We start from the raw sequence: 72089 nt of genomic DNA on the forward strand, positions 1-72089 counted from the left end.
GTAACAAGGAAAACTGTAACTATAAAGTCTTCCATTCTGTGAGAGACCTGAGAGGGAAACAATATTACCCAAGTAAGCAGGAAGTGCAAGTAAGCAACATCCAAAAATTGTGAGAAATGACAGAAACCTATGGCTGCCTGGATAGGCATCTCTCCCCCCAATAAAATCAATGTTCCTCTGCAACATTGGGCATCCATCTTCTGCCCACATGACCAGAATATGTGACAGACTTTTCTGTGAGGTAGGATATTCTGAAGGGCTGTCCTACCTCGTCTTGGAAAGGTTCAGCAGTCCTTTCTTTGTGTGTCTTGCTTTTCCAATTTGGACAGCATATTGCCAGCAGTTGAGGCAAGAGCACTTTCTTACCCAGTGGTTAACTTTTGTCAAAAAAAAAGTAAACTCCTTGTGGGGCTTCTTCAGTGTCCATTATCTTCTTTAAAGTAGACTGGTGTGGCTAGGAGCAGATATATCTTACTGTTATAAAAAAGAACAAAGCTTATGTTATTAAAACAACTTAAATGCCATATTCTGTAGATTTATGAAGTTTTTGAAGATAACCTGACCATCTAAAACGTATCTCTGTCTGATCTTGAAACCACATCTGATGACTACACATTTGATAGTAATGAATAACTACTAACTTGCATTCCTTTGTATTCTAATTAGTTGGTAATAATAGGACTAGAAATTTGCATTAATTGAGCTGTATATGTACAATATCTTGAACAAGATTAAAAATGTATATACAGTGTGTTCTAACAAAAATTAATCTCAAATTTGTATCAATATACAAAGATCCATATCTATGTAAAATATTTAAAACTAGTAGTTGCTTCCTTGATTTAAAAGGGGAGTCAATAATCTACCCTTTTTATCCTATTATATCTATACCCCCCTTTTCCTTTCCAGAGAAGATTTAATCTATCCCTTTAGCCTATCATATTTATATCTCCCATTTCTCTTTTCAAACAAGAACCCAGAATCTAAATTTCTTTGTTCAGCTTTTTCTCCTGACCATTACCAATAACAACTTGTAACCCTCCCAAACAATGGCAAGTATCCATAACCCAATTAAAACCAAACCAAAAACCAACCACCCCACATCTTGAGAATATGGGCATCATGTTCTTAAAGTTACTTCTTGCTGTCTGGAGGCAAGAGAGTAATTAGAGGATCCTGAAAAGAAAAATTTGGGTTAATTGTCAAGTCCTGGGAGAGGTGAAGGCCCTGCTTGCTGCTGAGCCCAAGTGAATGATAGCAGCTGGACAAGGAGGCAGGAGGCGCCATGGAGGATCTGCTGTTCCATTTGCTCCTGGCCAAGGAGCAGGACAATCTCCAGGACCAGCACTCTCAGTGGTGGAGGAGCAGCCTCCCTGCCTGCCAATCGTCTATCTGAATGGCCTCATTAGGCTGCTACAGTGAGGAAAGTAGTGAGGATCAGTCCTGCACAGCTCCACCCATCTACTGGCCATCTCATCTGTTGCAGCTTACCGAGTGGGTCCAGGATCTGGTAGTGGCTACTGCTTTTCTGGAAAATGTGACAGCTTTTCTCTTAGCCCACCATAAAAGGTACCAATGCCTGAATACCAATTCAAACTCTCAGCATCTCTCCTGCTTGTCTCTGTGAATAATAACATAACCATAACAGAAGCATTGTGTTAGGGTCCTCAGAAAGACATCATATCCTGTGTCAAGGTGGAGGTGGGAGAACACCTGAGAAGTATGTGGCTCATCCCCCTTTCTTTTTTTTAACTAAATATTTTTTTATTTAATTTTTTTTCTTTTTACGTACCAACCACAGTTCCCCCTCCCTCCTCATCTCCCATTCCCATCCCACCTCTCCCCAACCTAATCCCCATCCACTTCTCAGAGAGGATAGAGCCTCCCATGGGGAGTCAACAAAGTCTGGCAAACCAAGTTGAGGCAGGACCAAGCCCCCTTTTCCGGCATCAAGGCTAAGCAAAGTATCCCATTAAATGGAAATGGGCTCCAAAAAGCCAGTTCATGCACCTGGGTTAAATTCTGGTCTGACTGCTAGGAGCCCCATCAAGAGACAATCAATACCCCACAACTGTCACCTACACTCAGAGCACCTAGTTCAGTTCCATGCAGGTTCCCCAGCTGTCAGCCAGGAGTCCATGAGCTGGGGTCAGGTGTCTCTGTTGGTTTTCCCATCATGATCTTGACACCCCCCTTCCCATCCATATAATCTCTCCTCACTCTCTTCAACTGAACTCCAGTTCAGCCCAGTGCTTAGCTGTTGGTCACTGCATCTGCTTCCATCAGTTAGTGTAACATGAGGGTCGGCTTTTTGGGGTATCTGTCCCTCCCGGTACCCCACAACCGGCAACTCCCAAGGAAAATCAATCACACACAGGACTCCATAAGATTATAAACTGATTGGCCCATTAGGTCAGGCTACTTATTAGTTCTTATAACTTATGTTACCCCATTATCCTTATCTACGATAGCCACATGGCTCAGTACCTTTTCCAGCGGGGCAGCTTACATCTTTCCTCTCCGATGGTCTGAGCAGAACAGGCGAGGGAACTTCCTGCTTTCCAGAATACTCCCAGTCTCTATGCTCCACCTCTACTTTCTGTCTGGCTTTCCTGCCTATACTGCCTTACTGACCAATCTGCGTTTTATTAAAATATGCTTGACAGAATACAGACGATTCTCCCACACCATGTTACTAGATGAAGGTTCTATGAGATCATCCCTTTTCTTAGCTTCTCACCATTTGTTAGCCCTTTGGAAGCCAGAGAGTGAAATTAGCAAGAAGGGAAGAAAGGCAGGGTTGGGGGGGCTGGAGAAAAGGCTCAGCAGTTAAGAGCACTGACTGTTCTTCCAGAGGACCTGGTTTCAATTCCAGCACCCACATGGCAGCTCACAACTGTCTGAAAATCCAGTTCCAGGGGATTTGACACCTTCACACTAACACACACAAAATAAAGATAAATAAATCGTAGAAAATTTTTTAAAAAAGAAAGGGAGGGCAGAAAGCCTAAGTTTGAACACTACCACCCTGTTTTAGGACAACTAGTGCCTTCTCACTTTGTGGCTATTTCCTTCTTGCTTCCTGGAGCTCAGTCTCTAGCTGGCCCAGATTAGCTATGAGTTATGCACAGTACCTTCCCCATTCTCCTTTAGAAACTAATGGCCCAGACAAGTTAAGGAAGTTACACTGAACCAGTGAAAATCCTAGCTGTGGTTGGTGAGGCTCAGCTGAGAGCTGATGTCCTTCCCAAGGAGAGCTGGTGATCAATTCCTGTGAGTGGTGCCCTTTGGAACTCTGTGTATTTGAGCTGGAAGTGACTGATCTATTAGTGTGTTTACGGGGAGGAGTACTGCTGGGAGTTTGTTCCTGGTGGTAGGCTTGTCCTGACTGAGCTGTGGAGAGAGAAGGCAGCCTCCTAGACAAAGAAGGAGGCATTAGGCAGAGGAAGGAGGAGGGCAAATGCAGGGTGTCTGTTTTAGTGAGAACACTAAATTATAACAGTTAACTGCAGTTAAAAGTATGTGAGCTATCTGTTACTCCTGCTTTTCCAGAGAGAATACTGCGGCTTGCAGTGTTTAAAATGTTCAGGAAGGATTGAATGCCGAGAGTTGTGAATTAGTGTGTATTGATATATTTAACATACTCAGAGTCTTTAAACAGCATGTTTGTCTTGTGTAAACAGAGACTGTTCTTTTGTTCCCAGCTGCCAAGACCTGAATTAATCACACAAAAGATATACTAATTAAAATACTCTTTAGTCAATGGCTCAGGCATATTCCTAGCTAGCTCTTATATCTTAAATTAACCCATTTCTATTAATCTGTGTATCACCATGAGGCTGTGGCTTAGCAATAGGTTCTGGTGTCTTTCTTTGGCAGCTACATGCCATCTCCCTGCCTCTGCCTTCTTTCTTCCTGCAGTTCAGTTTAGTTTTCCTGCCTAGCTCTGTTCTGCCCCACCATAGGTCAAAGTACCTTCTTTATTAACTAATGGTAATGAAATATATTCACAGCCTGCAGAGAGGAATCCCACATCAGTCTTGTGTGGGCCCTGCCTTTTTTTTATAGTGGATTAATACACATAATGCAATCAATAAACACAAGCATGTAAAGGAAAGAGAATGAGGAAGATGTAAAAACAGAAAACAAGATAGCAAAAAATAATTCCTTTAGCAAGGTGAGGGCCACGGGTTGAGAATTCCCATTTCTGTTGCTGAATTTTCCCTCTTATGAAGGAAGTGGTTCTGTAAGGTATTTCCGGTGGCAGTGCTCATCTCCATGGTCCATCCAACCTTCTGGAGGAAACTGACACACAGAGAGGCTAAACTGCCAATCACATAACAGAGCATTTCGTGGGTGTCCCTGCTATCTCCCCTTTGGACTTCTGCCTTTTGCACTCCCTTCCTTAGAAGTCCATGCTAACATGCTATCCTTGCTGATGTGATACTGGAGTCCCTGGGCACAGCCTGAGGTCCTTCTTGCATAGCCCTTTGAAGTTGCTCAGAGGGGGCTGTTACATGTCCTACCTAGGTGGAGAAAAACGTCATCAGAGTACCTTTTTCCTTCTAACTACTTTTATTGATTTTTGAAGTGGGAAGTTTGTTAAAGCTCTGTTCCCAGAAGTCTTTCTGAGGAAGCTCAAAAGTTAGAGGGCAGCCAAGAAGTCCTTACAGGGATGTGTGTACCTCAGCCTTAGGATTATTATCTGGACTAGAGAAAGAAACGGACAGAATGTCAATTCATATGTCCGCCCACTACACCTGCCAGGTAAAGTGCTTTTCTAGTTTCACCTTTCAGGTGCTTCTCCTTACCTCTAAGGAAATGTGTATCATAAGGTTGAGAATCATCTTCACGGCTGTGATTTGAGATCCCTCTCCCCATATTTCAAGATTCTAATGGTCAGGAAAGCCATAGAAAAATACCTTCCAATGAAGTCAAACTTTCATTTAGTATCTAGAAAAGAATTAGGATAGTACTTGTTATGGGAAGACAGTATCTGGAGCCATTTCTGGACAGGGTGACATAGTGTGTGTCAATGGGTGTCAATTTGTCTTGTAATATGGAGAAACACGGTGTGGGGTCAGGGCAAGCAACAGCACTTGGAGTACTGATATGCTGTGGTTAACATGCTATTTACTTTCACACTTCCCTGAATTGTGGCAACACCAGAGTCTCAAAGTGATGTCTTAGGATCTTCATTACATTGAGTTCACATGCTCTACAATTTAGGGAAGAATTTATTTTAGCCCAGAGTCCCAGGTTATAGTCAATCTTGGGGAAGTGAAGGCAGAAACGTCACCAGCAAGTCACATCGCATCCACAGTCAGGAGCAGAGACTGAATGACCCAGGCTGCCTGCCTGCTCTGCTCATTCTCCAGGTTCCTTCACTATTACACAGCTCAGTCCCAGTCAATGAAATGATTCTGCCCATCTCAATGAACAATCTGTAAGACCTACAGACATGGCCAGAGTAAACCTGATCAAAATAACTCCTCATTGTGAGGCCTTCTTCCCAGGTGGTTCTAGCTTTTCTCAGTCTGATAACAAAGCCTAACATGCACACTGCCCCAGCATAATTTCCAGGCTTAGAATAGCTTTGTGCTTGGACTCTATAGTCTCCAATGGGACTGTAGGCTGGATGCTCTTATACATGGAAGGTCTTGCAATGAAATCTCCTGAATGTCTTCTTCCCATAAGGAAACTCATGTTATGAATGTCAGGGTCCAGTACACAGTAACAGTAGGCCACTTTAAACTACTTCATACAGTGGACATCACCCCAGGACACATGCACTGACCTCAGAGAATTTAGTCATGCTTTGAGACCCTCTAACCATCTCACTCTCCTTTTCTTACTTATTCTAAGCTGTGTTGGCCTTTCCCTGGGATACAACCAAGGCCTGGCTGTTTCCATCCTAAACCCAGCAGAATTCATATATTTCATTTTAATTGGCAATAAACAGAAGTCTGTCCCCAACATTTTTGAGGGACTTTTTATTTGGTGCATTATATCCTGTTCTGTGCCCCTTCCTCTAGGACACAGTTGGACCCAGGACCTGCGGTGGATAGAGCATTGGGGAGCTAGGCACTGAACTGGACCCGATGATGTTCCACTTTCCAGGAATGGCATACATATCACCATGGTGTGTCTCTCATAAAAGACTTCACATACACTTCCAAGGCCATCACGCAGCTGATCTCTGGCTTGTGTCTAAAGGACCAGTGGTTCTTGTGCTCATGAATGCCTATGATTGGTAAACTCAGCAATGTGTGGTGTTCAGAGGGTAGGTTTGCTGTGTTAATCAGTGTTTGGATTTTTAGAAAGTTGCTAAAGTCAAAACTTGATATAGTAAAAATGAAATATGTAGTCCTTTTATGGTCACCAATAACATGAAAGAGAAAATATTAAAGGAGCTAGCAATATTGAGCAGTAACTCCTCAGTAGACAGTTTATCCCTTTGGTGTCATTATCCCTTGTCCAAAATGCCCTGACTCATATTTCTCCTATTAAGTGTATAGCCATTCTCTGCAATTCTGTAGTGATTCATTTAGATTTTCAAGAGATCTGAGATTAGGAGAACTAGAGAACATCATATTGTTTTGGGGGTCAAAATCAGTTTGCCTTTCTCTAAGTCTTGTGAAAGAAAGAACATTAAAGGAAAAATAGCTGCTCCTGGCTGAAGACCAGCAACTGTGAACATGTAGAGTGCTTAGAAGCCTACTTGCTTCCTCCAGGTTGGTCAGATTAGCCCAAAAGACCTGGGTGAAGAGGTCATTGTTACTGTGAAGATGGAACATGATAGAGGTCATGAGAGGGCAGGGGAAGTCAAGTGCACAAGGAGAGGGTTCCTTTGGGAACAGAACATCAATGAATGCTTTTTACATCCAGAGATGAGGAAGGATGCTCTCTGTCAGGAAATTTTTTGTAAAGTTTTCTCACGGACGGAATGGACGTCTGGGGTCTCCCGAAACTACCTAGCCTCAGTGAGAGCTTTGAAAGACCTGTTACAGGCTTCACTGAGTGTGTTCTGGTAAAGTACTCATGACTGCTAGTTGACCTAACAATGCAGTGTACTGTATTTCGTCCTGGTCCTTTCCTTGTGTGCTCCCTGTTTCTCCTTGCATCAATCCTGTTATCTGAGTATATCTCGAGAGGGATGGCAATGCTGAACGTGTCCACCTGGGGAATGGCAAAATGAGAAAACTCTCCTAGGGGATGTAAAGAGACTCTTTTGATACTAAGAACTGAGTTTCCTTTCAAGAGCGTTGAGAAAGTGGCAGGGCACTGGCTGTGGATCAAGTTGCAGCCAAGGTCACATGACTTATGGAGAGTGCTTATGCTGGCCTTGGATGGCAGGGGGACAAGAGTAGAAGTTAGTGCTTTGTTCTTTTGATCTTAAGACTATCTATCAAAATTATAGGCCTACCCAGGAGACCAAAATTCTGCTCTGGTACCCAGGTACGATACCTTACAACTCCAATTCCAGGGTATCCAACATCCTCTTTGGTTTTCACGTGTATCCCATACAGGTGACATACACTCATGTAGGCAAACACACATACACAGGAACAGGAATAAAATCTATATTTTGGTTTAGAGAACTTGGCATATACATAACCAGAATGAATTCTTTAAGTCATCAGGAAGCAAAGGAAGAAAGCCATTGTCACCGAAGTCTGCAGATAGCCACAGGTAACTGCTCCGGGAGCCTTGCAGGTGAAGGCCGAGACAGTGAGGTTCTCCAGCTGTACATCCATGCTGCCCAGACGACCACCATCAGTGAGATCCAGGACACCATGCTCAGTTACAGCGTGAACATTGACAGGAGGCACGTGATTCTGCTCCCCGACCCAATGACATATGAGATGCGATGGAGGGGAAGCTCCAGGTTGGCAAACAGAGATGGGAGCTTCTATCCACGTAAAGTGCACTGCTGTGAAGACTGATCTGGAAGGAACATAAGGTGTGGCCAATAAGAGACCTGGGTGTTGTAATGTGGCCAGGTGTTCTAGTAAATTCCCAGTGTGAGAATTGAAAATCAAGCAGTTGTTAGAGGACAAAAACTAGAAAACAGCTTTTGTCCACATCCTGAATCTTATCCTAAGGGAAACCTGGGCTTTGGCAAAACCAAGATGCCATGGTGACCCAGGGTCTAGCTTTCCTAACCCATTCCCTAAGCTACTTTCACAGTAATAGTTTCCAGATAGTAGGGCTGGGGATGTAGCTCAGTGGTAGAGTGCTTGCCTAATGTGCTTGGGGCCTGCGTTTGATATCCATCAACACACACACACACACACACACACACACACACACACACACGCTGTTGTGGGGATTTGATTCCCCACTGTACAACATTGCACTGGATTTTTTTTTACCCTTTCCTTGTAGTAAGAAGTTGCTTGCTTGCTCCCGGCTGCCCGGCAGCTCAGACCCAAAATAGCCACATAAGAAACTGTACTATTTAAAACACTGTTAGGCCTATTAGCTCTAGTTTCTCATTGGCTAGCTCTTACATAGTAATTTAACCCATCTCCATTAATTGGTGTATCACCACGAGGCTGTGGCTTATCAGGTAAAAGTCTAGCATCTTTCTCTGGCAGGGCTACATGGCTTCTCTCTGCCTCTACCTTCTTTCTCCTATATTCTGTCCTATGCAGGCTGAAGATAGTTTCTTTATTAACCAATGGTATTCACAGCCATACAGAGGAGAATCCCACATCATTGGCTGATCAACTTATAGTATAGCAAAGGTAGAACAATGTTGTGATAAAGATCCCTGAAGTCTGGACTCACTCCTAGGACCAAAACATACACTAGACCATGTAGGAACCAGGAGGATAGGTTTTGAATATCTTCTTCTGGACTGATTTTTTTATAATGCACATACCATTTCACTGTATCTGAAATACAGGTTTTATTTCTATTTGTTTATGTATACATGTGGGTGCGCCTCTATGTATATTGAGGTCTGAGATCAAGTTCATGAGCCCTGACTGTATTTTAAAAAATGTTTTTTGACATATTAATCATAAAAAACATGGTTTTATTGCGATGCATATTTATACATCATAGTATATATATGTACGCACATACATACATAATGTGTTTTGCTCATACCCACCCCCTATTACCTTCTCTTGTCCACTTTACATCTCCTCATTCCATTCCTCTTCCCAACTAGTCCTTCTCTGTTTCTTTCTGGTTTTTTGGTTTTTTTATAACTCAAAGAATGTTTAACATATCAGGACTGAGGGAGGTTATTCTCAGGCACCTTATCAGCACTTACACCAGTGAAGAAAATGTCTGTTCCTGTCCCCATCAACCACCAACTGGCTATAAATATTTGGGGAGGGTGAGCTTCATCACACTAAGGTGTTGACAGAACTGGTTTGTGCATGATTAGCACAAGGTTTCCTTGGCTAGAAGAACCTAATTGTTTCTAGTTTTAGCTCCTTGGGAATAAAGGAGAAGTTCTCCCAGTTCCTTGTGGCACAGCATCTGGATACAACTGAAAGGCTCCATGCCCTTGATAGGTCCAGCGTGTCATTGGCTATGAGGCTGCACTGATAACCATCCATCTTGCCATCTTGACAGGTTTTACTGATTCTGGTGTTGAAATATCTGCTGCTTTTGTTTGAGACCCTTCTGACCATCTTCTCTGACACAGGGTATAGTCCTGGTTATTACCAAGTTCAGCTGGCCAAGATGGAGGGTATATTGATGAACAGTGTTTCTCCTTTGAAAAGACAGCTGACCATCTCTTTGATGCTGCCTACTTTGGGCAGAAAGACTCCTTTTGTGGTAGTTTTGCAGTGTCAAAGGCTTATTGATTACAGAAGCAATGGACTGTTTGTCCCTAGATCCCAGCTAATGTACCTGCCATCAATATCTACTTACATACTTGTCTGTGTTTGCTGCTGACCCATTATGTACGTCACACTGACTAAAATGTTGTTTCTGAGAGATCTCCATGCTTCACACTGTTTGGGATTAGAACTCCTGAGATGTGGCTGTAACTGTAGATCAACCACATGTGATAAGGCATTCAGTAATTATTCACTCGACAAGAGGGATTTCTTAATAAACACTCATTACAACATTTAAAATTCAAATAAAAATCTAACGAAATTTAAAGCTAAATTTCTTTACATTTTTTGAATGAAATGAAGATGTGACAAGTTAGTTTCCAAATGGCACATTGGTTACCAGAGTCATGATTGCTTTTTACTCAATTAAATCATGTTTGCAGAAATGGAGAAAAAGAGCTTGATCTTTAAAAGCTATCAGCTTTGAGTTAAAACAGTGGTTTTGAACACTGGAAACAGCAGAGTGAACATCTACAGCCACCTGTACCGAATGAGGATTCCACGTGGGTTTCCTTGGCTCCTGAGGGGCTGACAGCTGGTACCAGCACTACTCATTGGAGTCTGTTTGAGAGGTCAGCGCTGCAAGGTTATGACTGAACAATTAGCTTCTGTGAAAAACCTGCAGCCACAAATAATATTTTTAAACAACACGAGACAACACAATTTAGCACAAGAGATGGAATTTGCTAAGACCCTCACGGGAGAACACTTCATGTGGAAGGAAGTCAGAAAAGATTAATTAGGAGGCTCTACCTGTCCCTCTAGAGCTGTGGTTCTCAGCCTTCCTAATGCTGTGATCCTTCAGTACAGTTCTTCAGGCTGTGTTGGCCCCCAACTCTAAAATCATTTTAGTTGCTACTTCATAACTGTATTTTGATAGTTATGAATCATAATGTAAATTTCTGATACACAACTCCTGTGATAGGGTCACGTGACCCCTACAGGGTCAGAAGCCATAGGTTGTGAACTGTTGCCGTCCACACCAAGATCCTTCCCCTCTAGAACAATCTCCTGGACTCAGTTGAACTCAGGCATTCAAAACCTTTATATATGCATTTTTATCTAGGGGTCATAGCCGATATCCTCAACTGATACCCTCTTGGAAGCTTTATAAATCCATTAATTTTTGAATTCAATATTAAACTATCTTGCTTAAAATGTTCCGCTGACCTTCATACCTAACTCTCACTGTTTCTTAGTTGCCTTCAGGTTTTCATTTTCCCACTGAGAGCACTGATGTAGCTAAATAGTACCCAGCCAGTTCAGTCTGCTTGAATGCACTGTCTTGGTTTTAAAAACCTTATTTAAGTGAAAAGTACCGAACTGCCTGTCCTTTGAAAAATTCTTCCAATCAATGAGTTAATGTTTTAAAAATAAATAAATATTTTTTTCTGATACTCTTGGAGCCTGATCTGGTTCTGTACACACACACACACACACACACACACACACACACACTCACTCTCGTCTGTATGTATATACATGACACAGCTTGCTAAGTCAGTTATTGTGTAAATGGCTAAGACTGCCTGGAATTCAATAAAAATGATGCACAGCATTCCAGACTTATGGGACATAATGAGAACTCACTAAGAGGAAAGTTCATAGTGCTAAGTGCCTTCAGGAAAAGTGTGGAGAGATCCCACAGGAATGACTTAGCAGCACACCTGAAAGCTCTAGAACAAAAAGAAGCAGGCATTCCTAAGAGGAGTAGATGGCAGGAAATAACCAAACTGAGGAATGAAATCAACAAAGTAGAAAGAAAGAAAACAATACAAAGAAGTAATAAAACAAAGAATTGGTTCTTTGAGAAAAATCAACAAAATAGATAAACCCTTATCCAAACTAACTAAAAGTCGGAGAGAGAATATACAAATCAACAAAATCAAAAACAAAAAGGGGGACATAAGAACAAACTCTGAGGAAATTCTGAGAATAATAGCAGATTTGTGTCTCAACTCTATAACAATTTCTGCTATAAAAAATTTGGTATTTAATTGTTCTTATCCATATAGCGAGTAAATGGACTTTAGAAAAGCCCTCTGAAGGTGATTGCTTTCACTGGATTCTGTGTTCTTTCTGCCCTTCATTTTCTTTCTTTTTTTTTTTTGAAAGTAAATTTTATTAAATTATAAAAGTTTCCATTTCTGCCCCTCTTCCCAACACCCTCCCACTCCCCCCACTCCCTGTCCTCCTCCCTCTTCCTCCCTTAGGGCAGTCAGGGTTTCCTGCCCTGTGGGAAGTTCAAGTTCCTCCCCCCTCCCTCCAGGTCCCGGAAGGTGAGTATCCAAACAGACTGGATCCCCAAAATCCATTATATGCAGAGGAAACAAGTCCCAGTATCATAGTCAATGGCTTTTCAGAAAGACTTCGGGCCAGCCACATTCAGAGAATCCGGCCAAATTCCGAGAATTTGGTTAGATCACGTCCTCGTTCAGTCCCAGTCCAACTGGCCTTGGTAAACTCTCATTAGATCCGTCCCCTTGTATCAGTGGGTGATAGCATCCCTCGCAGTCCTGATTTCCTTTTTCATGTTCTTCCTCCTTCTGCTCCTCATTTGGACCTTGGGGGGCTCAGTCCGGTGCTCCAATGTGGGTCTCCGTCTGTATCGCCGTCCTTCGCCAGATGAAGGATCTATGGAGATAAGCAAAATATTCATCAGTATGGTTATGGGCCAAGGCCGGTTCAGGCACCCTCTCCTCTGTCCAGAGAACAATCTGGGGGATCTCTCCTTGGACCTGGGATCCCATATATAATCAAGTCTCCTGTAAACCCTAAAATGACTCCCTTAGTTGAAATATATTCTTCCCTGATCCCATATTCATCCTTCCTCCCTCCCCCCGCATCCCAGGTCACCGAGCTTTCCCCATTCCTCCCCTACTCCCTTCTCTCTAACCCTCTCCCCTTCCATCAACCCTTCCACTCCCCCTCCCATGCACCCGAGGTTACCTGGGACTCTTGTCTATTTCCTACCTCCTGGCGGATAGCTAAATAATCTTCATCAGGTTCATCTTCTTATTTAGCTTCTCTAGGATCACGAATAATAGGCTCAAAGACCTTTAATTATGCTTAGAATCCACTTATGAGTGAATACATACCGTGTTCCTCTTTTTCTGCCCTTCATTTTCTATTGCTATCTGTAGTGTAGACAAGAAGCCTGGAGCTCTCGAACCCATCTGACAAATGAGAGATCGGTAAAAATTAAAATCAGAAAAACAAATGGGAGAAAGAAGTGGGTTAACAGAACCTAAAGTGTAAATACATGCTCTTTCAGACCAATACAACACTGACTGGGAGAGTCCTTTATGAGTGTATAATCCTTTAACCACTGATTCCATCCTCATTCATCTAGCACTATATTCTTTTGAGGTTCCAAGCTTGTCCGCAGAAAGAAAAATTTAGATTATTTTCATATTTAGGTCTCCATGATTATAACTCCCATGAATATGATAATAATAATACTTCTTAATACTAATTTTATTTCTACAGAAAATATACTGAGAAAACTCCTGGTATCTATGGCGATTCTATCATTATTTGAGTATCTGTGTATTGTAGACACACATAACACATGAATAGAAAGAGAATGTCTCGAAAACATTGTTTTCTCTTTCTTGCCATAATGGGGTTGTTTGGATGTAGGTAATATGTCCACATGCATCAGACTACATACACTAAATAAGTGTGATTTTATGTCACCTATCATAATTCAACATCTTCAAATGATTTTGGTTGGTATCTGTGGAAAACCCCAACCTACCGCTATCAGAAATTATTTTGCATGCCGCTACACAATCCCACGTCACATCCATATCCACTGTGAACTTCTAGAGCATCTTTTACTTTCACTCTTTTTGCTTTCTCAATTAAATTATACTTAGTAGGATACCTTTTCTGTGAACACAGCAATGTATTCTTTGTCCTCTCCACTACTCCAGTTTGTTGGGACACCCTCCTTGTCCATTCATTTCTGTAACTAGCAACGTCGAGAACCCCAATGCATAGGATGAGCACTGGCCAGCAAAGGCCCTTTTCAATCTATGAAGCCTAGAAAGGGAGCATAAGGGAAAGATTCCATCCATTAAATTTTTCAATTTAACATAGGCATAGGCAACTTGATTCCTAATCCCAAAAGGCAACTTCGTACAGAGCCTGCTGCAACTCTGGTCCAAGCACGGTAGCTTCCATCACTACTTGGAAGCCAAATTTGGGGGCATAACCCATGTTGTCCTAGTTCTCATGGGGGAGTGATATGGGTCTCTACAGCATCAATTCATTCCCTGTCCTTTGTGTCTACTGTGTTGTAGTTGATACTAATCACCCAGCTTCCTTCTTGTGCTGTCATGCCTTCACCACCATTAAAGACTCTTATTTGTACATCGTGTAAGATATAGGAGAAGCAACTGCTATTCAATGCTAAGCAAGTTTGCTACCCTTTCTTTTTTTAATTGTTTGTTTGTTTGTAAAAAATAAGGATTTTTCTGCCAGGCAGTGGTGGCGCACGCCTTTAATCCCAGCACTCAGGAGGCAGAGGCGGGCAGATCTTTGTGAGTTCAAGGCCAGCCTGGTCTACAAGAGCTAGCTCCAGGACAGGCACCAAAGTTACAGAGAAACCCTGTCTCGAAAAAAAAAAAAACCAAAAAAAAAAAAAAATAAGGATTTTCTTTGTAGCCCTAGCTGTCTTGAAAGTAACTCTGTCCACCCAGCTGGCTCTAGAATGACCTCAAACTCACCGATCCCCTTGACTTGGTATCCCAAATACAGGGACTAAAAGTGGAACCAACATTCCTGGCTTTTTGTTCTCATCTTATTGTGTGATGTGCCTGAAATGTAGGTTGTTGACCATGTCAAGCATTTGCTATTAAACTGAGCTTCACTTATACTTTGAATTTTCAAATTTGGCAGTAGTTATCATGTGGTTTCCCAGGATGGCATGTATTCATAACAAAAATACTGCCTGTGCCTTCTGATTCACTGGATTGCACATACATCACCTTCTTCCTGCCTGTTGCTTTTGTTTTTAACTTTTTAATGAAAATTCATATTTCACCTATAAGCATGGACATGCACCACACAGGTGCATTTGATCCTCACAATGATCAAAGATGTTTTCAAAAACCCTGACCTTGAATTATTGATAGTGATGTTCCCTGAAGCAAATACTAGTAATTGAGCCCTCCTATAAGCAAGAGCTCTTGACTGATGAGATATCTCTTTGACTCTGAGTTGATTATTTATTATCCACATTTAATTTGCTAATGTTTCCATATGTTCACTTGTAACTGTTTAAAACACATAGTGCCTTTTAGTAAAATCTTACTGATGTTACAGCTTAAAGTGGAGAAGTTTAGGCTTCTGGAAGATGAATACGGAACTCTTTGTAGCAATGTCAGTAAGATACTACTGAGTTCTGTCTATGTTTTGTTTGCTTGACTGATTTTTGCATGGGAGATGGGGTTGTAATATGTACTTCTGGCTGTCCTGGAACTGACTGAATAGACTAGGCTGGCATTAAACTCCAAGGCAGATTTACCTCCCTCTGACTTCTGATTGCAGTGTTTAAAGTCATGAGCCAATAGACACAGCCTGTCCCTTTTGTTTTCTTTTCTGTATCTACCAATTGTTGATATAATTTCTCTCCTGTATCTGCTATACTGTTGATCTATTTACTGGTCTCTCTCTGTTTTTTTAATAGTCGTTTCTCTTGCAAGATGATATCCTCTTCACAGGGTACAGTAATGAGAGAGGTGAACCTTCCATTCAGTTTCTTTCCAAAGTGACTTGGTGATTACATTATAATGTCTATTTAATGGAATAAGTATAAGGAGTACAAGAATTATATGACTATACTGTCAAAGAAGTGTATATTTTCAATGTTGCCATTAACATACTTTCTCTTGTACACATGTATGTGTCATTTCAGAATGCCGTGACCTATGATGATGTGCATGTTGACTTCACATGGGAAGAGTGGACATTGCTGGATCCTTCACAGAGGAATCTCTACAAAGATGGGATGCTGGACACCTACCATAGCCTTACTATCCTAGGTAAAACTGAATGTTCCATCATGGTTTTAAATAAGGAGACAAGTGTTTCTTGGTTTTTTTCATGTTCTTCTGTAATTTGATTGAGAAAGAAGAATGAGGTGAATAAATCCATCATGGTTCTAAGGTTCACTCATGATAGTAATTTAAAAGTTGCACAATTTTTAATAATATATCATATGTTTTCAACTCTATTGTAGGATACACTTGGGAAGACCGTAATATTAAAGAACATTGTCAAAGTTCTTAAAGACATGGAAGGTAATTATCATTCCCAAACCGATACAAATGTTCCTCTGAAAAAATTGTAATGTATCCTGGATATTTTACACTAAAGAACAGTATAAATAAGATCAGCCTCCTGTGGATGATGATTATTAAATTCTCAGAAAATCATATGCCTCAATTTCAAGTAGATGAATTGCATTTGCAAGGCATTTTTTAAAAAAAAGTAGACCAGAAACAATGCCTTAACGGATATCACCATTTGAATCACAGCTCAATGAGAGCTATTCGGTAGAACTGTTAATCCATTAGCTTCTCACCTCTCATATTACAAAAGGTAAACTTTTTTTTAAACACATTTATTTATTTAGTATGCAGTGTTCTGTCTGTCTGTATGCTTGCTGGCCAGAATAAGGCAGCAGATCTCATTACAGATGTCTGTGAGCCACCATGCGGTTGCTGGGAATTGAACTCTGGAAGAATAGTAGTCAGTACTCTTAACTTCTGAGCCATCTCTCCAGCCCCCCAAAAGGTAAACATTTTGAAAAAGTAATGAGTCCATCCCTCAAACCTCTAGTAAGCAAACAGTCCATAGTAAACTAGTGTTACTTAAGTGTTTCTCTTAATCTTGCTGTGACTGTGCTGAGTTTAGTGAGATGGGCAGTTAGAGTCAAGAGCCAAGGGGCAGTTGTTATGAAGAAATCTCACTTTCTTTTTTTTTTTAACTTTAATTTTATGTGCATTGGTATTTTACCTGGTGTATGTCTGTGTGAGCGTGTTGGATCCTCTAGGCAGGAATTAGAGACAGATGTGAGCTGCCATGTAGGTAATGGGAATCGAACTAGGGTCTTCTGGAAGAGCAGTCAGTGCTCTTAATCCCTGAGTAATCTCTCCAGCTCACAAGAAACCTCACTTTCTATACCGTATGTCTATATATGAATTTTTCCATTTTTCTACAAATATGTAAAAAATCTCCTATTGAAAAGATTCTATAAATGTGAACTCTTTATTGAAGTATCTTTCCATCACAAGCATCTTCAAAGATGCAAAACATCCCAAAATGAAGGGGAACAACATGAGTACAAACCTAGTAATAGAACCCTAAGATCTAAGTTCTCTTTACAATTGGACTAAATTATAAAATGTATTCATAGAGATACAAAGATTCAATGGTGTATTGAACATGGTTAAACTTTTACATGTGTCAATTATCCTTACAGACCTTAAAGAAATCATCCTGGAGAGAAATCTTCTGTTTATAATTGATGTATTAAAGCCTTTGCTTATGACAGACATCTTCAAAGGCATGAAAGCACACTTATTGGAGAGAAACCTTTTGGATGGCAGCAATGTAGTAAAGCCTTTGCTTATCACAGCTATCCCCGAAGGCATGGAAGAACACATACTGGAGAGAAACCCTATGAATGTCATCAGTGTGGTAAAGCCTTTGCTTATCAGATAGGTCTTCAAATGCATAAACGAACACACACTGGAGAGAAACCCTATGAATGTATTCAATGTGGTAAAAGCTTTGCTCATCACAATGCTCTTCAAATGCATAAAATTACACATACTGGGGACAGACACTATCCTTGTAATCAATGTGATAAATCCTTTACTTGTCACAATAATCTTTAAAGATATAAAAGAACACATACCAGAGAGGAACCCTATCAATATAATCATTGTAGTATAGCCTTTACATACCAAAGTAATCTTCAAATATATAAAAGAACACATACCGGAGAACAACCCTATGAATGCAATCAGTGTGGTAAAACCTTTGCACAACAAGGTCATCTTCAAGTGCATAAGAGAACACATACTGGAGAGAAACCCTGAGAATGTAACCAATGTGCTAAAGCATTTGTTACTCTACTGGATTGTTATAACCAATGAATCATTTAGCTATTTATTGAAAAAGAGCAGCAAGTAGGATAAAAAGAAATCCAAACATCCGTGGTTTGTATCAGAAAACAGCACTAGGCATCTTCAGATGTCATTCAAGTTCTGAAATACAGGCAGTGATTTTGAAGATTATCACCATGAAAGAGACAACCATACAGGCACCAATCTATGGACTTAATGAAGAGACAGGTAAGTCATCAGGAGTCAGTTTAATGCTGACCTCTATGGGTATTCCAAATAAAGCATACACATCTACATATTCAAAGCTCATGTCTACAAATGAGAGAAAACTTGCAATATTGTCTTACTATGCCTGGACTACCTCACTGGGAATGACCGTTTCTAGCTTTACCCCTCTATGTGTGATTTCATAGCTTAATTTTTTATTAACTGAATGAAATTCCATTGTGAAAGTACACAGCATGTTGATTTTTGATTCATCAGTTGATGCATATCTGAGTGGTTTCCATTTTCTGCATAATGGGAATAAGGCAGCAATGACCATGGATGAGCGAGTATTTCTGTAGTCAGATATAGTGGAGTCCTTGGGTAGTTGCCCTGCAGTGGTATAGGAGGATGATGTGGTAGATTTATTTCTAGCTTTTTGAGAAAGATCTTCACTGATTTCCATAGCTGGATACACAAGTTTTGCACTCCCACTGACAGCGAAAACCTGTTCCCCTCTCCCCACATCCATGCCTGCATTTGTTGACATTTGACAAACTTAGTCATTCTGACTGGGGTGAGATGGAATCTCAAAGTAGTTTTAATTTCTCTCTCTCTCTCTCTCTCTCTCTCTCTCTATCTCTCTTTCTCTCACTCTGATGGTTATGAATATTGAGCTTTGAAGAACTTTATCGGTCATTTGGTCTTCATCTTTTGGGAACTATTTGTTTAGTTCCATGCCTCATTTTTTTTAATTGGGTTGCTTTTATCCTTGCTTTTTTCTGATGTATTTATGTATTTATTAGTTATTTAGTTCTTTTTATATTCTAAATAGCAGCTTCCTGTCAGACAGGTAGCCGGTAAAGGTTTTTCAAATTCTAAGGCTGTCTCTTTACTTCCATTATTGTGTCCTCTGCTGTACATAAACTACTCAGTTTCATTTGTTCCTGTTTCTGAATTCTTGGTCTTTATGTTTGTACTAGCAGGGCCCTATTCAGAAAATCCTTTCTAGTGCCTCTAAATTCAAGTGCATTCCCTAATACTTTCTCTACCAAATCTAGGAAACCATATCTTATAATAAGGTCCTTGATTTGTATGGGTTTGAGTTTTATTCAAGCTGAAATAATTAGAACCAAGTTTCATTCTTCTACATGTATCTTCCCTGTTTAACCAGAAATATTGGTTGAAGATGCTGCCTTTACAACAAGGTGTGTGGTTGGCCTCTTTATTAAATATCAGGTGGCTGTACACACATAGACTGTAGGCTTTTATTCAAATTCTATTCAACTGATGAATATATTTCATCAGTACCTTGTTTTTATTCCTACAGCTCTATAGTAATATTTAATATATATCCACATATATTAAATATATACATATTTTCATTTATGCTTAGTGTATCTTGCAAATATATGTTATGGAAACCATATGAATTTTGCAATGAAATCTATGTTTTCCTTATTATTATGAGTTTTGCCTTAAAAGTACTCTGGATTGGGACTGGAGAGATGGCTCAGTGGTTGAGAGCATTACCTGCTCTTCCAAAGGTCCCAAGTTCATTTCTCAGCAATCACATTTTGGCTCACAACCATCTATGATGATGTTTGGTTCCCTCTTCTGGCCTGCAGACATACACACAGACAGAATATTGTATAATAAATACGTAAGTAAGTAAATAAATAAATAAATAATGCTCTGGGTGCCTCAGACTTCATAGCACAACCTGAAGACATTGCCCGTCCCTGATCCGTGGTAGTTCTCTGGCTACTAGTCTGCTCTGTTATCATTTTGCTTCATCTCAGTAAATTGTCCTTGGTAAATATCACTCAGACACTGAATGTGGAAGTCATATGTTCATGCCCAATGCAAATCATTTCAGCTCTTAATAATATCATAGTGACTTGTGGGGAGTTAAGCATCGATACGGACAAATGTAACTAACTGTTCACTACAATTACTTTCTGCTTTCTCTGTGTCTTGTCTTGTAAAGTTACAGTCACTTTAAAGCACAAGCTCTCAAATAAAGAACACTGAGGCTGAGACAAATCAAATGAATCTTCCATCTTCTCCTCAGCAGAAAATGTTTCCTAAACAAGAAGTAAGGAATAAATGCGATAAATGCGGCATAGAATACACATCCGCAGAATCGGAACATCTCTACAAAAATAAAAAAAGGAGGAAGAAGGAGGAGTGGTTTCCGCTGAGAGCATTCCAGTGTGCATGTCTTAGCAAACTTCTCAGGCAAGATTTAAAGGAGAAAACATAGAACATGAATGAAAAGGCTCAAAGTAATGTCTGTTCTGACAGCACCAATTCCTGACAAACCTAAAGGGTGAGCACACTGACAGGTAAACCTATTCCCTCTGATCTGAGAAAATGCCCATTTGATTGTGTAGGAAAGATGCATCTGGACTGCTGTCAGGGCCCACTCTGACAGAAATCAGCTGGGGTTCCCTGGGAGGGGGCGCTGAGGCTGAGGAAATGGTTGATGAAGAGAAATGCAGACAGAAACATAGGGTAGGGCAGGAGTACTGAAGGTCAATACCAAACAACCCCAAGTTCATTTCTCAGGCAGCACAGACACTACAGGCCAAAGGCAGAACAAAGAGCAGCACAGTCAGCTGACCACCTCCCTGCACCGTCCTTGGGAGGAAGCTCAAGCAGGTGCATTAGCTCAATACAAGAATTCAGCTAGTAGGAAGCCGCTACTAAATACTATGGAGGTGTGCCTCCAGCTGGTATACACCAGCCAAAATCTTAATAGAGAAATGTGCTTTTTCATCTGGGCAAAAAATGCCTTTTCTATGGGTTAACACAGACATTCCTCACAGCCCTCAATGTTAATAGAAAAAGAAGAGCAGGCAAGCTCCAACTCAAATGATTTCTTTAAGTCAGAAATGACTCCAGATGGAAACTGAGTCACATGTGGGCTCCCACAGACAGGCCATCCCTGTATTAGGAGAGATATTTTCCAACCAATCGCAAAATCCCATTCCTGAAAATAACTTGCATTTCCTCCATGATCCGGATCCCAAGAATACACTCACCAGGCATCATCATTGTTTAAACAAAGTAGACTCTGAAGTTTGCAAACTGCAAAGCAAACATACTTTAACACCATCAGGAAAATTCATTCAACAATGCTGAACATGAGTAATAGTAAAAATAAAGGCCCAGGAGTTTACAGTTGACATGCAAAGAACCTACACTGGGAGCTGGAGAGATGACTCAGTGGTTAAGAGCACTGGCTACTCTTCCAGAGGTCCTGAGTTCAATTCCCAGCAACCACGTCGTGGCTCACAACCATCTGTAATGAGATCTGGCACCCTCTTCTGGTATACATGGAGGCAGAATGTTGTATACATAGTAAATAAATAAATAAGTCTTTAAAAAAAACCTACGCTGCAGCTCTGCCTCTGATATAGAACAAAGCCTCTCACAAGGAAGCAGAGTAGACACTTGGCAAAGTCTAGTAAACCAAAGGCATCCAGGCTTTCAGAGTCCTGTACCTGAAATGAAAACAGCACCATAGTTTTCCCTCTCTAGACCTAGCTACTTGAATAGTTAAATATTCTGGCTTGTTTCTCCCTTGCTTTTACATGAAATATTACATAATTCAAATAAGCTTGCATCTTAAAAATATAAGTTTATTGAATTTTACAGATATTTACCGTCTTCAACCCATACGCCCCTTTGTAAGTACGTCCAAATTTCACTACGTAGACATGGACTCAGTTGTTCCTCTTAAGTTTTCTGGGTACCTTAGGTGTCATTTAACACGCTAAAGATGTTAGCTTTTACCTTTTCCCAGTTCTTGCCTGCCCGTCGCTCTGCTGTTACCTGTTTCCCCGTCCAAGTAAATAGCACCAGGACACTGAAGAGGAACTTCAGTTGGGAAGCATCTCCATCAAATTGCTTGTAGGAGAGTGTTTGGGGGTTTTTGTTGCAGTAATGATTGATGTGTGAGGGCCCAGTTCAGGATGGACCGTGTTTCCCTTGGGCCGACAGCCTGAGATGTATCTGAAAACAGGTTAACAAAGTCATGAGGAACAAACTCCATGCTCCTGCTTGAGTTCCTGTTTGAGTTTCTGTCTTGACTTTCCCAGTGGATTGTGACCCGGGACATAGATGCCAAATAATCCCTTTCCTCTCCATGTTGCTTGTCGTCATGCTTTTTTTTTAATCATAGCAAAAGAAAGAAAACTAACGCATCCATTGGTCCATCACCCCAGCCTCAACTTGCAGTATTTTTGAGGAAACTCAATATTAAAAGATGAAAATATTTCATATGCATATATTTGATTTGTACTCACTATTTAAAAATCAAGTTACCAAAGAAGACATGTGGCCCAGAGAGGATACATGTAATTGCTTACAGAAGCTGAATTAGCAATAAAAATCCCAAAGATGTCTTTAACACTCTGGATTCTCAGTTATGCATAAGGAACTGTGTTCAATGAGTGCTGAGCCATGTCCTTAATCATTATGTATGAAGGAGGTTCCCCCTCCTATATGAGACATACATGCACATTGGATTGATAAAGATCCAATTTGTGCTTGTTTCCTAGTTAATATTTGAAATAAAAATACAATTCCCTCATTTCTTCTGGTCCCTTTCCTCCTCCAATATCCTCCCACATGCCACTTGCTCTCATATCCTCTGTTTTATTAATTGTTGTTTCTTTCACTCCATCTCTCCTGAATATATGAATATATCCTGCCCAGTTAGTATACTTTTGCAGGACAATGTTTGATTGACAGGGGAAAGATGCATTTGTGTTCTTGAGTCTGCAGTGTTTCACATAGTTCCCTATAGGGCACCCAACCTTGATCGTGTCCTGGCCCTCCTCCTCTCAATCCCAAGAATCCAACAACTGTGGGGGTTTAGGATGGAAACAGCAATTAACCAGACACTGCTTGTGCCACAGGATGAGGCTGTTACAGTTTAGAAGAAGTACCAAGAGGAGAGTGCGATGGTAAGAGATGCTCACAGTGTAAGGCTGACAGTTTATCATCTCTGGATGTCAGTTTCCTCCAGCTAGAGAAAGTAGGTTTCACATGATTCATGGTGGAGAGAGTTGACAGAAAAGACACCTTCGAAAATCACTCACTTCATCAAGTGTGGCTGTTAACAGCCACAGTGACAGGTCTCTTTAACTTATGACCCACAATTTGCTGTGGGCATTTTGGCTGTCTCCCCCACCCCTGCCAAGTTCCTGTCAGCTGAAGGCTCCTGGCCCCAAGGCTCCAGTTCCAGACCCCAAAGCTCCTGGGTGAGAAATATACTGCCCTGCTCTGCCCTGCCCCAACCTGATCTGACCAGACCTGACCTGCCCTGGCCTGGCCTGCCCTGCCTTGCCCTGCCTAGCTTTTTTCTCAGTTTGGCCTCAGAAGACAGTATTGTGAACCATCCATAAAGCTGGATCTTCAAGATAGAAGAGTCCCAGAGCATGGTACTGAGAACCTGTGGCTGGATCATTAATGAGGGCTCCTGTGTGCAGAGAAGTTAGGTGATTAGGTGGAAGAGAAGGAGGAGGCTGAGGTAGGGCTGGGAACCTGGTTGTGTCTCAATGCTCTCCCAATGTGCCTCCAACCCATAATTCCCCTTGCCATGGCATGTAGAAGGAAAGTCAATGAGCACCCAATGGATCTGCAAACTTTATCACCTCACCCTGCATAACTGCAGTCTGTGCCTACTGCCTCTCTTCTCCCTGCCCAGCCTTCTGGATAGAGGACGAGCTTAGTGACTGAATGAAGTGAGCACAGTAAAGACACTAAATGGCAGCTCTGCACAGTGGGTAAAATGGGGGAGCCATGGGTAATAAGTACCTGTGAGTAGGCACTGCATGAACCTAGAGACTTGCTCAGCCCTTGGTGTGCTAATCTGCACCCCAGGTCTCTGCACTGAAGAGCCAAAGATCATTTTAATAAGAAACAGAAGAAAAGTCCTTTTTAGGAGGTAAGAAATATTTTCTCAAGTCCCTGAGGAAATGTTGGTTTTTGTCTAAATGTCAGAATACAAAAAGTAACTTCTTTTCCTAAACCTGATGCTGACCTGTCCCTCCTCCCCACCCCCATCCCAGAGCCCACTGTGCTGTCTGGGTAGGGAGTTGGTAAGGGGAGAGAGGTTAATCCAGCCCTCAAACTATTTGAGGAAGCACCCCCTTCGATTGTCCTACTGCCCCTAATCTAATGTCTCTCTCAAGAATTACAAAATAAACCATGGATACAATAAAACCACAAACCCCAAACTTAGACATCTCCAATTTAAAAAATGTCACCAACATCAGTGTGAGTTCCAAGAATTTCTCACAAAGAAAATCTTCCAACAAAATCCCCAAACCTGCTGAGCAGACAATATTAGCATCCTGCTCACCTTATCTGAGCCCCCGAGGCAAAGGAAGTTGGATGTTTGCAGGAGTCGGAATGTGCATAAGGAGCTTGTGCTGTGGCTCTTACAGATTTCTGGCAAGAAAAGTGCTCTCCCCCTGGAAGTCACTGTGAGTTGTCCTAAATTGCAGAGCTACCCTGCTTCCCTTAATGACTTCAGAAGCACTTAATCAGGCTTCAAGACCAAGGACATCTACCTTCACTGGCAGACCTATGCACACACTACTTATCCATGACAGAATTCAAAGCAACTGCTCTCAGCACCCTCCACACTCCTGCTGTGGATCTGCATCCCTGGAAACACTGCAAACATCTGCATTGCAACCATTGGCTCACTGGCTAAGACTGTCAAAGAAATCTTTGTATGGCACTTTCTATGCTTTTGCTGTCACTCAAAGCAAATGCATCTTAAATTTCCCAATTCTTCGAAAAAAAAAATCAATGTTTATGTTTTTGTCTGTAGAATGGTGAGACAGGACCATACTGTGCCCTTACATTGTCCTGTACATTCGAATGATGTTCAAGGTAGAAGAGAACCAATTACCTTTGCTCGTCTGGTCTCGGCATTCATGTGAGCACGTGGTTTTTTTTTTTTTAAGAGAATAATAAGTTATCAGTTTCTTAAGGCTTCTACAATCCAGCACGGCTTACAGTGGTGTAGCAAAACTATTTGGAGATCCTTCTGTGTTCAGATTGTTCGGGCTTCTGTAGCTCAACTTCACTAATTTTATTCTGATGCTGTGGCAAATACCATGGACAAAAGAAAATTTAGGTGAAGACATGATATATTTCACCTTACACTTCCAGGTTACACTTCCTGTGCTGGTAGAAGTCAGGGTAGGAATTCCACTCAGGGCCAAGAAAGTACAGGAACCAGGAAGGAATGGAGGCTGCCTGCCAGGCTCTTCTTCAGCTAGTATCCTTATCCAGCTCTCATCACCAGCAAGAAGGGAGATATGCATAGTTAGTAAACAAAACTTACACTTTAATATGCTGATGGTCACCACACAAGGCTCATATCATACTTTCCTAAGTATAGTCCTAAGCCTGTCTCCCCAAGGTAACATATCTTAGCAGAATGTCAGGTCCAGTCTCTAATAGAAGACTCTGATTATGGGTTAGCATCCTGAGAGAGATGCTCTAGACACAGAGAAGATCAAAGTGGTATCTCTCCAGATGTGTATTACACAGTGAAAGAACACCCGGAGGGTGTCTCACACGCGTGGAGACCCATGCCCAAGAACCAGGTCCGAGAGCCACTGGATGCAAGAACAAGAGGCAAACTTTAATGTTCACAGGCCTGTGGGTGCTGCAGTCACATGGAGAACTGAGCACCCCGAGCTACATCTTGGGGTATCTTTATATAGGCAGAAGCAATGTTACAGAAGCAAAAGCGCAGTTACAGGAGTCCCATTGGTCAGTTTGAATGAGGCGAGGGGTGAATTTGAGGGCAGGCCTCGTGGTCCTTGGCCAGGATCAAAGAAACCAGATAACTGACCTGTCCCTATCTCAAGCATATATGGTCAGTCCTTTGAAGTCTTTGTTTCCCCCTAGGCCAGATGTCTTGACCATAAATTCCCTGTCCTGCAGCCTGATAAGGCTGTCCTGGGTATCTCACCAGATGTCTGACCATAAATCCTCTGTACTGCAGCCTAATAAGGCTGTCCTCGTTCTGACCTCAGGTATCCTGCTTTGCTCAGCATTCGGGGGCCCTTCTCTGAACTTTGCAAAATGACATAACTGTGACTAAAATAAGTTGGGGTCCTTCAACAGCATTTCCCATAGTCTTTGCTTTTAGACTGTTCAGTGTGTGGGATGGTGTCTGCTCGTCTTGAGTGAGTGATGTCACTGGGTTAAGGTTATCAGGTCCAGCCTTGGGTGTAGTGAGTTTCTGACTAAGTTTTTTTTTCCATGTCTAAAAGTCAATTTTTACTTTGTTCATTACAGGAAGTGTTATGATCTGTTCTGTCTCTGTTGGGGGCCGGTGCTAGCCTGTACCATAAATTATTTCTCTCAACCAGACCCTAACCTAAACTGTCTCTGGACCGGCGTGGAGGTGTGGGAATAAAGACACAACTCATATGGCTTTCTCGGGAGGGAGATTCTCAGTGGTCCCTCATGTAGTCCTGAGTTCACATCCTGAAGAATTCCTCTCGTTTATTCTCCAAACAGCTTTTATACCAACACATAAACTAAGCGGGAAATACACCAACATTCTATCTCCTAGGTAACCAGGTAAATGGCATTTGTCATGTCCCCATCCACCTGTCTGCTGTGTACTCCAGCTGTCACTTAGGCTTAAATTAGCATCTCTATCAGGCATCCTCCAAATTACAAAGAAAGGAGCAACAACATCCTGACCTTTTGTTAGCAGGTAGGGCTTAGGGCTTCAGAGCCTGGCTGCCACACCATAGATAATTATGGGCCTACAGACTTTCACAGTAAGGCTTCTGATTCAGTTTCTTTTCTGTGTAATTGGGACACAAGGAGCAACCTTACCATTATTGCCACTTTGGGTTAAATGAAAGCTAATACTACACATTAGCTATCATGGAGTTTTGATCAGCCCCACCAAAACTTTCATGATCTATTAAATTATGGCATGGAAACAAACTTACAGTATGCATTCACTGTTTCCTCACCTTGCTTTCAAAACAGGAGTAGAGATCATACTTCCTTATTGTTGGGGACCAGCCTCGAGAAAAATACCTTTCGCTGGGTGAGGGCATGGGGATTTAGAAATATTAGTAAAGAATATGAAGATGCGAATGAAAATAATAAAATGGAGGAACATATAGGATAGTATCAGGAGGGAATTCCAGTGAGTACAGAAATTTGCCAGTGTTTAATTTAGAACTGCTTAAAATACCCCTGACCCCGAAGGGTAGGAGTAAGCCAAAAACAAAAACAAAAAACAAAACAAAACAAAACAAAACAAAAACAAACAATGAAAAACCAAATACCTTAACAAGAGATGAGGAAGTGCAGACAGCAATTGAAGGTCATGGACTGCACCCATAGTTAAGCCTTCTGTTCTAGAACAAAACAAGTCATGCTCATGAAAGACCCCCAATCTGGGGAGACTCTCACTCGAGCCTCGGGAAGATGCGAACCCCCCCCACCAGTAACTCACTAGAGACCGTCCTTGCTGCAATCACACGAGGTTTAATGATAAGATGACAAGATGGGGACCAGTGCACTGGGGCCGAGACTCATAATGCATGCAGGGGAAGAGTTCAACCTCGATTGACCGGGAGAAGTAGTTTTTATAGGAAGAAACCACATAGCCCAGTAATCTGAAAAGGGGGGGCAGGTAGGATGTCACAGAAGATTCTGAAAATTCCAGTGATGGTTACAGGGCGGAAATTCCCTGCCTCTCAAGATCATTCTCAAAGGTCATAATCAGCAAGTTCCTATTCCAGTGATAATTACTAGGGGGTGACAATTACTAGGGGGAATCTCTTGGTCTCTCAAGATTACTCTCAAGATTACAATCTACCTTTATCTTCAGCTAGTTCCTGGAACCCTGGAACTGGTTAACTTTAGATTTCTGATTCTTCTCTTCCTGCTAGATTTTTGGCTCTATTGTTTGTTAGGGGGATCTGGATTTATCCAGGTCTTTAATCACACCCTAGACCAAAACATTCTGTACACAAACCTCTCCCTGGGTGGAATCCAAAGTTATCTCCTTAAAGGAACTGGACCTTAGCTGGGTGCTTAGACTTTTGTTTGAGGTAGGAACACACCTACTTCTCTATTCCAGAAGAACAAAGGCTGACTATAAGTCACACCTGTTAACAATAACCCAGAGAGAGCAGGACTCTCTGTTCTAAATCTAGATGGGAGCTTTCTTTGGGGTAGAAACACAATATCCTTGAAGAAGTAGAGGCAACTTCCAATTCTCTGACCTTTGGTCAGCAAGGAAATGGACTCACATTTTCGGGCCTCCACACCTTGTGAACAGTAATACTTAGTACCTGATTCATTACCCTTCAGAAAGGAAATCTATGAGAAACAATTCAAATTTTACTTTGGACACAACAAACAAAGAATCCTACTATGTACAAGATTATGAAGTTTGTACTCATGTGTGGTAAATAGAAAGCCAGGAATCCAGTATATTCATTCTGTACATCATGTAACCATAATTACTACTATTGAACTCAAATTGTTGTTAGTACAAGAAATAACACAATAGTTGTGTTTCAGTGACTTCCTTTTCTCGTTTGGATAGTAGTAATAAAAGAAAAAGAGTGATCTTCCAAAATCTTGAATGCAATATTCAGGAAATTTCTAACAATTTAAAAAAAAAAACGATTCTTTTTGGTTTTCCTTTATTACTTAAATTTTTTTATTTAAATTTTTTATTTATTTTACATCCCACCTGCTGTTTCCCCTCACTCCTCTCCTCCTGTTCTCTCCACCCACCTCGACTCTACCTCCATCCCCTCCTTCCTCTCCATTCAGAAAGGAGCAGGTCTCCCACGGGTGTCAGCAAAGAATGGCACATCCAGTTGAGGTACTACCATGATTCTTCCCCTGTATTAAGGGTGTGAGAGGCAAGCCAATTTGAGGAACACTTTCCCAAAATCCAGCTCAATGCCAGGGACCAGGGACAGGTCTTGAACCCACAGCTAGAATCTGCACAAACATACTAGCTATACAACTGCCAAGCACATGCTCCCTAATGTGTGGTCCAGCGTCCATGAGTTCCTAAGAGCCCAGATCAGCTGTCTCTGTGTGATCCTCTGTCATGACCTTGAATTCCCATGGTCTGTACAGCCCTCCTTACTCTCCTCAGTGGGACTCCTGGAAGCTCTGGCTAGTACTTGTCTATGAATCTCTGTCTGCTTCTGCTAGAAAAAAATTCTTAAAAAGTCATTGGTTTACTTGTAGCTGGAATATTTACTTCAATAGTCTTCCATAGTTGGAATCTTAGGATTAACACAAAATGGGCAGACAGCACAATTTACAAACCAACTAGTTAAATGTTTCTAAAATCGAAAGAGTTCAAGAAAATGATTATTGATTTCATAGAATGATTCGATGAAGGAAAACAACCTATAGGCATGTGTTTCTCTTTCACCTGCCCATTGATGACGATGAGCTGCCTAACACTCAAAGTGCTGGCTAGTACTCCTAAAGACAATATTCCTAACTTCATTATTTTCTAAATATTCAATTTACCCCAAGACTACACTTTTTATTATTATTCATTTATCAAGAGTTTGCCCTGAATTCCGGAAGAAAACTTTGAAAACAATGGAGCCATCATCCAGCCCTGTGGTGGGAGACAGATCTTTTTTTTTTCCTTATCTGATTCTTGTTCACCTCTTCTGGAATTCTGTGTTTCACAAAAAAATTGCCATCAGTTCACCTGACCTCTTAGTAAAGCCACAGAACAAAGATCTTTTGTGTCCTTAAATTTCTCTTTAGAATTGCTAATATACTGGCACCCTTCCACCTGTGGGACAGGGAATCCCTCCACTCCACCTTGAGGAAAGGGCTGTGAAAGCTGTTCCCACCGCGAGTGGGAGGTAGAAGGGAGTATGCCCGTGGAGTGCAGGGAGTTTGCAGAGTCTGCAAAGGAGCCAAGGGCTATAGTTATTGAAATGCAAATCACTGCAGGCTAGGCGTGGTCTGAGGTCTGAGTCAGGGGTGGAAGGCAGCCTGAGGAATCTATGGAGCTCTGCCTTTAAGGACCCGAAGGGCGGGACTCTTGTCACTTAAACCTCACCAGCCAATCAGAGCGCCCAGGCCGAACTTCCAGTCAGAAGTCGTGTGGAGCCCTTCCGGGAGAGGCTGTGCTCGCTGAGGTCTGCAGGAGGACCTGGGGCCGGAGATTTCTCGTGTTGTGCTGCCAGTGCTGCTGCAGAGATCTGGGAGAGGAGCATGGACGAGCGGGGAAACCACGACATGGTGAGCGAGGGGCTGCTGTCCCCAGTTCGGGAAGATCAGATGCAGGATCCCTCGTGGCGGGTCCTCAGGGCCGGGTGGGAATCTGCAGTCACATTCCGTGTCCTGTGAGCTCCCATGCGGTCCCTGCTGCTCCCTGGACCCAGGCACAGTCCTGTGAATAACTGTGCTCTGTGGGCTGCACCTATGCAGAGCAATGGGAGCAGGGAGCTGTGTGTGGGACCGTGTTTGGAGTCAACAACAGTGGGCTTTTGGTGCAGCTGTGGAAGGCGGGTTGCCTAACTCGGAGAGGCCTGGTTTCTCTAGTATGTTCTAGACGTTCAGCACTTTGCATTTAATCTTTACATGTAAGGTTCATTTACAGTTAATTTTGTGGAGGTTGTAAAGGCATCTCGTGTGTCGGGTAGCACTCCACTGCTTTGTTGTGATGTCCTAAGAGTAGGATTTGATGACATTAAGGACTTAAAAATGCTGGCCAGGTAGTAAGTCACAAAAAGTAGAATTTAGCTGCAGGGGGGCTGCTTCTAAAACACCCCACTCATAATTATATGCTAACCAGGCCTGGGAGAAATGAGCTTACTGTTTTAACAGCATGATCCAGAAATTTGGCTCTAAACCATTCCAAAGTAGACACCCCTGACTGATAACCAGCCTCTAGGCCCATTTCCATCTCAAAGAGGATTCTAACAAGCTGCTTAAGGCAGCACCACAGGGTCACAGCTGACCTGTGGCCTGGTGTGCCTTGAAGTTCTAATTTTGTCATTGAGAAAAGCACAGTTCAGACAGGGGTGAGACCTGACAGCAGGGGACGAAAATTTGAAAAGTAAGACCCTGTCCTGTTAAGGACTGGCCTGGTCAAGCAAGGCTTTCCTTTAGCCCTCAGGAAGGGAAAAGGAACATTCTTTTCTTTTTTTCTTTAAGATTTATTTATTACATGTACAATGTTCTGCCTGCATGCATTTCTGTATGCCAGTAGAGGGCATCAGATCTCATTACAGATGGTTGTGAGTCACCATGTGAGTGCTGGGAACTGAACTCAGGACCACTGAGGCACCTCTCCAGCCAGTAGAAGGAACATTCTTGAATGAGGGACTGACTGCCTGGGTCCTACGTATTGGGAGCTTTGCTTTACCTAAGGCTTTGATGTATTGAGAAAAAAACCAGAACTCAGAACTCTTCTAAAACCCAAAATGCAAAGCTGGTAATGGTTTGGGACCTGGGCCTTTGTGGAGGGTTCCTTCAGATCCTGAGAACCCCACTCTTCTCACCACCGGGAGCTATGGTTATCAATCCCAGGGCCAGTTTCGGCTTCATCAGTAGCATTCTTGACATACTCTGTGTTCTTGTGGAACACTGCTGAATCAGCCTCCTCCTGAATTTGTCCCATTGTAGGGTAGCTTCTGCTGACTTTATAGAAGCTCCCCATTTCTTTCCAGCCCCCCTGAAAGTATTAGACAAGATGCTACTTGGCAGGAGACACAGCTTGTGCAAGGCCTCCCCACCCCAGCTTTTACCTTTTCCACCTTCTCCTTTTTCTGTCATCCTCCTTCCCTGGCACTTTTCCCCTCAGGATTCTGTCACTTCTGCATCAGGACACTGGTGTCCTTCAGAAATATTCCTGATAATGACTTTGCTGTGTAAATCTCCCATCTGCCTAGGTGACTGGACCTGCAGTCTCCTGTCCCTGTCTAAAATTGTTCAGAGTGTAGCCTGGCACATGACCCTTAGAGAAATTAAGGATGGCAGCAAATGTGGAATGCAGAATCTGTCTGTGCTGCTCCCCTTTGAGCTTTACACAGAGATAGGTGCAGGCTCTCATTACAGAGATTTTTCTCTATTAATCTCCTAATTGTGTGGAGTGATTTCTCCCTGGGAAGACAGAGTAATTCTAGTGCAGCTGCATTTCCAACCTTTTAGAGTTGGGTCCAGGGGGGTCACGCAAAGATGAGAGCACCACCAAGTCTAATAAACCAGAAGCAAACTTTATTCCAGAAACCAGATCCTAGGAAAACCAGAAGTAAACTTAAAAATAAAAAAACTAAAAATAAAACACCTCGGGGCACAGAGGCTTATCAGCTAGCTGAGACCACAGCCAGAGATGGTGTTTGTTAGGCTGTGGCCCCAGACCAGTTTTTGAACCCACTTTTTATAGAAGGGACACCAGGCATTATCTCTGAACAAAAGAATTTTTACAACCTTGCCCTGACCCCTGGGTTGGTCAGGGGACACCCTAAAGAGGGGAGTGAGTGCTAATGTCAATAGGTAATTAGGCAGCCATCATGAAATATATTTCAAGGGAGATTACAACAAAGGTCACTAATTGCGAGAAAACAGATATCTTTAGCAATTAGTCAGAAAGGGACTGCTAGTAATACTAGAAGTTTAATAAATTAGAATTAACTGGTTCTTAAGCTGAGAATTTAGGAGATAGCAGTATGCTTTTCACATTATCTCAAGGTAAAACTCAGGTACTGACTGCCATATTTTATAACCTCCATTATCAGAGCTCATTAATTAAATCATTGTATTTGTCCACTGTCTCCTGGTACCTCCAGGTGTAAACTGGAGTCTTATGCCTCTTCTCTGGTGGCGCCGGTTTCCCATAACGGAGACAGTGTCTAACCCAGAGGTCACATATCTCTGTCTCCTAAAGGTTAACTCAGTTCATATTTGTCGTTTATCAGGGATGGCCAGGACACTACCCCCAATTTGTAGAGAGAGACACTCTGGTCTTGTAAATAAAACAGCCAGTTGTAAAATGACCAAGGCTTCCCAAGCATCTGAGAAAATATCTCACTGTGAATGAATGATCCTTGATCTGCTGAGAAAGCTGCTGACAGTCTGTTCTCATTCTCCTAGACTTAGAACTTTATATTTCTTTATTTCTACATTCTTATTTTTGGAATCTACATTTTTATTTTCTTATTCCTGGACTCTTCATTAGAAAACTGTTTCTGAGACGAGCGCTCTTCCACTGACTCAGGTGCCCTGATTTCAGACTGCTGCAGCCCATGGCAATGACTCTGTTGTCCTCCATATTACATCTCCAAACATCTTAGTTTAAATCACTGTGCTACCTCAGAGTTTTAAAATTATCCTTTTGAGTCATGGAGTCGACTGTCCTTTGCTGTTACAGGAAAATGGTTTGCCTGTGGAGCCTTCTGGCCAGAATAGGAGAATAGTTTATTGTGTACAGTGAAGGGGGAAATGGTAGGCTGTCAGCTGCTGGAGTCACTATTATGAAAAAGGATCCGACTCTGGCAGGGGGAGTTAATCTGTCATTTCACAGCATGTATTAATTCTTGTCATGTGAATGAAGACAGACCAGATTGGTGGGTGTACAATTTGGAAAAGTTACCTTGAGGCAATGAGTATTGAATTTGCAATTAGGAAACTCTCTGCGCAGATCTGTTTAGTTTGCGTCACACAGTTAAGTCAGCTAAGAGATTGAGAAACAGATGATTGACTGGAACTCGTGTGTCAGGTTACAGATCGCAGCAGCCGACATGTACATATAGCCACAAAGTAATGGCCTTCTGTCTATTAGGGAAGGGCCTACTCTTTTTCAAAGTCAGTATAACTAAGTTTTTAATCTTAAAAATGCAGTATTTTTATCATTTTAAAAAGTCACTTAACTTGGTATTGTTTTTAACCTTTTCTTTATGTACATTAGTGTCTTCTCTCTATTTGTCTCCGTTCTCCAGTGTTTTGTGATTATTAAGAATTTTATTCCTTTTCTCTCAAGTGCTATTGATTGATTTTTTTCTGTTGATAGCAGTATTTCCTACAGCCCAGGATTGCCTGGAACTATGAAGTTGCCAATTGCTTTGAACACCTAATCCTGCCTCTGCTGCCCAGTGGTGGGAAGACAGTCTTGCAACTCCTTCCAGGCTGGGCCTTGGCTGATCAGTGAGTAGGGTAGGAGACCAGGGAGTGGTGTCCTCCAACCTCTCTGACTTTTCCTGGGGAGTTACAGTTGAAGAAGGACGTGTGCAGGAACTGAGTTCACTGATCAACTCTGAAGCTGATGCAGGCACAGCACAGAAAGGGAATGGCAGGAAGGAGAGAACAACTTTCCTGCTTTGGCAGTAGTTAATATTAGCAATGTGGTCAGGTTACCAATTTTAGATGCTTCATAAATATTTTGTGTGGCCATTTCTGGAGGTCCACAGTCCAGGGCAATCAATAATCTGCGTAACCAAATTACTGCAGTTGCACTAGTTTAACCAAAATAGAGGATCTTTGTAAGGAGTTCTTACCCTGTTTACAGGACTGTTATTTTCCAGGTTTAGATCCACAGGTTTAGAGAAAGGTGTGAGCAATCCTTGGTGCACTCTTACACAGATCCCTGGACTCTGGAGTTTATAGCCCTAAAACCTGCTTCAACTTTTCAAAATAATTATTTGAGATAAAAACTACATCATCTCCATAGTCTCTTTCTTGGTCTTGTTGTTGTTAATCTATGAAAGACTTTTGGTTTATTGAATAAAATGTATTATGTGTCTTGGCGGTGTCTCAGCACATACTCTTCTTTGGGATGACCCTAGTTCAGATACCAACAGTCAAGTTGGTAGGCTCCATTTAATCTGACACCATCTCTATTTGTGCGTCACCTGTATGCATGTAGAAAGTATTCTCTTCATGCACAAAAATACACAAAAAACAGTAATAAACTTCTTTCAAAAGTGCTTGTGACTTATAAAGCAATTAGAGCAAAACCATTTGCTTTGGGTGCATACTGATTCTTTCAAAATCTGTTATCATGCATTTTATTTGGGAAATTTTTCATTGGCTTCAGGGAGTCATCTAGCATAGAACACAAAATGGTGTCTTAGTGATCCTAACAGATGACATCCTTTCCTTTATCGGAAGAGAATGAGATTCTTTCAGTAGTTGAAACTATTTTCTACAATGTCAAAACATAAAAAGACTTCAAGCAAATCTCCAATTTTGGTGGAACATCCTTGCCCAACTAATTTTCTTCATTTCTTTTTTTTTCCTTTCATTTGTTGATTTATTTTTTATTTTTTGAGACAGGGTTTTTCTGTAGCTTTGAAGCCTGTTCTGGAACTCACTCTGTAGTCCAAGCTGGCCTCGAACTCAAGTTTTTTAAAATATTTATTATGTATACAATATTCTGTCTGTATGCCTGCAGGCCAGAAGAGTGCATCAGATCACATTACAGATGGTTTTGAGCCACCATAGGGTTGCTGGGAATTGAACTCAGGACCTCTGGAAGAGCAGTCAGTGCTCTTAACCACTGAGCCATCTCTCCAGCCGCCAACCCCAAAAATTTTTCTGTGTGAGTGGCAAAGGAGAGAAATGAGAGCATAGGATGAGTGGTGGCTGTGATTACTTGGAGTTTGATTTTGATTAGGGTCTTGTCATTCTTGTGTAAGGGACCACCATATATATTTGTAGGTCTGCGTTTGTGTCTTGTTTTGCCAGTGGTGTCATCTGTGCTGCTGATTTTATTAATTGTAGTCTCATTATGTTCATTTTCTGGAAAATAATGGACCTTCACCAAATTTGTATTCATAAAATGTCTTGTCATGAGTTCCTTGAGTTTTTATTGTCTTGGGAACTTTCTGTGGAGAGACAGTTTTAGTTTTCTCTACTTGATTTTAGAGGCTTGCCTTGTCTCATTTCCTGGCATTTCTGTGTTCTCCATTTGTTGCTATCTTTGTTTGGTTTTTGCTGCTTTAGTAATTGGCTCTTGCACTGAGTTGTCAATATCTCTCAGCTAGTGGGTGTGGGCTGGATTAAAGGGAAAGCTGAGCCTGAGACAGTGACTAAGCAAGAGAGAAAGCCAGGAAACCATGTTTCCCATGTGCTGCCTTCAATTATTAGCTTGAGTTTTTATCCTAATCTCCCACCAGGCGGGATTGTGAACTAGGGGTATCAACCACATAAACCTGTTCATTATCTGAGTTGCTTTTGCTTAGAGACTTTAATGACGGCCACGGAGAAGAAACTTGGAACAAAAAAAAATGGTGCTTCAAAGGTGATTTTGTTGTTTCAAAGGACCCTTCGTGAAAGTTGAGATATGGGGGGATGTTGAAGGTATTAGGACTCCAGATGGTAAAACCATAGAAAGCTGTTCACAGAGCTTCATCAGCTGTTCTAGAAGGACCTGGAAAATTGTAGTGTTGAGAGTAATTGCCAACAGTAGAACTCAAGGGTATAGGATTTTAGTGGGTAAGGCTCTGCAGGGAACTGTGGACATGGCCTGGCCCATCTGCCTTGAAAGACATGCCTCATAGGATTTCCAGGTTAAAGTCCATGGCTCCTGAGGCACAATGTACCTTCCAGTTCCTGATGCACCCCAACCCCCAGCCAATGAAACATTCAGACTCCTTTGTGTTTTTCTGTATGATCCCTTAGTAGTCAAGGAAGCATGGAAGCTTCACAGGACAATTGGTTTTAGAGATTAATCTTGTGTACCCTATACAGTTTTGAACTTCATTATACTATGGCAAGTATAATTGTATTGATCCTGGAAATTGCCATTATCTTTTGTTTCTGATAAAGGCATAAAAGTCTGGTTGCTGTTAATAAATCAGTCACAGCCTTGACTTGCTGTGGTTCCGCTATCCAAGGATTGGCTTCATTCTTTGTGGCCCTATTAGGTGACCTTGGCCTGGTAAGTTAGCCCAAGTGCTTATAATACTCCATGAGAAATGTAGCTAGAGATTTGTGGGATATTTTAGCCCCAAATTTTTCTTATTCTCACCATGTACTGAAAAAGTAAGTAAGATGTTATTAAAAAGTAATGGGCTGATTTCTTAGATGAAATATTGCCTCTGTTGGGTGGTTATTCCTGAGACTCACTCAGGTCTACAGTGAAAAACAAATGGGCTTAGAAAGAAATGAAAAGTCTGCGTTTTGTAAAGAAAAACAGCAGTAGGTAGTTTCATATGGCAGTCAGGTGGTGGCAAAGAGGCAGGAATTTTCAAGGAGTTTGGCCCCATTGAAGAGAAGGCCCTGGCTCTGCAGTGGAAGTTTAGGAATGTGCCCCAAGGCTAAGACTCCATCCAGCTGAGCCTTTAATTCATGGAAGGAGTAAGGAAAGTGATTTCTAGTCCCAGGAAGGAACTTCATACAGAACCTGCAACAACAGATTGCAAGTTTGGTAGGGTCCATCCAAACTTGGCAGGGTCTCCTATGTTCTGGAAACAAGAAAGATGCAAAGTTTAAAAGTTATCGATGGATTCTTCTTCTGTGGTCAGTTCATCATTATTGTACCCATCTGTGTTCGACAGAGTCAGACCCTCAGTGAGGAGAGTGTGAGGGTTCATTGTATGCAGTGGTGAAGATGAAGGCGGGTTGAATTTGAGACCACAGGATGTGGGGATCCCAAGCTATGAGGCATCTGTCATTTCTCAATGTGTATGGGGATTGGAAGTAGCAAAAGACAGATTTGTGAGAAGTTGCAGAAATAGAGCTATCTGTGCCCTTTGAAAATGAAGCCCCATTGGCTGAGACAGAGGCACAGGATTTGCCCTGTTGAGTTTTTGTCTTTCTTGGATTCTATCTTCCTTTGCTTGTTCATATTCTGCTCTTTCATTTATGTTTTATTTATTCTTCTCTTATCCCAACCGCATCATTTCCTCTCAGTCCTCCACCTTTTCCCCAAACCTCCCTGTCTTCCATTTTCCTTTACAAAAATGAGGGCACTCATAGATACGAACCAGACATGGTGTTTTAGTTAGGGTTTCTATTGTTGTGATGATTTTGAGGTCTCATATATGCTCAGCCACACCCAGTCTCATCTCTCTTCATGTTGACTGTGGGTCAAGATGTACAATGTCCCCAGCATCGTGACTTCCTGCATGCTACCACGTGGCACCGTGATGATAATGGACTAAATCTCTGAAAACGTATGCTGCCCAAATGAATTGTTTTCCCTTTATAAGAGTTGCCATGGTCATGGTATCTCTTCACAGCAATAGAAACTCTAACAAAGGCTGTACATGTTTTATTATTCATTAGAGAGAAAATAATATGAGAATCACTGCTAATAAACCTCTGATACAATCATATTGCTCATAGGCTTGCATAGTTGCCCCTCATGTGTTATTAGTAGAAAATCTAGTGATCACATATAGTCATCCTTTAGTTCATGTTAAACAACAATAGCAACTATTAACTCAGTGTGTTGATAGTACAGCACATAGTACTATAACTGTGAACCAACAACCTCCTTTTATTTTTCACCCCAGGAAAATTTAAAAGAGAGTAGTTTCCCAACAATTCCAATTCAGTAATTGGAAAATTTCTACCTATTTTAGAAAAGTATTCTTCAAAACTCCTTGATTTACTGGCAGGTGGAATATTTACTTTGGTAAGCGTTGTTTCAGCTTCTATAGTTGGAGTCTTAGCATTCAAGCAAAACTTCCAAACACCTCCATTTACAATTCGCTAGTTAAAATGTTTCTAAATTAGAAAAAGCTCAAAAAAATTGATATTGATTTCATAGAATGATTGGATGGAGAAAAACAACCTAAGAACATAAAGATTATGAAATTCTCCCACTTCCAGTTCTCTTGAAATATAAGTGAATATAAAGAAAGTTGTTATAAGCTCCTTCTTGTGTAGAAAACTGCCAGGCTTTGAATAATGAGCCAATGGCATAGAATGAAATGTTTACTGGAATTTGTTTTAAAATATTCAGTATATAATTATCCATTATGAGTTCTAGGCCAACTGGAGCTTTCTAATGAGATCTTGTCTCGAACAATGCAAAATTATATTTTGCTATATTCATGTGCCTGTGTTTATGTGTGTATGTGTGTGTGCTACTAAGACATTTCTTACTATCGTACTCACTTTGTAGACCAAACGGGCTCAAATTGAAAAAGATCTCTCAGACTCTCATACCATGCTTGTCTATATTCATTTCTGATAATGGCATGACAGGGAGCAGCGGCTGACACCTGAAATGACTAAGAGATATTGTCCTGAAACCCCTGTGCCAGGAGCCATGTGACTTCTTTGTGGGACAAGGGTTGGAAATAGCATGAACAAATTCTCCTTTTTGGCAAGGTCAGGGAGAATTTAACCCATTTTTGGCAAGGCCGGTGGATAGTTTGCTGTATAATTCTGGGCTTGATAGCAGGAGCCTATGTGCTACCTGCTCTCCTTGGTTTTCTCTTTCCTTACACAAATCATATTGCTGGCTGCTCCTAGTTTCCCTTTCTTAGAACCATAAGTGAGATGGGTATTGCACTAGAAAAATTGTCCCTTGATGACTCTCAGAAGTAAAGGGACAATTGTGTGGTGAGTGTGTTATTTGTTAAACCATTTTCACAGCTCTAAAGTTTATTAAGTAGAGATTTTTCTCATGAGTCTGTTTTGAGACACACTCTCACTTTCTAACCCTGTTTGGCCTGGCACTCATTAAGTAGTAGATAGGCTAGCCTTGAAACTTGCAGAGATCCACTTGCTTCTGCCTCAAATGACCACACCTGGCTAAAAGAGATGTTTATCACGGACCTAGCTCAGATATTACTAGAAAGAAAGGACTTTGGGAGTGTATGGTCTTGTGAGGGAGAGCCATACTTAAGAATTGGTAGAAAGCTGAGCTCTGGCCACATCACTGGGTGAGGTTTCAGCAGGGGTGGCAGGCAGCTGCGTCTAGCAGAGCAGGAACATTGGTACTTTGATGGGTCACAGAGCTCAGCAGTTAGGGTACAAGGAAGGAAGTTGGCCAGGCCTGGGAGAAGACAAGACTCATCATGTGGAGACTGTAAGTTTGGGTGAAGAGGGGGCAAGAAGAGCATTTTCACGCCATGATTTTTACAGAGTGAAGGCGTAAGTCACAGCCCACACCAGTTTGGAATTATGATTAATGGAATGGTTATTTATTCAGAGGGGAAAAAACTTACAGATTACCGTCCCAGACAACAGCCCCTCCGCGCAAACAGGAAAGGATTCTAGGAGCTGGAAGCGGAGCCGGAAGCCAAAGACCTAGTGGAGGACAGGTGCTGCTTTTTTAAAGAGAGAGAGAGACCACGCCCCAATGGGCTGGTAACTCAGCAGCGATTGGCTGAAGGAGAGTAAAGAGCTCCTGCAGCATCTCCCCCTTTTGTTTAAGTAAGAGTTCTAAGCCTATTACGAAATCATCTATTATCATCTATGATGATGCCTATTATGACATCATCTCAACCAGGTGGAGTTGTTGTTATGGGGCCCCATCATCTTCCTGGAAACTTCAAATGTCACTTCAGGAAAAACTCATTGTTCATTGTGGAAAACTTAAACATTAATCATATAGACATATACAGACATACATATATTCAATGAAAGACATGATAGATATATTTAATGAAAGGTATGATAGATATGAAGAAAAGTAAAGATGTTTTCTAAACTCATATTTCTTTCTGTCCCATATCATGGCTCTTGACATGAGACAGAAACTCCAGAAACTCTGGGTTTTTCTTTTAACAACAGGCTTGGAATTAGAGAGGGACTGAGACAGAGTCCAACTCTAAAACCAGCTCTATAAATTTAGAAATATGATTTAGTATATTTTACTTATAGAACCTATTCAGTTTTCTTGATAGTCCCTATTGGGCCATTATTTTCCATCTGTCAGTATTCACATATCCAGGGTCCCTTGAACTTTTCAAAGATCAGTGTTTTCCTGTGAAGATAAGAACAGATCCCTGCCCCCATTCTATATGTTTTTTTTACCAACTGTATGAATATCATCATTGTAGATGAGCTGTCATTTCTCCTTCCCAAGAGGTTTCTCCTCTTCAAATCGAACCTTTATTAATTTTGATGGTATCCACAATTTTTCTTCTCCTGTGGAAACAAGAGCAAAACCCCTTCCCCAACGTAGCACATCTCCTGGCTTCCATTGAGAGGTCAGCACGTCTTTGAAATAAGCAGGTTGGTTTAGTTCAGAAGTTTTTTCCATTATCCAATGCCTCTCTGCTGCTGTCGTTCCTTTCTCATTAGCATTAAGAAAATTCAAGGTTAATAAAGCATTATACAATCTATTTCTGGGGGTATCTTTTGTCCTTTTCTGTTTATTTAGCATATCCTTTATAGTACGATTTGATGTTTCTATAACTGCCTGACCTGTAGGATTATTTGGTATACCTGTAACGTGTTTTATATTATAATAAGCAAAGAAGCGTTTCATTTTCTTAGATACATTTGCTGGACCATTGTCTGTCTTTATTTGTGCAGGTATACCCATGATGGCCATAACTTCCAATAAATGTGTGATTACCGAATCAGCCTTTTCTGAGCTCAGGGTAGTTGCCCATTGAAAACCTGAATATGTGTTTATGGTGTGGTGTACATATTTTAATTTACCAAATTCCATAAAATGGAACACATCCATCTGCCAGATTTCATTCCTTTGAGTACCCTTTGGGTTACTCCCTGCAGGCAACGGTGTTTGATTATAGAAAGAACAAGTAGGACATCTCTTTATAATGTCCTTAGCTTGTTGCCATGTAATAGAAAACTCTTTCTTTAAGCCTTTACTATTGACGTGATGTTTTTTATGAAATTCTGAGGCCTAAAGAACGCTTCCAATCAATAATTGGTCAATTTCAGTGTTACCTTGTGCTAGAGGGCCAGGCAGACCGGTATGGGACCGGATGTGTGTTATGTACATTGGACAAAGCCTATACCTTATTACGTCCTGTACCTGAATAAACAATGAAGTCAAGTCTGTCATCTGGTATGAATTCAGCGGTTTCAATATGTAAGATAACTCTTTCTGCATATTGTGAATCTGTAACTATATTAAGAGGTTCTTTAAAATCCCTTAGCACCATAAGAATGGCATGTAATTCTGCCTTCTGGACAGAATTATAAGGGCTTTGTTCCACCTTACTCAATTCTTCCGATTCATAACATGCTTTCCCTGATTTATTTGCATCTGTATAAAATGTCCGGGCTCCAGTTATTGGAGCATCACGTACAATTCTAGGAAGAATCCAAGAAGTTCTTTTTATGAGGTTAAGTCTATCACTTTTGGGATAGTTGCTGTTAATTTCTCCCAAAAAATTAGCACAAGCTCTTTGCCGTGGTTCATTATCTTTCCATAACTTTCTTATTTCCTCAGTAGTAAAAGGCACTATAATATCTGCTGGATCTATACCTGCTAGTTGACGAAGTCTCAGTTTACCTTTTATAATTAATTCAGAGACCTTTTCCACATAAGTTTTTAATTTTTTACTTGGTTTATGAGGTATAGATATCTACTCTAAAATAATATCTTCCCTCTGCATTAAAATCCCTGTAAGAGAAATTCTGGAAGGCAGTATGACTAGGATGGAACTAAGATTCGGGTTCACCCTATCCACATGTGCCTCCTGTAATTTTTCCTCAATCATTGTCAGTTCCTTTTCTGCTTCAACTGTCAATTTTCTGGGACTATTCAAATCTTTATCACCATCTAAGGTTTTGTTTAAATGAACTATTAGATCAGGTGTCATCCCAACAGCTGGTCGTAGACTGGAAATGTCACCTAACAATCCTTGGAAGTCATTAAGAGTCCGTAACCAGTCTCTCCTAATTTGTGCCTTTTGCGTTCGAATTTTCTCTAACCCTATTCTGTAACCTAGGTAATTAATAGAATCTCCTCTTTGAATCTTTTCAGGGGCAATTTGTAATCCCCACCTAGGCAAGACTTTCTTTACTTCTTCAAACATACTTTCCAAAATATCTTTATTTGAATCAGATAATAAAATGTCATCCATGTAATGATAAATTATGGACTTGGGAAATTGCTTACGAATTATTTCCAATGGCTTATTAACAAAATATTGACACAATGTTGGACTATTGAGCATCCCCTGTGGGAGAACAGTCCATTGATATCTCCTAGTACCCTGAGAATTATTGTAAGTAGGCACTGTGAAGGCAAATTTTTCTCTATCCTTTTCTTCCAAAGGTATAGTGAAAAAACAATCTTTCAAATCAATAACTATAAGAGGCCATCCTCTTGGTAATAGAGAAGGCAAAGGAATTCCAGATTGTAGTGGACCCATTAGTTGAATTACCTTGTTGACAGCTCTTAGATCTGTCACCATTCTCTTCTTTGAAGATTTTGATTGTGAAGGAGCTAAATAACCAACAAATATACTTTAAAGGTATCTTTAATTCAAAATATAGGTCTAAGCATATGTTGTTTTGGAAAAGAGGTTCTTCTTTTGTTTCCACAGAAGATGAAAACCTGTGGATTGCTTCCAGACTAATATGGCTTGATGGACCAAGAGCCCCTGACAGGTCACTTTGACCACCCCTCAAAAAATTACTTCACCCAATAAACAGCAGGAAGCAGTTTGGAGAGTACTATGCCCAAATTCCAAAATATTGTTTACATTTAAAGGGGAATATGCTATAGAGATTTACGTGGGTATGGATCTTGGTTTATTGATACAAATTCAAGGTCAATTTTGTTATACTGTGTTTATGCCTTTTTTATGTTGATTAAGGTATTATCTTTTTGAAGCTCATTTAAAAGTGTAATATATAATTAAGAAATACTGGTTAATAGATACCCATCTATAATAGTCAAGCTTGTAGTCATGTTAGGTTTCTAGATGCACAGAGATATATTTCAAATAGATAGGTATTTGTCAAACCTTTCAAAGACTGCAGAATATGGCATTTAAAATGTTTTAAGAACTTAGGACTTTTCATGCCAGTAAGATACATCTGTTCCTGGCACCAATTGCTTCAAGAGGAGGATGGGCATTGAAGAAGCTCCTTAAGGAGTATATTAGCCATTTGGGCAAGAAACTGCTCTTGCTTGGACTGCTTGATGGTATTCTGTACATTCTGGAGGACACAGAAGAAAGTGACTGAAAAACTGCCAATATAGGTGACACTGTCTTTGAAATTTCCTGCTTTGTGGAAACGTCTGCCAGATGCTATGGGCCAGTAGGCTGAAGATGGATGCCCCAACAGTACAGAAGAATTTTGGGTGACTGTGAGATATCTCTGTGAATTCTAGAGTTTTGGAAGTTGCTTACAATGTACTTCCTGTTTACTTAGGTAATATTATATCCTTCAGGAGTCTTTGATGGAATTTTAAAATAGAAAGCTATTATTATAGTTTTCCTTAGATATGATTAAAGATAAAGTGGATATAAATATTGTAACTGTAATTCTTGCTTGATACCTGTTTTGTTATGTGTAATTTTTCTATGTTAAAGTTAAAACCTTTCTTCTTATTGAAACAGAAAAGGGAAGTATTGTGGGGTTCTCTTCTGTATGCTGTGATTTTCATTAATGAATAATGAAACTACTTTGGACCTATAGCAGGACAGAACTGAGGTAGGCAGGGAAAACTAAACTGAATGTTGGGAGAAGGAGGCAGAGTCAAGGAGAAGCCATGGAGTTGCTGCTGGAGACAGACATGATGAAAGTTTGCTAGTAGGCCACAACCTCGTGGACATGCACAGATTAATGGAGATGGGTTAAATTAATATGTAAGACTTAGCCAATAAGAAGCTAGAGCTAATGGGCCAAGCAGTATTTTAATTAATACAGTTTCTGTGTGATTATTTCGGGGTTAAGCAGCCAGGAACAAGCAAGTGTCCTTACGGCAACATGGAATGATGGATACTTGTGATCCTCCAAGTAGGTACTGGCAAGTGAGCCCACCTGTATGCAAGACCAGCAAGAACTCTTCTGCACTGTGCTTATTATTTATGCTCCACATTTGTATTGCTAATGTTTTCATCTGTCCTTTTGTAACTGTTTAAACATGCTGTCAGGGACAAGCCTTGACAAAACGACTTCTTGCCAGGGTAGGGGCCTGGGGATTTAGAAATATAAGTAAAGAATACTAAGACTTGTAAAAAATAATAAAACAGAAACCAAAGAAAAGTCCCGGGAGGTGTTCCTGTGAATACTGAAATCATCCGTGTTTAATTTTCCATAAGGCAGCGAAAGACTTTTTAAACGTGATATAAATGACAACTTGAGCAATGAATTGCTTCAAAACTTTGAGACACCAAGTCATTAGCATTCTGTTGTTTAGGCTGTGAAGCTACCCTAGACCAAATATCCTGAAGGTAACCACTCCCCAGGTTTGAATAACCTGACCATCTATGAGGATGGAATGGGTCTACTTGTATGAGCCATTTTAATGTCAAAAGAACCAAGATAACACATCCTGAGTCGGGACATGTAGCTACACTTGTCAACCATTTTGAACAACCTCCAAACTCTTTGAACATCAGACAAGGTGGAAATAGGATCACGTTTTTGGGCCTCCACAACATGCAGTGCCATTTAATAAAATCTCATTGATGTTACAGTTTAATTTGGGGTAGTTCAGGTTTCTAGAAGGCGAATACAGAACTGGAGTGAATATATAAGTCTGTAAAGACATAACTAAAAAAAAACTCTTTCTGTTTCTTTTGTTTGTTGGTTTGACTATTTTTGCATGGGAAATAGGGTCTTTATTTGTTTGTTTGTTTATTTATTATTCATTGTTTTTACAAGACAGGGTTTCTCTGTAACTCTGGAGCCTGTCCTGAAACTAGCTCTTGCAGAACAGGTTGACCTCAAACTTACAAAGATCGGCCTGCTTCTGCCTCCCATGTGCTGGGATTAAAGGTGTATGTTACTACTGCCCGGCAGGGTCTTTACTTTTAAGGTTTGTTTATTATATATACAATATTCTGTCTGCATGTATCCCTGCAAGCCAGAAGAGGGCACTTGATCCCACTATGAATTTTTGCGAGCCACCATGTGGTTACTGAGATTTGAACTCAGGACTTCTTGAAGAATAGCCAGTGTTCTTAACTGATGAGATATCTCTTCCCCTGGAGGCAGGGCCTTATTATGTACTTCTGACTGTCCTGGATCTGATTGCATAAACTAGGTTGGTATTCACCTCTGGAAATTCTGAGTGTAGTGGTTTAATGGTGTGATCCAATACACTCAGCTTGCCCATCTTATTTTTCTATTTTGTAGTTAGGAATTGTACACTTTTATTCATGTGTACTCTGAACTGTTGATTTGTTTCCTTTTGTTGATCTGTTTCTTTCTCTCTCTCTCTCCATTTTTTATAGTCATTTCTCTTGCAAGGTGATAAGCCATTCGCAGTCTTCAGAAATGACAGAGGTGAACCTCCTTTTAGTTTCCTTCTAAAGTGACTTGGGAATTAACCTATACTGTCTGTATCATGGAATAAGTATGAGGAACACCACAATTATATGAGTATACTGTCAAAGAACTATGCATTTACAATGTTGTCAGTATCATGCTTTCTGTTGTACACATATGTGGGATATTTCAGAATGCAGTGACCTATGATGATGTGCATGTTGACTTCACTTGGGAAGAGTGGGTTTTGCTGGATCCTTTCCAGAAGAATCTCTACAAAGATGTAATGCTGGAGACCTACAGGAACCTCACTACCATAGGTAAGACTTGATTTTCCTTGATGTTTTAAAATAAGAGGAGAACTGTTAATTGGTTTTTGGTGTTCTTCTATAGTTTGATTGGGAAAGAAGAGTGAGGAGAACAAATCAGGCATGGTTCTAAGGTTCACTGAAGATAGTAAATTAAAGTTTGCACAATTTTCAATAATATAGCATACATTTTCTGGTACTATATTTTAGGATACAGTTGGGATGACCATAATATTGAGGAACACTGTCAAAGTTCTCAAAGACATGGAAGGTAATTATGTGCAAGATGATACAAATGTGCCTCTGAAGAAATTGTAATGTGTCCTGGAAGTTGTAAACAGAAGCAACAGTGTAAATAAACATAAATTCATGTACATTGAACATTATTAAATTCTCACAAAATCATATGCCTCAATTTCAGGTAGGTGAATTGTATTTGCAAGGCATTCTTTTAAGAAAGAAGACAAGGAAACAATGCCTTAACATATATCACCATTTGAATCATAGTTCTATGAGAGCCATGCTGTAGAACTGCCCCAATCTATTTAGTTTTATACCACTCATATTACAAAAGGTATACATGTTGAATAGGTGACAAGTATATCTCCAAAACTTTCTAATATACATACAGCCCATAGTATTCAGTTTCCCAGCTTCATTGTTAATACAGCATCAAATTCACACTGCAGAAAAGCCCTATGAGTATTAGGAGTATGTAAAAACTTCTGTTTGTCCTACGTGACTTAACAAATAGAGTATGAGTCAAAAGTATAGGATAATTTATAAATGAAATGAGTGGTGAAGCTCTCAGTTTTTCTACTTCTATTGAAATATGTGTAAAATCTCACATAAAAATATTCTGTGGGCTGGAGAGGTGGCTCAGTGGTTAAGAGCACTGACTGTTTTTCCAGAGGTCCTGAGTTCAATTCCCAGCAACCACATGTTGGCTCACAACCATCTGTAATAAGATCTGGTGCCCTCTTCTGGCATGCAGGTATACATGGAGGCAGAATGTTGTATATATAATAAATAAATAAATCTTAAAAAAATTTTCTGTATATGTGAACCAAGTAACAGGGGATCTTTCCATCACCACTATCTTCAAAGATGCAAAACAGCCCTTAATAAAGGGAAACAACATAAGTATAAACACAGTGATAAAATCTTAGATTTCATCTTTACAATTGCACCAAATTATAAAATTTATTCATAAGATATATTGATTCAACAGTGTTTTGAATGTGGTAAAGATTTTATGTGTGCCAATTATCCTTGCAGGCATGAAAGAAGTCATACTGGAGAGAAACCTTCTGTATATAATCAGTGTGTTACAGCCTTTGCATATGACAGTCATGTTCAAAGGCATGAAAGAACACATGCTGGAGATAAACCCTATAAATCTAGCCAATGTGGCAATGCCTGTGCACATGGTAGAAATCTTCAAATGCCTAAGAGAACTGGAGAGAAACGCTATCAATGTAATCAATGTGGTAAAGCCTTTAGAGAACAAGGTCATTTTCGAAGACATAAAAGAACACATCCTGGAGAGAAACCCTATGAATGCAATCACTGTGGTAAAGCATTTGTACGTCATGATAATCTTCATGCACATAAAAGAACACATACTGGAGAGAAACCCTATGAATGCAATCAATGTGGTAAAGCCTTTTCTCAGCCCAGTCATCTTAAAACACATAAAAGAATACATACTGGAGAGAAACCCTATGAATGCAATCAATGTGGTAAAGCCTTTGCCCAACAAATTACTCTTCAAATACATAAAAGAACACATACTGGAGAGAAACCCTATGAATGCAATCAATGTGGTAAAACCTTTTCAGACCACAGTCATCTCCGAGCACATAGAAGAATACATACTGGAGAGAAACCCTATGAATGTAATCAATGTGGTAAAGCCTTTTCACATCATAGAGATCTTCAAATACATAAAAGAACACATACTGGAGAGAAACCCTATAAATGCAATCAATGTGGTAAAGCCTTTTCTCACCCCAGTCATCTTCAAACACATAATAGAACACATACTGGAGAGAAACCTTATGAATGCATTCAATGCGGTAAAGCCTTTTCTCAGCCCAGTCACCTCCAAAGACATAGAATAACACATACTGGAGAGAAACCCTATGAATGTAATCAGTGCGGTAAAGCCTTTAGAGAACAACGTCATCTTCGAAGGCATAAAAGAATACATACTGGAGAGAAACCCTACGAATGCAATCACTGTGGTAAAGCATTTGTACGTCATGATAGTCTTCATGCACATAAAAGGACACATACTGGAGAGAAACCCTATGAATGCACTCAATGTGGTAAAGCCTTTACACAACAAATTACTCTTCAAATAAGAACACATACTGGAGAAAAACCCTATGAATGCAATCAATGTGGTAAAGCCTTTTCAATCCACAGTCACCTCCAAACACATAGAAGAACACATACTGGAGAGAAACCCTACGAATGTAATCAATGTAGTAAAGCCTTTTCATGTCATAGGTATCTTAAAAACCATGAAAGAAGACATGCTGGAGACAAACTATGAATGTAATCAACATGGTAAAGTCTTTATACAACACAATCCTCCCTAAACAAATAAAACAACATATTGGAGAGAAACCCTCTGATTGTAAACAATGTGGTAAATCCTTTCCACATCCCAGTAATCTTCAAACACATAAAAGAACATGTAATGGAGAGAAACTCAATGAATGTAATCTGTGTGCTGAAGATTTTATATGTTTAAGTAGTCTTTAAAATCATGAGAGGAATCATACTACATGGAGTCCTAAAAATATAGTTGGTGTAGTAAAGCTTTGCATTGTATATAGGAGTAAAACTTTTTGTGTGCAGTCAATCTGCAGACGTCTTTGCATCTCACACTAGTCTTTGAATACGTGTAAAAATACCAAGGTCTTATTATAAAGTATTTGGTAAGATCTTTATTCAACATACTTGCATTCAGTTACACAAGAATATTTTGTAGAAAAAATATTGACAGTGTCGACAATCTGTTCAATGTTCACGATGTCCAATTTTACCTTGTTTCCCTTGCAAACAAATGTAAAAAATGAGTTTATGAAGCCATTGTATGAGGTAAAATGGCCAGTCAAAGAAACACACTCTGACCCTGTAACCAGAGCCAAAGAAACGCACTCCATCCCTAATCAAGTGAGCATGAAACCAACCAGTCTATGGGCAGGAAAACTAACAAATCCTTGAGCACAGAAGCAAACAATCACTAGCCCAAAATCCAGCCAATCTCTGAGCTTGTTCAAGCTAATGGATTGAAATCTGAGCAGTTCCCAGTCTGAAAATCTTTCTGAAAACCCTGCCTGTAAGAAGCCCATTATATGCCTTTTGCCTGTTCAGTTGGCAGCTACCTGTTTCTGACAGAGGCATCTACTATCCTGGATTTGGTTCTCCCAAAAAAAATCTCTTCAATGATTTTTTGTGTGTGTGTGGAGCAGAGCAGAATCTCTTCTGGGAAATTTCTAGTTGAGCAGAGCAGAGAAGCAAGGGACACCTCTGCTGGGAAATTACATTACGGGTGCGGAGCAGAAGTAGCAAGTCTTTTGTAGAGCCAGAGCCGACTGCTATGTTTCTGTAGGTGTTTTCCCTTAGTTGAGTGAAGCAGAGAAGTAAAAACTTGGTCCATAGCTGAGAAGAGTGGACATCTCTCCTGGGAAACTCAATATTGTAACAGAGCAGAGAAGCGATAGACACCCCTGCTAGGAAACACCCCTGGAGAGTGGAGCAGTGTAGCAGTGACATCTCTGCTGGGAAGCTCTTTAACTGTTGACAAGAGCCCAGCTGTAATGGCTGTGTTTTGGCGAGAAGCAGGATTGCTACATCAACTGGAGACCTCCCATACTAGAACACAGCTCCAGGTATAGCCTGAATTCCTGACAGTCTGTACTCCTTTCTCCTCTCGGCTTTAAGTATTCCACATACCTTCCCTTTCATGCTTATTTATAGCCTGACTCCCAATAGTCAGGGTACCATTCTCTTCAGATCTGTAGGTATCCAGGATACCTTTCCCCCACAGTGTCAGGTATAGCCTGACTTCCCAACAGTCAGGGCACCTTACTCCTCAGCTGTAGATACCCAGGATAACTTCACAGCTGTAGGTACAGCCTGACTTCCCAATAGTCAGGGTATTTTCCCTCCAGAGTTGTAACTAACATTTTTAGTAGGAATTTAAATAATAATGTAACCCTTCTAGATTTTATACTTATCTTTATTTACATGAAATAGCTGGACCTAAATAAACAAATAAGATAAAATAAAAAAGAACACCAATCAATGTTTGAAAATGCAATATGGGCTGGGCGATGGTGGCATAAGACTTTAATTCCAGCACTTGGGAGGCAGAGGCATGCGGATCTCTGTGCAGGTCAGTAGCAGGTAGCAGGGCCGAAGTTGTGTGTGTTCGCATGAAGATAAAATAATAGGAAAAAATTACCTAGTACAGAGCCTGCCATTAATCTACACATAAATAAGGTAGCATGCTATCTCCCCAGGGGTTGGTATTTGATGTATCAATTTAGTAAGTAATCAAAGAATCCACTAATGAAGAGTTGTGAGGAAAAATAATAACTTGAGAAGATGTTGTTACAAATTTTACCCTAAAGTCTTCAAAAATTTCAGCACTGTTTTCAATCAAAGGCATATTAAAATCTAGGTGACAACATTGTGAAGGCCACGGTGGGGCTGTCTTGACTTCAAGGCCGTCCTGGGCTACAGATAAATTCCAAATGCTATGTAGCCAGCCGTGACTACATAGCATAGCCTGTCTCTAAGTTAGGAAATACGTATTTTGGACAGGATGGGGTGTAGCTCAGTGGTAAAGTACTTGGCTGGCATGCACAAGGCCCTGAATTCAATTCCCAGTTCTGGAAAACTTAAAAATGGCTACTCAAGCCAGCTCCATTTACCGTTTGTAGAAGGCTACAGACATACCACAGGCAAAGAGATGCTGAAGCTGTAATAAACTCATTGTTTGAAGTAAACCATGATGAGTAGTCAGGGAAAACCATTCTGTGTCCTGTTTCTCTGCCTTCTTCACTTTAGACTTCATAAGGTAATAGGGTGGTTTAGGAGGAAGGAAAACACTGTCAGGCCAAGACTGCCTGTTGTGAACAAGGTTTGTTTGCCAACACCATACTTGCTATTTTCTTGTTTCCATATATTAACAGGAATTTGCAGTCATGAAACAGATTATTATTAATATGTGTAGTAAACATTCTGAGAACAACTTTCTTAATACAATGGAATCAAAAAGGTCTGAGCTCCCAAAGTCCAATTGAAGAGAGAGAGAATCAATAATATGAGCAAAGGGGTGAAGACCATGAGGGGGATACCCAATGAAATGGCTTACCTGAGCTAATGGGAACTCACTGATTCCAGACTGATGGGGTGAACCAACATAGGACCAAACTAGGCCCTCTGAATATGGGTGTTTTTTTTTGACCACTGGTCCTTTTAAGCCTTTTGGTTCTAATGTTAGGCCCAGGGCATAGTTCTTTCAGTGACTCTGATTCTAGGGAGAAAGTGTTTCTTAGATTCTGGAGTCAAGGCTAAAACTGCTTCTTTCCCTGGCTCTTGGCTCAGAGTCGCAGTGCTTAGGGATTGGTTGGTTTCCTGCTCAGGGATTTGCTGGTTCCATGCTTCAGTTGGCCCTTTGACCCTACAGTTACTCCTAGCTTCCTCTGACTTACTCATGGCCCTTTGTCTCCCTGCCTTTCCGTGCATTTTTCCCCCATGTCTACTGTTTCAGCACACACTTGCTAAAGGGAAAGAAGCCAGTTATTTCTGTCTCCAATTTGGTTGTCTTCTTATCTTTGAAAAGTACGTTATATGCTTGGTTAGAGAATTAAATAAAATTCAGTGGAAAGTGAGAGCGGCAGTTCAAGCCTAGAGTTAGCAGCACCTGAGCAATGAGCAGTACTGCACCTGTGCCTCTCAGCTAGAAACCCCCAGTTCAATTCTCAGCCTTTGAGAGGCCAAGGCAGAAGGCAGGCTGTGAGCAGGAGACCAACATGGGTTACATAGTGAGTTTCAGACCAGGCTGGACTACAGTGTGAGAAAACTTGTCTCAAAAAAGAAAGATTAAATTGGTATTTCTAAAGTCAGAAATAATACCGCATATAGTTTAGTAATTACCCTTTCAATTAAGAGATTTCTGAGTGAGTGTGGAATGAGGGAACAAAGGGTGAATGATCCCAGTTTCCTTCTTTGTTCATTATAAATGCAGACCAACTGCTAACTCATTGAAGTTGTGCCCTACCTGTGAAGACTAAGAAATCCATATTTGTGTCCCAACCTGTAGCATTTTGGAAAACAGGAATTATGACTACTAAATACGGCCTTTCCCTTCCTTCAAAGTTGTATTAACACTACTAGAGCCTGAATCTCCAGCTCTTCTTCTAGATCCCAAAAGCAACCCACCAGGCTTATTTTGTCTGCTTTTATCAGGCACTATTCTTTCTAATTTTAACAAACTTTCTTAATGTCTTAATCCACAAGTTATATAGTATTGTCTTAGCTGGCTACTTCTGAATAGCAAAGAAGGTTTCTGTTTTATCAGTGAATCATCTTCAAAGTCCCCCCATAAGTAGTGAATTTCTTCTGCTAGATTTGTTTCTGCAGCACATTTCTGGGTGTCTCACAAATTCTGGAGTAGTTTTCTTTGGGATCTGTTTACACTGTGGTACCAATTAAAGCGCTTTAATTGATTTATACTGTTTCTGTATTAATTTATAAATATAGTTAGCTTAAGCGAGCACGTAATTATAACAGTGCTCTTAATAATAAAAGGTGATCATTAAGTATGTCCCAGTAATGTCACATACATGAATAAATGTAAACTGGCTTCATTTGGATGAACCTATGTGAGTTGTGAATTTAAAATAAGGACACTTCTGGGCAATAATGGCCCATGCCCTTAGTCCCAGTACTTTGGAGACAGAAGCAGGTGGATCTCTTGAGTCTCAGTCTAGGCTGCTCTACAGAGAGAGTTCTAGGGCAACCAGGGCTATACAGAGAGACCCTGTGTGTGAGGGGATGGTTAAAGACACTCCTTACTCAAGCTTAATTATGTTACTACCTGAAGGAGAAATATCACATTTAGCACATACAGCCCCATTGTATGGTGGAAGGGATAGTAACTGTTAAGATGGTAGACTAAAAGAATACTACTGTTCAAATACCTAAGGGTGGAATTACCAAAATAAAGAATAGCTAGTTGTATATCTGAGTTGTTGTGTCCATTTTATCCATGGTTTGTTTAGAGTTAGAACAGTCTTTGAAGAGTCAGACAGTGAAGAATTTGCCTTTGTTAGTCCCATATAGTGGTTCCTACATTTGCTTGTTTGTTGTTATATTTCTTTTCAAATATCCAATTCAGTATCTAATCCATATACAGGCAGACAGATGCTGATCTGTGGTCCATGTTACACTAATCACTCCATACTAATTAAGAATTGGTAATGGATTAAAAACTTCTAGTATCTAGAAGTTAAAACTATGCTAGCATATCAATAATAGCACATCACTACCCAAAACATCTGGAAATGAAGAATTACTCATTTCATGGGAATCAGAAATCAATCTTTTGAAACCACTTTATTCACTTGGGATTTTTCCACATTTTGGTAGTGATAAATGAGACTTAGACACTAGGGCAGGTGAGAAATCACATATTCAATTCTATTCTAGTTCCAAGTAGCATGAATTATAATTAATATATGATCAAATATGAGTTTACCAGTAGCCAGACGTGAGGATGCATGCCTGTGATTACAGTAGGAGAGCCTGATCACAAGTTCAAGGTCTGCTTGGGATATGCAGCAAACCCCCACCCCAAAACTAAACTCACAGAAGGGCTCAAGCGTGACTTTGAACAGGGTATAATGCATGCTCTTTCATACTGCTATAGAAAAATACTTATGTATAAGCTTTCAAACCTCACACCCAGTCTGAGATCAGTCTCTGTCAGTACAGATCCAAACCATATTCATTCATTTCCTTTGTGCCATGTAATATTATAGACGGTAGGTTCTGAAACATTGCTTCTCTTTACATTGCAGATAAACTATAATTTAACACATAGAAGTAGATTGAAGCTTTCTTCTCTTTGCCATAAATATTTGAAGGGTGTCACTCTGATTTGAACACTGTACAGTTATCAGGGCCAGCAGAGATACAGCAGGATGGCTAGTATTCAGCAGGCCGACTTAGCAGATGAGTGACACTCTGTGAGGGAACACCACCTGCCAAGGCTGTAAAGAACAATTGCTCCTGTCTGTAATTGTCCTCCTGATTCACTTCATCTCTTTCCTAAGAGCCTCATTTCTCCCTAAGATTAGCAGTGGGTGTTTCTCACTGCACGTGTGCTTATCTCATGAAAATACCTCATCTACTGGCACTTATATCTGTGGAAAGTTAGGAGGATTACATTTTTTTGACTGTATAATCTTGATATTTAGAATATATACTGGATGACTTGAATTCTCAAAAAGTCCCCTGAGAAAGGAAATTCTTGTTATTGGGTGTCAATGGGAACAAGCTCTCCTGGGCTTGGTCCAGAGGCTGAAAGTGTCGGGCTCTGGATTTTACACTATATAGCCATATATATTTTTTTCTTTTTTTGGTCTAACTACTTTAGATATTGTCTATAGTGTTGAGAGTTTCCCTTTAATCAGCTAACATTGGGAGAAAATGGCAATGCCATCTATTTTCCTTTTGCAGCTTATGCTGGTTGCCATGGTTACCACAAGTCGGTGTTCCCAGCCATTGAAAAAGTGGAAGAAAGTGCTTAGGGTGCACTCAACACTGCTGCATTTTCTTTCCCTTTTCTGCATTTCCCGACTACACACTTCTAGCTTATCTAGTCACGCAAATGTCGTTTGACACACAAGCTCCCCTTTTCCCCTCTTAGAAAACACAGCCCCTACTCTTTTGACCCTTTTGCCTCTTTAAATTATGCCAGAGAAGCCAGGCTGCTGTGGCACAGGCCTTTAATCCCAGCACTTGGGAGGCAGAGCCAAAAAATCCCTGTGAGTTTGAGGCCAGCCTGGTCTACAAGAGCTTGTTCCAGGCCAGGCTCCCAAGCTGCAGAGAAACCTTGTCTTATAAACAACAACAAAACGACCAAATACAAAAAGTTATGCCAGAGGGTTTCACAGTCATGCCCCCTCTGAGACATAAAGTAAGGTAACAGGCACTTGTTTTGTTAGTTGTTATTTTTTTTTAATATTTATTTATTATGTATACAATATTCTGACTACATGTATGCCTGTAGGTCAGAAGAGGGCACCAGACCTCATTACAGATGGTTGTGAGCCACCATGTAGTTGCTGGAAATTGAACTCAGGACCTTTGGAAGAACAGGCAATGCACTTAACCGCTGAGACATCTCTCCAGCCCCTCTATGTTTTTTTTCCTCTGAGAAATGTTTGCCTGACATCCATATAACTGTCAGAATTTCACTAAATGTGTCTGTTTGTGTATATAAACTGAAAACATTGTGAGAAGAGAGGAGAAGGAAAGAATAAAGAGACATGATGAAAACAACGCACATGTGAGCTGATTCCTTTCTTCACCCTCAGATCCCCTTAGCTGGTTCCCAGGCTTGGTGCAGCTTTCCTTCTGGATCCGGAGAGGCGCAGGGCACTGGTACCGGTGTGGCCTTGAACTCACTGTGTAGCCCACGCTGCCCCTGACTCATCGCAGTTCTCCTGCCTTGTCCACATAAGTGCTCAGATTACGGGGGTCATCACCACACCTGAGAGCACACAGACATTTTCTAAGGAATAAAGGAATACTGTGAACAACTCCATGCTCCTATTGACAACTGCCAAGTCAAGTGAAGCATGCTGAAAAATGTAATTTGCTGTAAAATACACAAGAACAAACTCTGGGGCTGTGGAGTTGGATCAGTAGGTGAAAGTACTTGCCATGAAATCTTAAGGACTCAAATTTCACTCTCTAGAACCTATGTAAATCCAGGAGCAGTGTTGTGAATTTATAGCCCCAGTGTTCCTACACAAGATGTAAGCCAAAGACAGGAGATTCCATAGAAACCTTGAGGCAAGAGAGATAAACTTAAGCACCAGCTAGAAATAATAGAACCCACTTCAAATCAAAGTAAAAAGGTAAAGACCAATGCCTGAGGTTGTCCATTGACCTCCACACATGCCCATACATAAAAGAATATATATATCATATGTATATAACATGTGATAGATAGCATATTTTATTATATACACACACATACAATTTTCTGTGAGTTGAGATGGAGAGATGGCTCAGCATAAGAACCAAGATTGGGTTCCACTACCCAAGTCAAGTGGCTCACATCCATCAGTAATTCTAACTCCAGGGACTCCTACACCTTTGACCTCCACAAGCACATGTACTCGTGTGCACATATCCACACACAGGCACACATGCACAAACCTGAAAATAATAATCTTTTAAAATGTGAATCGATTTATAGCTATTCAAACAATACTAAGCCCAAATAAATTGACTGGTAAATTCTAGCAAATCTTTTAAAATGAAGTTACACAAATTCTCCATAATCTCTTTCAAAAGTTAGCAATAATTCTCAGTTTGGGGTCGATAGAATGGTAAAGTGCTTGCCTGGCATGCAGGGAGCACTGGGTTCCACCCCTAGCTTCACATAAATCAGGTATGGGAGAGCAAGTCATTTTCTCAGTATTTGAGGAATGGAGACAGGAGTATCAGAAGTTCGGAGTCACTTGAGGTTATTTGTGAGTTGAAAAGCAATCTGGGATATATGACACCTGGGAGAAGGAAGAAGGAAGGGAGGAGAGGAGGGAGAGCTCCCAACCCATTTTATAAAGTCAGTCTTAATAATGCTTAGTGCCAAAAAACTAGCCAAAAATATACAAAAGGTATAGACCCTTCTCCTAGGTGAAAAAGGATATGATTTTTTATAGGTGGTGAAATTATTCTGTATATACTGGAATGTCACACACATATCTTTAGCTTCTTGCCCAAAGTCAGAGGGTTTGCTATAGTAGAGTCTGCTCAGCAGTTGTAACAGATGTGCCAATGTGGTAAAGGATGATGGATAGGAGGTAACTCAGCTGGGAGAGGGCTTGCCTAGCATCCAGTGAGTCCTAGCATTCAGTTTGAGCTCCACCCAGCCTTGTCTAATTAGGGGAGAGAGATAGGATCAGAGCTTAATGTTGTCTTCAGCTATATAGTTCAAGGCCATCCTGTGCCGCACGGGGCCACATCTGTGCCTGTCTTTTGGATTTGCAGTACACTAAAACCTGTCCTAAACAAAGGCTACATAACTGAAGTCAGATTGGAAGGATCGACACATGTTCCTACTAATCCTAGAACTCAGAAAATAGAAGTAACACCATGAGTTCTTGGTGTATTCTGACAGTCACCCTCCTGAATAAATTAGTAATTTTTGTCTTCAGGATAGAAACTTGTACAAGGCCTGTGGACTCCTTTAGAGCTCATCCCCATATGCACTGAAAACTCATCAATCTCAATGATGATCACTTTCATCTCCATCCAAGTTCAGAATCATTAGAGGAGGGGAAGGGTTATGCAGTGATAGCGCTCCCCTGGAGCTCCTTCTACTCCAAAGTTCTTTCTAACTATCCAAGTTCAGTTTCCCTGTTATGCTTGGTCTTGAGACAGGGAACTGGTAAGCCAGTGGCTGGGGTGGCTTTAGTGGCATGAACTGCCTAGTGCCTGTACCCCAAGATAAAAGCATGAAAGAATCCCACACCAACCAAGTAGGAGTTCATTTCTTTCCAAGGACCCAACAAACCTGAACCTCAACTTACTGTAACAGATGCTTGATGATCATGTGAACTAAGGAGAAGTGGGTTTGTCTAGCTTACACAAAATTCCCCAGAGTTATGTTGCATATACAGAAACAAAGTTAGAGAAGCTGGTTACCTTTGCTTTGCACAGGGACGTAGATTCATGTTCAAAAATGGTGTGGGAAGATGATAAAACAAAGACATTTTAGAAATTAGCTTGTGCAGTGCCACCACAGTTGATGAGTAAAAATGATTATAAAAGATAACTCTTCACCGATAATAACTAAACTTGAGGGAAAATGATGTAAAAGCTAATTCTGGGGCTGGAGAGATGGCTCAGAGGTTAAGAGCACTAGCTGCTCTTTCAGAGGTCCTGAGTTTAATCCCCAGCAACCACATAGTGGCTCACAACCATCTGTAATGAAGTCTCGTGCTTTCTTCTGACAGGCAGGCATATACATAATAAATAAATAAATTAATTAATAAAAAATATTTTTAAGAAAGCTAATTCTGTTTTGTCACGCTTCATCAATGATGACTAATCTTATGTCCCCTGATATGCACATGTCAGAAAACAAAAAAAAATATGATCTATGTTTTGGAAAATGAATCTATCCCTGCTTACTTAATTTTGTTGTCTTTCTTTTAAACTGTTGCAAATTTTACTTTTTCAAACATTTTTTCTAAAGTATCTATATATGCCTCAACTAATAAGGTATTGTTCATATAATGATAAATTAAAGATTGAGGAAATTATACATGAATTATTTCCAACAGCTGTTGTTCAAAATAATGGCACAGGGTGAGAGTGTTCAACATCCCTTGTGGAAGAATCTTCCATTGACATCTCTTAACAGGGTGAGCACTGTTATAAATAGGCACTGTGAAGCAAGTTTTTCCTCTAACTTCTTGTTGTCATAGTATAGTAAAAAAACAGCCTTTTAAATCAACCACTATCTGTCATCCCATAGGGAATAAAGAAGGCAAGGGAATTCCAACCTGTAAAGGGCCCTTTGACTGAATATCCTTATTTATGGCTTTTAGATATGTTGATATCCTTCATTTTCCGGCTTTACTTTTCAAAACAAATACAGAAGATTTCCAAAGACTGGTTGGTTCTTCAATATGTTGAGCATTTATCTTCTCCTATACTAACTGTTCTAAGGTCTGTAATTTTTCTGTTGTCAAAGACCATTGTTCCACCCAAACTGGTTTGTCAGTCAATCATTTTAAAGGTAGAGCTGTTATTTGAAATATCAACAACTTTTGTGACCTGCTTATGTACAGCTTGAATGGTCTGTGACTGTCTGTAATAGTGTCTTTTGATTTCTCTCAGAAGCATTCCTTGTTTTACAGTTTCTTTCTGAGATTGGGAGAATGTTAATCTGTATTTTTTATAGCTGCAACAGATCATGTCCCCATAAATTCATAGTTATAATAGCCACTTATGGTGTTAATTTTTCTACCTGTAATTCTGTCCTTATATATTCTACCCACATTGCACTTTGTTTTACTTAAGACAAACTGCCAACCCCTAAAAGCTAAACATTTACTGCAGAGAGCTGTGGGAACATACATCAGTAACAACTAGTGTTTAACAAGTTGACCCATCAGACTCATGATTTCCTGGTGGAGAGTCCCACCTGGTAAGGCTGTGGGATCACTGACCGTGGAAACCAGCTGTTTCTGTCTGTAATTTATCTTGAGAGTTATTTCCTTTCTTCCCGAGGACTTCACATCTTCCCTAAGAATAGTTCTGGGCATATTCTCACTGCTTGTGTTTATCTCATGCATAGATTCCATCTGTTGGGCACAATATAGCGGTGGATAGTGAGAAGATGATTTTCTGCTTAAGTTGTATAACATTGATGAACAGGAATAATACTAGGATATTTTCTTGACTGAGACTGACCGAATTCTCAGCTAAAAAGACAGCATTTTACACACTGAGCCACCTCCTCTGAAGATTCAAAACAGGCTGGTTGCCTCCCAGGACAATATCTGGCTGCCCTAGAGACAAACACATGAGATAATTTTCTTACATATTGTTCTGCTAATTCAAGCCCAGGATTTGAAGGATCTTTAGTCTGCACATACTCCCCCAAACCCAAAGTTCAGCCAACTGTTTACTTACTGTCTGAGAACCCTCACCAATTTAGAGCTATGTGCAAGGCCACTTCCTCACTGCCCAGTCATTCTGAAATTCCTAGCCTGAGAGAAACTACATAGTTTTTTAAGCTTTATTTATTTAGTATGTGTACAGTATTCTTCCTGTATGTATGTCTACAGGCCAGAAGAGGGCGTCAGATCTCATTACACATGGTTGTGAGTCACCATGCCGTTGCTGGGAATTGAACTCAGGCCATCTGGAGGAGCAGCCAGTGCTCTTATCCCCTGAGCCATCTCTCCAGCCCAAAACTACATAATTTAACATGTGTTATGAGTATGGGTGGGTCTCTGAAAATAACATATTTGTCCCGAGTTGCACTGTGAGAGGAGGAGTAAAAAGTAGAGTAAAAAAGCAGAGAGAGTGAGAGAGAAAAAGCAGAGGCAGCAGAGTGAGTGAGAAGGGGGAAGAGATGCAAAGAAGGGTGAGAATGAAGGTAAAGAAAGAGAGGGGGCAGTGGAGTGGACAGGCAAGGAGAGATTGTTTTAGAAAGATTTTTTTTTCAGATGAAGTAAAGAGGAAGTTACCATCAGAAAACATCTGTGTTTCATTATTTACCAGAGAGATAGAAACTTATTTCTAATTACCCTCAGGTAAAAAAGTTTTCTAAACTTGCTAACCTGAGGTTTTCCTTTTCACAGCACTGGAGCCCATCAGGGAGCTGACCTCCCCTGGTCCACAATAACTTACTCCCTGAAGAGGCCAACATGTATGCTACGATTCTGTTGCAATTTTTGTTACATCTGAACCTGTGTCTACCAAACCCTCAAGTTCTATATCATCCATTTGTATTTTTAACTTTGGTCTTAGATCATTTACAGAAGCTTGACAAAATGTTTGCTTTATGGCTTCTCCTGATAATTTTGTTTTTATTTTCTAAAACTTTCTGACATCCAGAGTCGTATGGTTTTTTTTTTTAACAACATGCATTATATCATTTAATTGTTTTGTGGAGACTTTTCCCTGATGCTTATAGGGAACAACTGAACCACATTTGTTCCTGGTGTCTGTGAGAGACCCCTCAGGGTAGCTTCCAATGGCAAAGGGTTTTTTGGCCTGTCCCTTGTTGATCTACATTCATTAGTACAATGCCAGCTTTTGCCATACCTTCTGCATAGTCCATTTCTATTTATAATAAACATTGCTTCTAGAAGCAATTTGCCCACACTCCCTTTTCAGGTGACCTTGTCTGCCACAATTAAAATGCCTAAAATTTTAATTTTTTCATATCTTTAGAAGTCAGTGCTCCTACATCATTAGAAATATGGAGGGGAATGGTCTAAGGTTATTAGAACATCAACTTTAATATATTCAGTTACTGTCAACAATAACAATTAACACATATATAATTTTAGTAAATGATTCAGTCCTCTTACCTAATTCTTCAAGTCTGTCTGAAGCATTCAAAGCTTCTATATGATATCGAATCAGAGTGTTATCACCCAACATACACTTTCTTTGAAAATCAGCATACCAATTCTCACCAATAATTTGGTCTTGGAAAATTTCATGACGTCTAGCCCTACCTCATTGTTCCAGGGCCCCAGTTTCCTCTCTTCACCAAGTTCTGTCTTTTAATTGAGGACCAGTTTCTAATATTGCTGACACTAAATTCTTCCAGTCATAGCTACCCATGAATTTAATATCTGTCTTACAAAGAATGAAGGCCTACCATATGAAACTATCGCTTCCTTAAATCTCTATAAGTCTAATGTATCTAAAGTATCCCAATTAACTTCTAGGTAGTCTTGGGGCTGCATTCCATCTGGTGGTTCTTGTTGAACAGTAACTGAATATATTAAGATTGGTGTTCTAATAACCTTAGGCCATTCCTCTCCAGTTTCACAATGCAATGGTATGGTAAATTATGCTCCAAATTCCTCTTTCTGTGTCTGAGCATTTTTCTTTTTTTTCTTTTTTTATTATTATATCTGTCCAAAGCCTACATCCTATTAATCCACTTGTCATATTTAGCACAAAAACCACCAAGCCTACTACTGATAGATATTGGACACCAAGGCCTGCAGCCTGAGGGGATTCTGTTCTCTCAGGCACAGACTCTTCCAAAGCTATAAAGGGAATTTTTCTAAATCTCTATCCCTCTAAGAAACTCAAGATTCAGAGGTTGAGGTAGAATTCTGCTAAATTGAGTCTCTGAGGTGGATTCAGAGAGACATAGCAAGGAGTTCACCTCTTCTCCTTCTTCATGTCTCCCAAAAGCCGGGTGTCTTTCTCTCAGCCCCGACTTAAAAGTTTTTCAGCACCTGGTTCCTCCCTACCACTTCCGGTCAGCTAGTTGCTGATTCAACCTCCTGACCATGGGTTAATTTTATTTAATCAAAGAAATATAAAACATCTTTGCATCATTAAACAAATTTTCCAGAGCACAAACAAAAGTAACACATCTTAAAATAATATTCTACAACTGAATTCTGTATAAAAATAAGTATTCTGGCTTCTAGTTAATCAGGCTGAGAGATTCTCACCACTACCATGTCCTGGCTCATTTCTTTCCTCCCCTACTCCTTACTTCCTCTCTGGAATCTGTCAACTGCTGGGGCACACCCCTGGCATATCTAACATTTTTTAACTTACACGAGGATATAGTCTCCTATGACAAAATATTCTACACTTGCAGAAAGGGCTTTCTCTATTTTGTATCCTCTGGAAATTCAGATAGACACTTTAACTTCTGTATTTGATACTGATATAATTCACTATAAACACTCAGAAGGGGAAAGAACCCTATATTTTATATATAATTTAATACTGTAAGGAATCATGACATCTATTTCTATACTCTTAGTTTCTTTGTCTATGGTGATGCTGGTTTAAATTGATGTCTGCACATGTTAGATACATGCTCTGTGACTGAGCAGCATCCCCAGCCTTCCTAGTCATTATTGTGACCTACATTCCACTAACACTGCTTTTCTTCTGCACTCTTAACAGCATTTGTGAAATAAGTCCTTAGAGTTTTGAGTACGTTTACATGACAGCTAATATATTTGAATCAATGCTATCATCTATTTCTTGGTTATTTGAGCACATTTTTACATAATTTCTGTACTTAATTGAATTCTTTAATTTTACATTATCATGGACTTGAAATACATTATATATTTCTGATGTTATTCAATCTCAATGAATAATTAACAAGGGCTTTCCAATACAATGTCAGATCTTCGTGTTTGATTTTCCCTCCTTGTCCAGAAACTTGTTGATTTTCTGTAATTACATCATTCTAGGGCTTTCATTTTTTCTCTGTTTTTTTACATATATCAATAAATATGTTGAATATGAAAATATGTTAAAGTATTTCCCTGTTTTTCCTTCTGTTGGGTTTACAACTTTAAGTTCTATGATCAAATGTTTAGTATATTTAAATTTGTGTGTGTTTGCTAAGTAGGTGATGGGGACAAAGTTCCTATTTTTTGTATGTGACTTTTCAGTTTGTACAGCCACATTTATTGAAGAAAGTGTCCTTTCCACAACGCATATATTTGAAAGTTTTTTTGAGTGTCTATTGGCAATAAATGCAAATAAGTATTTCTGAGCACTCTATCAAACTTATCTTTATGTTTGTTTTATACAAATGCTATGATTTTCTGTTAATTTTTCCAGTGCCATGAACAATAGTAATTTTATTCTTTTCAGTGTTGAAATATGTATTTCACTGATTCATAAATCATCATATATACATATATATGGTACTGTTGTGCTGAAATGTCATGTCTTTGCACCTGTAGTTATGCATAAAAAGTCATCATGCCTTTAGTGTGAAATAAATAAAATATTTTAATGCATTTCAAAGTATTATTTGTATTTTGAATATAATAAAATACAATTGACATGTATTATGAAATATATTTCATGGTCTTATAATTTATAGGCTATTAAATCAAAGTTGGACCAAATTTTAGTGAATATGAACATATTTTACCATATGCAATAATATTTTACTGTTTGTATATTTCTTTTTATGGTGCTTTTTATTTTCCAAAAATAACCACATCAGATATTGTGAAGCCTATTAATATTTATACATATTTCGACCGGTATATTTCATATGAGCATGGCAGCATAACATTCATATTATTTATGTTAATGAGATTTTTGAAGTAGATATTTGATTGGCTTTTTTAATATTTTGTCTGCTTTTATTGACTTCTTTGTTAAGCAAGCCTGTCTTCGGAAAAATAATGCATCCTGCACATCTGTCTCTATTCTTTTCATTTGAAAATTCATATATAATTGCTTAGATTTTTCAGAAATCTAGCAAGTAGTTACTCTGTGGAAAAGTATTCTGATCTGGTTTTGATATGATAGACTGTAACCTAGTGAGTCTAGGAGCACTCTCAAGTCAGAGCTGGCAAAACTACTGCATTAATACTGGACTTCATATCATGATGCATTCCAGAACTTCATGGAAGTAGGGAAACCAGTGATGAGAAATACATCATAGGACAGCGATCTTCCTTCTATTCTTTGAGTTTTGATGAACATCTTAGTTTGAGTTCTTATTGCTGTGAAGAGATACCGTGACCATGGCAATTCTTATAAAGAAAACATTTAATTGGGGTGGCTCACATAGTATCAAAGGTTCAGTTCATGATGGGGAACATGGCACCAACGTGCAGGCAGACTGGTGTTGGTGGCTGAGAATTCTACATATTGACTTAGAGAACAGGAAGTTGATTGAAAGTCACACTGAGGGAAGCTTGAGCAGAAGAGACCACAAAGCCAACCCCCATAGAGACACACTTCCTCCAACAAGGCCATACCTCTTAGTAGTTGTAATGGTATGAAGCATGAGGTGGGACTGTGGATCCCATGGCAGGGGACAAACGTGCCATCAGTCAGAGCTTTCAGGGATAAAAGCATTCACAGTCTTCTGGAAAACTCTGACAGATACTGTTCATGCAATGAAAAGCACCTTTTAAGTCTATAGTTGGAATATGATCAAAGGGAATTTAAAATCTTGATCTTGCAGTTAGGATAGTGGCAATATCTGCCAGAGCTAGATTAATAGCTTATCAGAATTTTATTGATTAATGTTAAGACTATGAGAATTTAAGCTTTTTTAGTCCTTTACAACTCATATTTACATACCATAAAACACCTCCTTAGACCCTAAAATATCCTTAGATCCTCACATCTTATGCTTTTTTCTTTACCTGAGTGACCCTTAAAGCCCCCGTTCCTTCCCCATCATTACACCATCACCTTAACCCTCAGGAGAAGTTTTTCATGAGTTTATCTCTGTTCTGAGTCTGGTAATGAGGTAAACTGTGTCTAGACTTAGTATTGTCTCTAGGAGAGTGAGGTGTGTTTACCTGAACGTTTCCCCAGAGAACTGGGAAGGCAGTTGAAGCCTTGGTTCCTGCTTATAAGCTGGCACATTCACCAGTCATTAAACTGCATCAGAGATCCTGAGAAGGAGAAGACTCATCTGAGTTAATGCTTCCAAATGACAGACTTACTTGATTGGCTACCTAGACAGTCAACACCCAGGGTCCTCTATAGTTGTTGAGGCCAGAGGTTTCAGGGCAACATTCGTCTTTGAGTGGAAGAGGTCTAGACCTGCCAGGCTTCAGACAATCCTGTGGATTAGAACTTTAGGAAGACCAGCCTGCCTTGCCCTGGGCAATCTGAGGCAGTGGATCCCTCAGCGTCCTCTGTCTGAAGAGGGTCTTTGCAGCGGTTGATGTGAAGGGAAGTTTTTGCTCAGTGACTAGTGCTGCCACCTATGAAGCAAGTTCAGGGTGAAGGTTCTTCTGTTCCCTTCTGTCTTATTTGGAGGAAATGGGGGTGGTGCCACGAGCTAACCCATCTCTCTGTTACAAAAAGCCTTTTTTTTTTTTTTAAATAATTAGACATTTTAAATGCAATATTTTCCAGATTTCTGAGCTTTTGAACACTTTTGTTTATTGGGTATATCTGAGTTATGACTACAGTATATTATCTTCCTGGAGAGCTGGATCCAAGCTGAGAGGTCTCAGTAAGTTAGCTCTTGTTAATCTGAAATAGATCTTTATAACCTTAAATATTTATCACAATTGTTTAAAAATACATACCAATTTATAATATCTGAGAATTGTTTTTTTAGTCCTGAAGGAGATACAACGAACAGAGCTCATTAGAACTGATTAAGACATTTTAACACAGTAATTATATGAATATATATTCACAGTTGAATTTAAATTACATACACACATACACATAGACAGAATTAAAGCTAGATTATATTCACACATATAGGGTCAAATCAAAAGCCATATGTATACACACAGCCATATATTAAACAGAAGTTAAATAAAATAAGAAGAAAGGGAAAATTGATGTGTGCTGTGTGAGAGGAAGGTCGCTTCTCACTTTCTGATGCCCACGTTACATATCCAGTTGCCAGTACTGAATGAAAGGAAAAACAGATTTGCTACACGTAGAAAGGAGCTGGTACAGGAGGGTAGGATCCCGGTGTGAAATGATCGCCTAACAGTAGTGACAATCCCTTTGGGGGCCACTTTCTTTCAAGCCAACATGCATGAATTTGCCTGGGTGTTGGGGTGAGGATCTCTGTGAGAGAATGTTAGTTTGGTTTTCAAAATTAATTTTAACTGACAGATGAAAATTATATATATAGTTCACATCTGTATTATTTTATGGACACTATGAACATATCTGAACCTCACATAGTTATTGACATTATTTCATTATTAAAAAATGAATATAATGCCCTCCAACCTCATATTTGTTTAGTCAGAAATATATTGGTGGAATGTATGTAGCTAATTGTCCTTGGCCTTCTGAATATTCATCAGTCTCTAGTTTTCACATCCACAATCCAAAAATCTAGAGAAGTGAATGCTATATCAAATGCATGCTTTCAAACACTTAAATTTATTTACATTAAGGATGCTGAGAACTGATTCTCAAACTATGGGTTGAGACCCTTTGGGGGGAGTTGAATGATCCTAAGACCATTGGAATGATCAGTTATTTACAATACATTTCATAACAGTAGCAAAATTACAGTTATGAAGTTGCAAGAAAAGTAATTTTATGTTTGGGGGTAATCTACCGCACAGGGAATTATATTAAAGAGTCACAGCATTAGGAAGATTGAGAACCACTGACACAGAACAGAATGACATTCAAAATGAAGAAATCAAGGGTTCTCTAAATTGTATTTATTATTAATCCATAATAAGTATTTTATTGTATATTGTTTTAACAAGATCATGTTATATTCATTAACAATGAAAATGATTCTTTTTTTATGAAGAGGAAAGTTTTATTTTGGATTAAAGTTCCAGAGATTTAATCCACGATAAACTGGCCCTGTCGATTTGGACCTGTGACGAGTCAGCACATTTTATGTCAGGCATGCCTGGTAGTGCAAAACTTCTATCCTTGTAAGCTAAGAAGCCAAATGGAAAGTCTGCTCACGTCGAGATCTCCGACTCTCCACTAGGGACACATTTCTAGTCACCTGATGCCCTCCCAACCTCTTAGAGTCCACTACTTGTACAAAGCAACTCCTTGAGAAAAAATCCTTTACATTTCTGCTATTCAGAGAATTTTAACACCAAAACTATAGCACTAGAAAACCTTAATTATTTTTTCCATTTAGTCTTTTTCTTAACGGAGCTTAGTATTGCTATTTGTAAACTTCTTTTTGTTTTCTTTCCTTTTTTTTCTTTTTAGGAGACAGGGTTTCTCTATAGCTTTGGAGCCTATCCTGGAACTAGCTCTTATAGACCAGGCTGACCTCGAACTCACAGAGATGAGAATAAAGTTTAATCTCCCGAGTACTGAGATTAAAGGCGTGCGCCACCACTGCCTGGCACTGTTTGTATATTTCTTATAAGGTGAATATGCCCATTTTGACCAAAATATTATGGAAGCTGAATTTAATTACCAGTAAATTATGAAGACAAAAATATTTCAACATTACAGCTTATTACTTAAGAAAGTAAACAAATCATATTTATTAAAGAATTTCTTACTATTGTGATTTCCAGAAGCTAATATTTGAAATCTATTAACTAGTTGTTTATGTGGAATTTAGTGTCCCAACAGACTCTTTGAAGCTATATAGTATATTTGTTTAATCTTAGTATTTGAGCTATGCCTATTAGGTTTTAACTTTACCAATTTCATGTCTATTTCTTCAAAAAAAGGCTTTGCAATTATCTCCATGACAATTATCACTGCCCATATCTTTCACACAATTCACTCTTATACTTCACTCTTAATTTGTATTGTTAACCTATCTTAATAATGCATGATAGAGAAGCTATCTATGTGGCTCTAATGAATTTCATCACATTTTTGACCACTCCTTGTCATATTTCTGTTGTATTCCTCCCATTTTCTCTGATAGTTTTTTCTTTTTTAACTAACGTCCTGTTCCACTTTGATATCTTGTTTTGTTGATGGTGAAATAATGGATTTAAATGGAGTGGGGATATGTTTCCGGAATCACTAACAGATCCTCAACACCCTAGAAATTCCTGCATCGATGAAAAACACGAGTCCCCCTCCCACATCAATAACTGCATTTGTCCTCAAGGATGAGTCTGATTCCATGAGTCCCTCGTTCTTTTGTGAAAAGATGTTCATGAGGGTTAATATTACCTATATCTTATACAGGGTTTGAGGACTCACCGTATCTGATGAGAGCTCATGAATGCAACATGGGAAGACCATAATCATGTTCATGAAACTGACACACCACAGTCTGAAGTCAGCAGTTTGATCTAAAATGGGGTCTAAAAAATAGCTTTTTATAGCAACCTTTCCCTAGCTGTTGACATGATTTATTGTAGACCTGAGGCTTACTCATTAGTGTGACCATTGCTTCATTCATTGACTTAGCCCTTTACTATATAATCTGATATTTCACTCCATTACTTTGTGTTTGAATTAAGAAACTATCCACTAGCCCTGGAAGTTTGAAAGCAATGAAATAAAAGTTAGCATCAATAAAATGTTTCTCAGTTGTGTTGAACAATCCATTGACTATATATTGTATTTGGAATATTATGTATCTAGTTGTCATGTGTTAATAGCTTCATTCTCAGCTAGCATCTCTTGAGAGTTGACTACATGAAACATGAAATCTAGTGAGAAGCATGTGGGAAGTATCTGTCTTTCTCCCCTCCCTTTCCCCATCATTGTGGTGAGATATTGTGCCCTGCTAAAGCATTTTGCACTAAGGTGATGGCTAATTATGAAATCCCTCAATTTCCAAGAAAACCGACTAAGGAAGGAAACCCTTAAGTGTTGCATGAGTTCTAATTGGTCTAAATAATAAAAACCTGAACTCATATATTGGGGCAACTGCTGAAATATCTGAGAGAGAAAAGAGCAAACCACAACCAACTCTTATCTTGCTAACTCTTCAGCTGATAAGGGCTGATGTTCTGTCTCCTCCCACCTTATATTCTTCCCTTTGCCCAGCCATATCACTTCCTGTCTGTCAGACCTTCATACCTCTATGGTTAAATAGTGACTAGTTCCGACTTCAGATCTTCAAGCAAGCGTTAGTTGTTAGAGTACAAAGAAATATCATCAGATTTCCTTTTTTTTGTCTAAAATATAAAAGTGGGTTATCATGTATGAAAAACTATATACAATAAGTACAATAGCTATATATAATATATAAAGGCTATAAATACATTAATGATATCTAGTCCATTAACAATAGACAAATTCAGAGAAAATACTCTATATTTACCCTATCTTGATGAGTCCAAAAGGTTGTACCTAATTGACTTTCTTTTCTAACTTGCATTACCAAGACTATCTTTTAATGTCTCTCAACCTTATACACTTTATACCTTTTAGAGAATTTCTTTGCTGAATCTGGTAACAAGGAAAACTATAACTATAAAGTCTTCAATTCCATGAGAGGCCTGAGAAGGAAACAATATTACCCAAGTTAGCAGGAAGTGCAAGTAAGCAACATCCAAAAAATGTGAGAAATGACAGAAACCACTGGCTGCCTGGATAGGCATCCCTCCCCCCCAAAAATCAATGTTCCTCTGCAACATTGGGGCATCCATCTTTGGCCCACATGACCAGCATATGTGACAGACTTTTCTGTGAGGTAGGATATTCTGAAGGGCTGTCCTACCTCGTCTTGGAAAGGTTCAGCAGTCCTTTCTTTGTGTGTCTTGCTTTTCCAATTTGGACAGCATATTGCCAGCAGTTGAGGCAAGAGCACTTTCTTACCCAGTGGCTAACTTTTGTCAAAAAATAAGTAAACTCCTTGTGGGGCTTCTTCAGTGTCCATTAACTTCTTTGAAGTAGACTGGTGTGGCCAGGAGCAGATATATCTTACTGTTATAAAAAAGAAGAAAGCTTATGTTATTAAAACAACTTAAATGCCATATTCTGTAGATTTATGAAGTCTGTGAAGATAACCTGTCCATCTAAAATGTATCTCTGTCTGATCTTGAAACCACATCTGATGACTACACATTTGATAGTAATGAATAACTACTAACTTGCATTCCTTTGTATTCTAATTAGTTGGTAATAATAGGACTAGAAATTTGCATTAATTGAGCTGTATATATACAATATCTTGAACAAGATTAAAAATGTATATACAGTATGTTCTAACAAAAATTAATCTCAAATTTATATTAATATACAAAGATCCATATCTATGTAAAATATTTAAAACTAGTAGTTGCTTCCTTGATTTAAAAGTGGAGTCAATAATCTACCCTTTTTATCCTATTATATCTATACCCCCCTTTTCCTTTCCAGAGAAGATTTAATCTATCCCTTTAGCCTATCATATTTATATCTCCCATTTCTCTTTTCAAACAAGAACCCAGAATCTAAATTTCTTTCTTCAGCTTTTTTTCCTGACCATTACCAATAACAACTTGTAGCCCTCCCAAACAATGGCAAGTATCCATAACCCAATTAAAACCAAACCAAAAACCAACCACCCCACATCTTGAGAATGTGGGCATCATGTTCTTAAAGTTACTTCTTGCTGTCTGGAGGCAAGAGAGTAATTAGGGAATCCTGAAAAGAAAAATTTGGATTAATTGTCAAGTCCTGGGAGAGGTGAAGGCCCTGCTTGCTGCTGAGCCCAAGTGAGTGACAGCAGCTGGACAAGGAGGAGGAGGCGCCATGGAGGATCTGCTGCT

The 72089-nt window shown here is 39.9% G+C and overlaps 1 protein-coding gene and 1 pseudogene across 1 annotated transcript; both read left to right on the top strand.

Moving 5' to 3' along the window:
* The first annotated feature begins 15771 nt into the window (after positions 1-15771).
* On the top strand, positions 15772-19469 carry LOC148118598 (uncharacterized; annotated as a pseudogene).
* Positions 19470-30370: 10901 nt separating this feature from the next.
* LOC148118599 (uncharacterized) lies at positions 30371-54190 on the top strand. Its single transcript, XM_087900569.1, has 4 exons — positions 30371-30520; positions 46803-46929; positions 47128-47188; positions 48196-54190. The coding sequence occupies exons 1-4, from the start codon at positions 30494-30496 to the stop codon at positions 49475-49477; spliced, it is 1497 nt and encodes a 498-aa protein (XP_087756695.1). The 5' UTR covers positions 30371-30493; the 3' UTR covers positions 49478-54190.
* The last annotated feature ends 17899 nt before the right edge of the window (positions 54191-72089 follow it).

The sequence above is a fragment of the Myodes glareolus genome, chromosome 22 (assembly GCF_982192425.1).
Source record: "Myodes glareolus chromosome 22, mMyoGla1.1, whole genome shotgun sequence".
NCBI classification, from domain to species: domain Eukaryota; kingdom Metazoa; phylum Chordata; class Mammalia; order Rodentia; family Cricetidae; genus Myodes; species Myodes glareolus.

Excerpts from the sequence above, each read along its gene's own strand:
- LOC148118599 (XM_087900569.1), top strand. The coding sequence starts at position 30,494 with ATGGACGAGCGGGGAAACCACGACATG. Across the intron at positions 30,521-46,802 it reads AGCGGGGAAACCACGACATG|AATGCAGTGACCTATGATGA; the intron begins GTGAGCGAGGGG and ends GGGATATTTCAG. Across the intron at positions 46,930-47,127 it reads CAGGAACCTCACTACCATAG|GATACAGTTGGGATGACCAT; the intron begins GTAAGACTTGAT and ends ACTATATTTTAG.